The sequence below is a fragment of the Notamacropus eugenii genome, chromosome 5 (assembly GCF_028372415.1).
Source record: "Notamacropus eugenii isolate mMacEug1 chromosome 5, mMacEug1.pri_v2, whole genome shotgun sequence".
NCBI lineage: Eukaryota > Metazoa > Chordata > Mammalia > Diprotodontia > Macropodidae > Notamacropus > Notamacropus eugenii.
In genome coordinates this window covers 240,067,471-240,128,418 of record NC_092876.1, presented here as the reverse complement: position 1 = coordinate 240,128,418, position 60,948 = coordinate 240,067,471, and the positions used below count along the sequence as shown (strand labels likewise).

The 60,948-nt window shown below is 38.8% G+C and overlaps 1 protein-coding gene across 3 annotated transcripts; it reads right to left on the bottom strand.

The window, feature by feature from the left end:
• Positions 1-9,823: 9,823 nt before the first annotated feature.
• HNRNPA3 (heterogeneous nuclear ribonucleoprotein A3) lies at positions 9,824-19,586 on the bottom strand. 3 transcript variants are annotated; one of them, XM_072612418.1, is made up of 11 exons: positions 19,337-19,586; positions 16,858-16,980; positions 16,610-16,756; positions 16,317-16,527; positions 16,003-16,092; positions 15,821-15,916; positions 15,648-15,728; positions 14,468-14,614; positions 13,287-13,409; positions 13,137-13,206; positions 9,824-10,325 (listed from the first exon to the last, which is right to left on the bottom strand). In XM_072612418.1, the coding sequence occupies exons 1-10, from the start codon at positions 19,406-19,408 to the stop codon at positions 13,154-13,156; spliced, it is 1,143 nt and encodes a 380-aa protein (XP_072468519.1). In that variant the 5' UTR covers positions 19,409-19,586; the 3' UTR covers positions 9,824-10,325; positions 13,137-13,153. The 3 variants fall into 3 exon arrangements, with proteins under 3 accessions (XP_072468519.1, XP_072468518.1, XP_072468520.1); XM_072612417.1 differs by lacking the exon at positions 9,824-10,325 and adding an exon at positions 11,822-13,043; XM_072612419.1 differs by lacking the exon at positions 9,824-10,325 and adding an exon at positions 11,822-13,043 and having other exon boundaries at positions 19,403-19,524.
• Between the last annotated feature and the right edge of the window lie 41,362 nt (positions 19,587-60,948).

Genomic DNA, 60,948 nt, shown 5'->3' with positions numbered 1-60,948 from the left:
CCACACAGAGACTGGAGATGGAATGTCCTGTGTGAGGAATAGCAGGGTGGCCAGTTTGGGAATGGAGAGTGTATGAAAAGTATATGCAGCAAACCTAGAAAAGAAGCAAATTTTGACTTGAGGACTGCATTTTATCTTAGAGGCAAGAAGTAACTTTACACCAGACCTCTCTGAGCAGGTGAGTGACATGGAGGCATATACTTAAAAATACAGAGTTGTATGGAGGGTGGGCAGGGTGGGAGAATGGGAACCTGCTATTCCAGAGGGGATGAGAGGCTTAACTAGGGTGGTGGCCAAGTGTGATTGGAGAGAAGGGAATGGATGCTAAACATATAGCAGTGATAGAATTAATATTACCTACTCCACCCCACCTCAGCCACATGCAGACAGTCATACTCTCGATCTTGTCATCACCCACAAGTGCACCACTTCCATGTTCACTGAAGTTGCCTTACTTGATCAAAATCTATTGGCATTCTATGTCTCCTGCCTTGCAAATGCCAAACCTTTTCATCCTCAGTGACCTTTAGTCTTTGACCCCTCAGTTCTTTCCCAAGCAGTGACATCTGCATTAGCTACATTCTTCTCTGTCTCATCTTGACCGTTTGGTGAACCAGTTCTACTCTGCACCATCCTCTGGAGTCCTTTGCCCCCTTTGTCGTTAATTTTGTCCTGACCAGCCTCAGCCTCAGATCACTCCCACCTCCCAGTTGACTTTTTTCCTACAAACATGCTGCTGAAAGAAGTTGGAGAAAAGTCACAAAACTATCCTATTACAAATTTAGGTTGCATAATCTCAACTGGGCCTTCACTGCTGCAAGACAATGCTTTAAAATTTATTTCCCTAATTAACTCTGTGGCTCTTCAACACAGAGGCTCTTCCAAATCTTGGCACCACTGCCCTGCACTATACTCTCAGCTGGGAACCTTGCTTCACATTTCACTGAAAAAAATTGAGGCCATTCCTTGAAAGTTCTCATCTCACTCAAATGCTTCTGCCACTATTTTTACTCCTGTCTCACATGAAGGGAACCTTCTTACCAAGGCAAGCCCTTGTACCTGCACAGGAGATCCCATTCTATTCCATCTTCTCCAGCAGATTTCCTCCTCCATCATTCCTACTCTCTCACTTTTCTTCCAGCTTTCCGTACCTTACACAAGGCTGCTTTCCTACTGCAGAGATATGTGCCCATGGAAATGCCAGGCATGTCGTTCCCATCCCCTTAACTTGATCTGTCCATTTCCAATACCTATTGCCCCATATCCTTTCTCCCTTTTTTGGCGACAGGGCTATCTGTAATCAAAGCCTTCACTTCCTTTCTTTTCACTTTTGAACTCTGAAGTCTGGCTTCCAACCTTATCATTCAATCACAACTCTTCTCTCCAGTTATTGGTGATCTCTTAATTACCAAATCTGACAGCCTTTTCTCAGTCCTCATCCTTCTTGACCTCTCTGCAGCCTTTGACACTGTTTACCCTCCTTTTCCTGATGCTGTATTCTTTCCAGGTTTTCCGAATAATACTCCATTCTGGTTCTACCTGTGACTGCTCCTCAGTCTCCTTGGCTGGCTCTTCATCTAAGTCATGCTAACTAGATTTCCCCAGGGTTCTGTCACTTTGAGGATCTCATCAACTCCCACAGTTCAGTTATCATCCTTATGCAGATGATCTCAGATGTACTTATTTTAGTCCTCTTTTTGAACTTCCATATAACTTCCATAAGATGTCTCAAATTGGATACTATGTGCATCCCATTTGGAGAAATGAAGCTCTAAGATCTAAGGAAGGTGATTCTGCAGAAGTTCCCCTCACAACCAGAAAATTCTTCTATTATTCTTCTATTTGAAATCTATAAATCCATCATGTTCAAAACTCAACCCATTGTTTTTCCCAAAAACCCTTCCTACTTCCCAACTTTCTTATTACAATAAATATAATACAATAAATTGAGGGTGTGCAGTTATCCAGGCTCACAATGTAAGCATCATCCTTAACTCCTCATTCTCCCACCTGCAACCCCCATATCCAATCAGTTGACTAGTTCTGTCAGTTTTACCTTTGCAACATCTGTTGTATACACCCTCTTCTTTCCTCTGACACTCTTAACATTGCCCTAATGTAGACCCTTACAAACCTTATACGTGGACTATTGTAGCCTATTCCTGGGTTCCCTGCTTTGAATCTCTCTCCCGTCTCTAGTCCATCCTCCATTCAGCTGCCTGGATAGAGTCTAGATTTGATTACATCACCTCTTATTCAGTAAATTGCAATGGTTCCCTATCACTTCCTGGATAAAATATAACATGCTGTTAGGCATTCAAAACTCTTCTTAACCTGACCCCTTCCCACCTTTCCCATCTTCTTACAGTTGCTCACACAAGACACTCCATCTTTAGACTGGACCTTTTCCAAGGTGGTTCCCATTGCTGGTAAGTGCTCTTTCTTCATCATGGCTTCTTAGCTTTCCTGGCTTCCTTCAAGTCCCAGGTAAAATATCTTGTACCAAGTCTTTCCTGATCCCCCTTATTCTAGTTCCTTTTCTCTATTATCTCATCTCCAATTTTTCCTGCACAGATTTTGTTTGTACATTATTTGCATGTTTCCTTCTTATTAAACTGAGCTCTTTGAGGAGAAAGACTTGTCTTTTGCTTTTCTTTGTATCCTAAGCACTTAGCACATAGTGTCTGGCACATAAGCACTTGTTAGATTGAAGATACTGGGGGGCGGGGGGAAGTTAGAATGAGGAACTAAGGATAACTGGGGTTGGTTGCAATCCTGAATGATTTGAAGGATGATAGTGCCCATAGTATTTGTAGGGCTGTTAATAGGGAGTGTTGGTAGAGAAAGAGGAAATATTTTGGACATACTAAGATGACTTGAGGATATCCATTTGGAAATGCCTAGCATGCATTAGGTGATGTAGAATTGGAGTTCAGGAGAGAGACTAGGTTTATATATAGATCTAAGAATTGTCTACAAAAGATAATAATCTTTGCTGATGAGCTGAGATGATGGGATCAAGAATATGGGAAGGGGGGAAGGGTCTAGGGCAGTTTTGGCAGACACCTGCACATAGGAGTGTCTAAATCTTATCCAAATGATGGACAAGAATAATGATCCAGCAAAAGAACCTGAAAAGCTACCATACAGGTAGAAGCAAAGAAATCCAGGAAGGATGATTGATAGATAGAACCCAGTGGCTGCAGAGATGTAAAGATGAGGACCCAGAATTTAGCAAAGTATCTTTGGTGTCCTTGAAGAGAGGCATTTTGGTCAAATAGTGGTCTCAAAAGCCACCATACAAGGAACTGAGAAGGGGATAGATGAGAAAGTGGAGGCAAGGAAATGCTGATTTTTGCAGGAATTTGACTAAAAGGAGAGAAATGTAGGATAACTTGAGGGATGATGGTAGGAGCAAGTGAAAGTGTTTTAAAGATGAAGATCTGAGACTTTCTTAGTGGATGCAGAGACTGAAAATTGTCAGGGCTGAAGATAGAGGAGAGTAAGAGGATGTTCCAAGGGTTCAGCTTCCAGAGGAGCCAAGGAAATGGGATCAAGGGCTTGGTATTCATCCTCAGACTAGAGTACAGGAGTTTGTGCAATTATGTTTTGCTGATTTGAACCATTGAACTGGGAAGAGGAAACTCAAGAATGACCTCAACTTTCTCAAGAGTTTAAGACTAGGTCCTCTGTTGAGGGGGTGAGGGGGGCACATGGGTGGCCTTATAAGTTTGGAGATCATCCATTTTGAGCCTCAGTATGTTAATCTGTAAAATGAGTTTAAATTCTCTTCCAGAGCTAAATTCTGATTATTTATGAGGCAAGACTTTATATATAGCCAATTATTCCTTAAGTATTAAATACGCTTTTTTTCAGAGATTTAATTATCCTAAACACTTCTCAGTATAATGTGATATTTTATTGGTCTGGCTTTTAAAATAGTATTGCTGTAGTCTTTTAGTTTGTGTAATTTAAATAATTATATAAAGTGCTGAGAGAGCCAGCTTGCAGAACTGGGAAGGAATGAAAAAGCGTTTCTACTATGTATCTGCTAGGTGCTGGGGATAGAAGCACAATTACCTCCAAGCAGCTTACATTTTGATGGAGACAACACAGGAGTGATCAGGAAATTGAGCTGTGTGGGGCGTGGAATGGAGAAGAGAGTCGTAGGGAAATTATCCCAGACCAAGAATTGGAAAATGGGATGGAAAAGAAAAGTGCAGGGCAGGCTGAAAGACCAGGACAAATACCTGAAGCATGGGGTGGGTCCCCCCTAGATTTAATGGGTTAGGTGATAGTATGCACTCACCACAGAGGACATTTTTCAGCCTCAGGGTGGATTTCCAATGCTGAATAGATTCACTGGATGGAGAGGGAGGGTAATGGTCTCTGGAAGTCTGATCCAACTGATACTCCAGTTGGATGGGTAAACGGCAAATGTTCAAGAATGGGTGATCTGGGTGATGCAAATCCTGCCTCTGACATACTAGTTGTATGACCCTGAGAAAATCTCAAAGTCCCCAGGTAACTCCAAGATTGTAAATTGCAGACATTTCCAGTATCTAGATTGGTAGAGGGAGGGAGTGACTTCCATTTAAATGTTGTGGTTCACTTGCATCCAACTCATGGTGGCTTCATATGGGGTTTCCTTGGCAAAGATTGTGGAGTGGCTTGCCATTTCTTTCTCCAGTCAATTAAGGCAAACAGGTTGTGATTTGCCCAGGCTCACACAGCTACTGAGTATCTGAGGCCAGATTTGATTACAGGTCTTTCTGACTCAAAACCCAGTGCTCTATCCACTGAACCACCTCATTGCTTCCTGCTTCCCTCATATCAATCAATAAAAGTTCTGGACAAAAATATAATTTAGTAGCAGAACCTTCTTGCAGTACATGATAGCAAGCATTATTGTGACTTGCATTTTATAATAAGCATAATCTAAGTATTTGGGAATGCTATTTTTGAATGGACTAAGATAGTAGCAGTAGACATTGCAAAGGGAAAACTGACAGGATCTCAAATTTAAGACTGGATGGATCTTAGAAAGCTATCAAATCCAACTCCCTTGTTTTAAAAATGAGAAAACCAAGGCAAGAAGTGACTTGTCCTGGGTCACACAACTCATATTTGAAACAGGATTTGAACCCATCTTCCAAGGTTCATTTGTCCTGTCATTTCGATGCTATCTTTCACCAATACTAAAGCAATTTTACGGCCAAATTTTAAAATCTTAATCATAATCCTTTCTCATACTATATCTGCCTCTCTAATCTCCAGGGCACTGGTGGGTCATTATAGTTTAAAATTTTTTTACTTGACCAAGTATTATGCACGTCACAACATCTCAGTCAAGTATAAGAAAAATCCAAATCACTTTAATTTTCTTAATAAATTTCTCATAAATACATAATATAGCTTTGGAACCCTGTAACAATTTTGAAGATACCATTAAAAATCTTTACATTAGTTGATGTGGTAGGTGTTGGCGGACCATGGAAGTTTTTATAAGAGTTGGGTTTATATTTCTCCTCAGGCACCAGTTGTATATCCTCTTCATAAGCTCAGACTTCTTTCCTCATTTACAAAATACTAGTAACATTTGCTAGATTTTTGTTGTAAAATATTTTATAACCTCTAAGCCAATACACACACACACACATATATATAACTTTATAAATTGTTGGTGCAGATATCACAAGTTTTTCTCCTTAAGACCCATCAAGGGCAATTCACCTCCTAAGAAATGACACATATTTGATGTCATTCTAGAAAAGATTGAAGCCCTAAATATTTTACAGTATCTTCCCCTACTTATTGCTAGCTACAAAATGCTTAGCACTGTGATGGATGTGCTATTAAGATAGGGAGGTATAAGACATATCCCCCTTCAAAGTACTAGAGACAAATTTAACACCTCAAGCAATACAGTGTAATTTCATTACATCTTTAATATTTTAAGAGGTGTTATAATGCCATGGGGCCATAAAGCAGAAACAAAATTTGATTATGTTCGATCAGATTATCACCTAATTGTGATTAGCACATGGAATTTCTTGGCAAAACTCCTATTTTCTATATAATATACTGATTAGACTTCGCAGGGTAAGTACAGTATTTTTTTAAACTTTTACCTAAAGTTTAAAGAATTTCTTCCCCATGAAAATACTGAGTTAAATCAAGTAAGCAACAATATAACTTACTTGCTATTTCAGACCTCCCAAGTTCAGCATTTTGTACTTCTTACACCATGCTACTTTTTATGTTCTATGGGAGGAAGTAGGGTACAAAAAAAATCAAAACCTGTATTTCATCTTGCCTCTTATTGACTATACAAATCACCACTCAGATTTTCATTTGTAGGATGGGGATAATAGTACCCACACCCAATAGGCATGTAAGTTGCACATTTAAAACTACATTGACAAATTTTAGTTTAAATCAATCAAAGCCAAAGAAAATCCAAGTTTAGCACTGAATGTAACATCAAACCAGCAATAAATGATTAAGCACCATCTCAGTAACGTCTAAAAATCACTTACTATAAAAAAATACAATCATGAACATTTCTAAAATTTAGGAGTAAAATCTAACCTCATTTTTACTTCATCGATGTTTTTTCACATAAGGTTGGTCTATTACCCACCTTTATATCATACCTAGGGATCCTCTTTATCCTTATGAACCTAGTTGCCTAAAAACAAAAGGATGAATTTGGTATCACGAAGAAATAGTATTCATTTAAATATCAGGAGTGGATTTCTGCTTAATTGTGTTGAGTCCTTTAGTGAAGATATCAAACATTCTACCCTTATACCTGAACTAGATCAATAAACTGGGAAATGTTGAAATAAAAAACCCTTACATTCTAGTTCAAAACTACTGCTATAGTGGCTTACTGAAGTGGATCTTTAAAACAAATGGAGACTGAATCAAACTATACCAGGGCTAATTTATAATATAGCTAAAAATAGCCATTTCTATTATATGGACCGGCTCATTTTATTTCCTTATGTAACTCACCAATACAGGTAACATTCTTTAATTGTACAAACACCTCCAGTTATCAGTCTATTCCTAATCCTAGTCACAGTTGTCCAAATTCTTGTGTGGGCAGAATTCATAAAAGCAAATCTCTGGCAGGATCTAAAAAACCGCAGATGACACAATGTTAAGGCCACCTATACAGCTTGTTTAAATAGCAGCTTCAATTCAAATTGAAGCACTACCTCCCAAGTCCAAAAGCTTTATAATAAACCACCATTCTACTCTTATGTGCCCATTCTCAGAGGTTTATTATATAAAACCTGAGCCCTAGCCTACAATCCTGTCTTTTAAAGACATATCTGACCCTCCCAACCAAGAACCTGGGCTTAATAGCGATTTTAGTGTATTAATATTAGTGTCAGAAAAAAAAAAAAAAAAACCTCTTGCATGGTATATTAAAATTGCTAGCCTTAAAAGTAATTTGCTCTTTGGACCATGTTTCTACCACAGCTAAGGTCAATTTACTTGTGTTGGAGAATAATTCTCATCAATTATAATTTCCCTCTAAATTGTCTTCGAAGAGTTGAATAAGATTTTTTTCCCTTCTTTTATCAGCACGTTATTTTCTACTTTACCTGTTAATGTCCATTGAATTATGACCATGTATAACTGTCATTATTGCTCTGAAAATGTGTTTCTAACACATTTGACAATCTTAAGTAGAATTGGGCTATCACAGAACACACTGCACACATTTTACAAAAAGATTTTAATGAAAATGTAGTTCTGTACAATTACAAGAATTTTAGTGCATTATAAGCAATCCCTTTAAATGTTTAACAGCCGAATCTTTTTTGAAAGTACTCATATGAAATTCTTTTATTTTATACAATTACCCTAATAGCAAATACTTATCACAGTAAGCAGTTTGTGTAGTGTTCCTTTATCTTTTGTCATGACAGAAACCCTGCCATTTTAGAAACGTGTCACCTGATGCAATTGTAGCATTTAATTGCCATCTTTGAAAACAAAAACTGCTTGTGCCATTTAGTTTAGTTCTGCAGTACTTTAAGCTACTTTCTGCTAACTTGGTATCAAATAGCCAAATTAGGATTCTCTTCAGTAGGAAAACTGTTTCCAGACAAGCACTTGTTTCATATACACAGAGATTTGTATAGGAATATAAGGTTACTTGGTCAACTTGTTTACCCTAGAGGTACTTATAAAACCCACCAATAACCCTAGTTAAGAACTTAAAATGCCCCACCCCTTCCAGTGAAACAAACGTATCCCAAGTTTTGAATCCAGTTATTCAGTGTGTATATTATTTTGTTTAGTGTTCACCATAATTGGGAAAATCAGTAGGCCCAGGAAGTTTGTCAGTAGAGTATTTTAGCTGACTGCTTTTCAGTTTCCAAAAATAAAATTTTTGCTTGAATATATACCATTATTGAGAATTGTTTGTTGTCTAGCACACCAAAATTCCTGATGATGGAACCACATAATCCAAGTGAAGAAAATTGCTTAAGATCACTTAATGAGCTTTGCTCCAAGTCTATATTACTATCGACATAATGGACCCAAAGTGTTATTTTCAGCACATATGAGCATCATAAATTCAGGTAGGTATTTTGGAAGAGAATTACTCACCTGTTGGTGGTTAATAAAATTTTATGACCAGTTAATTTCCACGTGAGCCATAATTCACTAAACTGCATTAGCTCAGACCCTCAAAAAAATGCACTACATCCCCTAACTTTGGCATAGTCCCTTATTTTCAGGAAGAAATCTTAAAATACATAAATTTCTAAAATCAAACCTCAACAATAAAGTACTTTAGTTAAGTGACATTGTTAACTTTTACTAAAAATGTCATCTTCATTTTAGGAAAAATGTTTTGTTCTATTCCCCAAAAGGGAGGGATTAGGGTTAGGTTCCCCCCCTCCCCTTTTGGGGGAGGGCAGGGAAGAGTATAGAAATAACATTTTTCCTAAAGCATCTGACTTTAATAAAAATTTGTTTTAAATAGCCCAGGGAAGGGGATGGGCGAGAGATAAAAATTTCATTTGCTGTTGAATTCTACATAGGAATTGTTTAAAAATGGTCTCAAATTTACTCATACCAATATAATTTCATCACCTAAAATTGTCGTTAATCTGATATATGATTAGAAATGTTTTGCACTGTAAAATGGAATATTTGTGTTTAATGGTTAAACACATGAATCCACAGACTGGAAACTGACCTATCTCATATGAGGGTAAATATTAAGTCTTTTGTGGGAAGTGATAGGAACAAATGTTATACAATATGAAGAGCTATAAGTAGAAAAAAAACAATTTCCTATTATTTGTGATAAATGATCAAAAAAAGGCTGAGTAATTTTAGAGATGAGTATTGAAGAAACAAAGAACCAAAGGTGAAGTTTTAAGAAACTGTAATGCCTCAGATAATAAATATTCCCTTGAGCTAGGTTTCATTATATTTGATATTAATCTTCACATAAAAAAAGCATTTTTAATAGAAGTGGTTTCCAAGAACAGGCATACACACATATCATATTTACCAGATAGAATCACTGTTATCAAATATGTCTGTACTCGAAAATCATTTCTACAAGAAATGGCTTTTAAAATGTCCCATAAATTTTGAGCAACATAAGTTCTGTATCTTAAAAAGCTAGCGTGGCACCAATGTTTCATTTTAATTATGTAAAGCTACTACTACCTTTTAGCCCCAGAGAACCTCCTAATATTAAGACATGGATTTGAAATGTTCAAATACCGGCTTTAAACCTTATAAACTGTGTAACTGGTAGTAAATCATTTAACTTAGCCTGTTTCCTCATCTGTAAAATGGAGATAATGATCCTCACAGATTGCTGTGAAGTCTTCTATACCCTTCAAATTCTAATGTAAATGAGTTTAGTCTCCATTAAGTTAGAATGTTTGTCTCACCTGTTACTAATGATCTGGTCAATAATCTTCTTGTAAGTTTGTCACAAACGACAGGTTGATTGGCTACTTCAAAGGACTTCTAATTGCCTTATAATATAAAACCAAAGGGAATGCTTGCTTCTGTGTTAACATGGTCCCAGAATTAAGCAAATGGCTAGTTTCAAAATGATGGATGCATATATGGGAGGAAGAAATCACCCATTAACTGGGCCTGGGATGAAAATACTTAAAATGTGCATGGGACAATGTAAGGTAGAAAGGGCAACTAAATGACATCATATGCAGGTTTTCTGTAGTACACTATTTGTCTTACCCAGCCAGAAACCTTCGAATTTAAGATGATATGAAGGCATTCCTCATATAGGCAAGTAGTTTTCATTCAACCTGTAAATCAAAAAGATTACTCTTACCTTGCTTTACAAAAAATTACCCTTTAATTAGTGAAAAAATTCAAAGGCAAACCTTACCTAAATGCTTATTGCCCTTCCTTGCAGGTCTAAATGCTAGACCTATCGACTGTGCCAACTCAAGAGCTATCACTCAAGGATGTTCCAAAAGGCGAAGAACTCTTGCTAGACTTTCTTCGATATTTCAGCTGTATATTGCAGATTTTAACTAGCCTTTGGAAAGCAGCTCACTATCAGCACAGTATCTTATGCCTTCACTTCTCTGAAGTTGAAGCTCTTGCTGCTGCCTCGTCATTCTTTAAATATGCTGACTTGTCCACTCAATAGGCTGCAGAAGTCCTGTCTTATTGAGTTGCCTTTGATCCATAATGTGCTATAGGTCCTTTAATGCTGGTTAAACGGCTTTCCTCATGGCTTACTTTTTCCACACTGTACACAAAAACTAAGCTAATAGAACTTATAAACAGGTCACAATCACCTGCTTATAGGTTGCAAACAGTTTTTTCATTATAGTTGACATTCTCATCATTAAACTAATTCCAGAGTTAACACAAGAGTACAATTAGCTTCATGGCTTATTAAGAAATATTGTCACCATTATTTAAGATACAAATTTCAGACTTGAAAAGAGAAATGTTAGATTCCTCTCTTTTACCCCTTCTCTCTTTATCACTAATGTTGGAAAATACTTTGCAAGCTTTTATTTTGAACCAAGTATCCAGGATTAAATTATGAACATTGAATATGTCCTTGTGTAATTTACCTATTTTTCTACCCTGCTTTATTGACATATGCTCATTAACAATCATTGTTGTCTGCTCATGACATTTATTGGTTTGAGTTTTGACTTCTGGAAAATTGCCACATCTGCAACCCATTTCCATGCTCGCAAAGCATGCATCCACATATTAATACTGAACAATGGCACAAGTTAAAGCAACATGAGTAAATCCATTGAAAACCAGTCCCACCCTCCATTTATTGCTTGTTTTGCCCAGTGCTTAATTGAACAGAAAATAAAAAGTTTCTGGATTAAAATGTTCAACGGCCAAAGGAAGGACAACAGTGGGACACATATATTTAGTACTTAAAAAAACATTAAGCATCATCTGGCGCAAAACAGTAGACTTTTATGTGGGAATTTTGTCCCACATGGTGCTGGCAAAGTACCTAGATCATGGAACTCCTTCACAATCAGTGTTTTTCAAGCAAACTGATAACTCATACCAATATTGTGTTGAAGTAGATATTTATGATGATGGTGATGACATGTTGTCTAGGCACTGAAGTGCAAATGAATTCTTACTTAGAATCAAACTTGAATTCAGGGTCTTCAAAAGCGAAAAGCTTGTGTACCAAACAATTGTGCTACATTGCTGCTGCAAGAAGGTAGTTTTAGAGGATTATACCTAGGCTATCCTTGGTTTCATCCAGAAAAATGCATATGGTGTAAGCAGGAAAGCATGCCAGCCATTTAAGTGTTTCACAATGCGTGCTTTTTATTCTCTTGCTCTGACAGCTTGTATAAATTAAAAAGACATTAAACCAAGGTAAGTATTTGAAGGTCTTTGGGCCTCTTCCTCCCCCCACTAAACCAATTAACACAAAATAGAAACCAAACAAAAAACCCCAGGTATCCAAATATTTGCTTGGATACAGCAGACTTAATGGTTGGCTATGACTTTAAACTCATTAAGAAAAATTTTTCAAAAGGGAGGGAAAGGAAAAAAAAAACCTACTGCCCAACTCCCACCCCTCCATTACCCAGAAATTCATGAGGAGAATATAGATTATCTCCTATTCCAACATCATGTTATGGCAGCAGTTTCAAAGGTGGCCAAGGTAACTCTAGAATGGATTTTTTTTTAACCTTTTTAATAAACACAACTAGGACTTGGCAGAGCTAACACACTAAATCATAGAGAAGTACAATTAAAAAAAATATATATGCACAACCCAAAAGGTAATTTGAAATTTTCATTTGAAAGGTAAAGCTTAATGCTATTAATTCACAAATATACTAATTTAAATACCCAATCCTAGTTGTTATCTAAAACACACATTGCAAACATACAAATACCTATTCTCTCCACTTGTCAACTCCCATTCATATCAATGGGTATTATGGTTTGGTTTGGGGAGAATAGATTCCCCTTAGACTGCAAGTCAGCAGGTGTTTCTTTACAGTTAACTTTAGCAAAATTCATACAAAATAGTAATTAACAATGATCTTCTCTACTTGTTAACTAACAAGGAAACACCTTCAAAACCGCATTTCATTAAAGTTTCTGTACTAAAATGTAGAAAAACTGAACTACACAAATATTGAAAAGTTAAAAATTCCTTAATTTTTTATTCCTGGTACCACTACCACAATTTACAGGGCAATATACCTGATGTAATGAAAAGAAAAAGAAAAGACAAAGCTACAACAGATAAAAGACCTCAGGAATGTACATCTAATTGACACTACATTGCATTAATCAATAGCTGCACTTTTTGCAAACTGTGGCTATTACAGTCCTGAACAAGAAGGGTTTCCTGTTTAAGCTGCAGTAACTTTTCTGACTATGGATCATCGTTCCTTCTGTGGCAGATTTTTACAGTTCCTCTAATGCATTTGGGACGACTGTCTCAAAGTAACCTGCAGCTTTCCTGACAACTCCTCGCTCTCTCTCCTGCTAAGAACTGTAGCCTGTTGAATAATATAGGATAAAAAAATTATTACACTCAGTGAATAGTTCCATTTTTCTTTATCATCATGATTAATACATATAAGAATACCTACCCTCTTCTGTTGAGTTTTTAGAACCTTCTGCTACCATATCCACCACTTCCACCACCAGATCCATAACCACCTTGAAAAGAAAACAGTATGTCATTTTTTTCTTCATAATTGAAATCTCAAATTTTAAGTTAGAAAATAATTAATATTTACCACCATAAGGACTGCCTGAGCTCCTTCCACCAAAACTGCCTCCTTTCATGGGTCCATAATTTGACTGCTGCTGCCCACTATAATTTCCAAAATCATTATAGTTCCCACTGCCACCATAGTTACCTGAAATTACAAAGATTGAGTCATTCTTTTACTGTGCAACATAAATACGACATTTCCCCTGTAAAACTACTATATGCATATTCTCCTGTCAATCATAGTAATATTCTCCATAGATCCTAGAAACCCTTTAAATCTGTCACTAATGGGAATATATAATACCCATGGATGCCAATTGACAGGCCTAAGGCATTGGTAGGGAAATAGGAAAGGGATGGGGGGCAAGAGGAGAAATGACAAAACAATAGAAGAGGCAAGAATCAATATGATTCAATGTGATATATGAATATCACAAGACTTAGAAACCATTTAGTAGAACCCTGTACTGTGGTAGAACTTGCCTATCCTTGTTTTCTATTGTCTAGGTAGAAAATGAATACCCTACAAGTTAATGCAACTGTTTGATTTGCTATTATTTCTTACTCAGCCAAACTTCTAAACTCATTGATACAGCACTGCACACAGAAGGCGCTCAAATGCTGTTGACTGTCAGGCTCATGCAGGTACTGTAACTGTAATAAAATGGAATAAACTCATACAAATACAATTATACACCTAAATTATGTTCAAGATTACATTAACATGGGTAACAAAATCTGATTTGGAACAATTTTTTCATGTACCACCCCCAAGTAATGTCAAAGTCCTTCTTTATTTACTATTATTTTTCCTAGGGTTCTCAAGTCTGCCCCTTTACCATTTAGATCCACTGACATAAACATTAACCCCAATCAAGTCAAAAAACAAAAACTCCAAAGTTAAAACAGTGGCATATTTGATAATTTTAGCTAAAATCATGGCAGACTATCATTACTAAAGGAAAAAGAAAAACCCATACAGAAGTAAAAGGACAACTCTCACTTTAGCATAAACTCACATTAAATTTTTACTAATCTACGAACTTTAAAAGCCTTCCTAAGGTTGAACACACCCTAAAAATGTTTAATTGAATGCTAATTAGATGCTGTTCAACAAAGCACCCATAATGCTAGAACTATACATGCTTCTAAATACACTTAAAACTACCCAAATTATTGAAACAAGAAATGTGAATAGCTTACCACCACCAAAATTTCCTCCTTCATTGTAACCATCATATCCTCCTCCACCACCACCATATCCACCACCTTGGTTTCCATATCCAGGTCCACCACCACCACCATAACCCCCTCTACTACTGTAGCCAGGACCACCTCCATAGTTGCCACCTAAAAAAAAAGTGAATAAATCAAGAACATGAAAGACAGATGTAAATGCATATAGGAATGTATGACCTATGTTGCCAAGTCACAGGCCTAAAGGCATTGGTAAGGAAATAGGAAAAGGAACTTTAAAAACTGTTAACTCTTTATGGGCTTAATAATAACATGTACCTATCCTACAACACAAAAAATATTTAACGTATGCTAAATTTACATTCTTAAAAGCACGTTACAATTAAACTGTAATATTGCAATCTAACATCCCAATAGTTTTATTTTATTAGTCTTAAAAGTACTCTCAAATTTAGTATTATCCGTCCTTGTTAAAAACATGAGAATAGGCACAATTCATGCTGTCATTAAATTGCTTAAACTGTACTTGTGTGATTTAATATTTAAACGTTTTGCAGAAACAAAAGTTATGCTTATACTGTTTAGTAAGTGGGTTACTTTAATCTGAGTATTTGTCATTAAAATCAAAAAACCCCCAACAATTAAAAAAAAATAACACAACCACATGAAGTAGACCAGTATTAGCGAAGACCCCAAAGAGACATAGGTACAAACTGTTAGTACACTAATGTTATCAATGCTCAGAGGAATGGTAAAAATCTCAGAGCAAAAAAAAAAAAGATTTATGCTACCTATGTACTTGAACTAATTAATGGTTTTAAAATGAAACTAGTGATAATATAAATGTCTAGTCGAGATCGTACAGTTGTACAATAAGCAGGTTAGATATTATTAGTTATGTATATATTTAAACAGTGTATTAGAAGGTCCTTTCAAGTTCTAAATATATGATCCCATGAAATAACATCTAAAAGAGTAGTCAGTGAACCCATCTATAATCCTGAAGACTTGTGTCACAACATTTCCCCTGCAAAATAAAAGGTTTGGACTTAATATTCTAAACCACCCAAGTGGAAGTAGTCAATAAAGTAAAACAAAAAAACCTAAACACGTTTTTCTTACTCCCAATGGAAATACAGCAAAAACTGAAATACAAAAATGGGGAAAAAAAGTGTAAAAACCTTACCATCACCACCAAATCCATTATATCCACCATCTCCACCTCCATAACTGCCTCTGCTGCCACCACCACCACCACCATAACCACCTAGGGAAAAAAGCCAAAATAATTTACAAAAATGTAATATACCCCAGATATAAAAATCAGGCAGGTATGTTAATGAATCAAAATCATTTTACCTCTTCCACCAAAGTTTCCTCCACGGCCAAAGTTTCCTCCACCACCTCCAAAGTTTCCTCCTCGACCCATAAAATTGCCTGAGCCACCTCCACGACCTTAAAAGTAATTTAGGAGGGTCAGAAATGCACTTGTCAAATCCTCCATAAATACATATGCACACACACACTTTTCTCCAGCTCACCTCTTTGCGAGCCAGCAGACTGCATCTCTTGCTTCGAAAGGGCCTTTTTCACTTCACAGTTATGCCCATTAATAGTATGATATTTCTGAACTAGAGAGAACAAAGTTTTAACTTAATAAAAAAACCTGGCAATTTTGCCTTTGGAAACAAGTTTAAACAAACTATAAATTGAGGTTATTATACATTATGTTCAAAAGTATGTACTTTCAATTATGTGAACATGGCATTACTAGTAATTTTATCAAATCCAGTTCAGAACTCAAGCTAGAATGTTTCTTTCTGCTCATTTCAGATCCATGAAAATTGTTACATACCAACAATTTTGTCAACTGTATCATGATCATCAAAAGTTACAAAAGCAAATCCTCTCTTCTTTCCACTCTGTCGATCTTCCATAACTTCTATAGTTTCGATTTTGCCATACTTTTCAAAGTAGTCTCTTAAATTATATTCTTCTGTATCTTCTTTAATACCACCAACAAAAATTTTCTTCACGGTTAGATGTGCACCAGGTTTTACAGAGTCCTATTAAAAAAACAAAAAGTAAAAATGCAATTTTCTGCAACAATTTCAGGTTGGGTACACAACATATTAATCATAGGCATACCTCTCTAGAAACAGCTCTCTTTGGTTCCACTACACGCCCATCAACCTTATGTGGCCGAGCACACATTGCTGCATCTACCTCTTCTACACAAGAGTAAGTCACAAAGCCAAAGCCTCTGGAACGTTTTGTTTGGGGATCTCTCATCACCTAATAAAGCACATTTACATGTTACAATTTGTTACCCTAGACTATATAAGCAACTTTTTTTAACCCTCTTATATATATTTGTTTAAATTTCAACAACTTACCACACAATCTGTGAGAGTGCCCCATTTTTCAAAGTGTTCTCTTAAACTATCATCCGTAGTTTCAAAGCTCAAGCCACCAATAAACAGTTTTCTCAACTGCTCTGGTTCCTTTGGATCATGACCCTTAGAAAAATAAACAAATTTAGCAGTTCATAATTCTCACTTATCCTCATCAAATTTTTTGGATATTAGATCTTTTTCCTCACTTATCCTCATCAAATTTTTTGGATATTAGATCTTTAGAGGAACTATTACTACCACTAGTGAAGCAGGAAGTAGCAAAATAAGCTAGTGAATTTCTTAACAATTTCTTTCAGTACAGTTAAAGCAGTGTATAGTTACATGTTAGGAAACAAAGACTTGTGCAGTTTTTCCAGGTGATTTATTTTGTTAGGTGACAATTGGATAAGAATGGATGCTACAGAGTTGTATCTGAGATACTATGTGAATTATAGGAACCCTACAGCCTGCTTTTCAAATGTTAGCCTAGAATTATCACTTTTCTTCATCTGAAATCACATTTTGGACAAGGAAAACAAAAAGACTTCAGGGATAAATGAAAATCTAACCACAGACTTCCATTCACTTAACAAGTGTCTAGAAATACTTGCTACTAGGCCAAGTACAGGAAAGCATCTGGAACACTAATACAGCAAGGCCTTATTCTAGTCTCTCATCATTCTCTTCCTGAGTAGTGGAATCAGCAGCAGTTGTGAAAAAAATCATACTTTTCCCCAGATTCTACTGCTTTAAGAAAATTTCACACTACTGAAATGTGAACATATTTTATATAACAATTATAAGACATGATGTTTTGGAGAACATTCTGATTCGGTGACTTTGTACTTATAAACTGTCCAAATTCTACTTTTTAAATTCTGTACACTTTCAGGAAATTAGAGTCTTTGATAATTTTTTTCAATCTTTCAGCACAAAGTTAAATATTTGCTTCAGATAAACACTTCAGTTAATTGTAGTGTAATCTAAGTTCTAAACTGGCATTGCATGACCTTACAATTGCCCTCAGTTGTACCAGAGTCCTTTTTTTGTAACGTTTCCCTCCAAAAAACTCAATACATGGATGGGACCTATGTTAAAAAAAAAAAAAAATGCCACAATAGCGTTTTAAAAGTCACTTCCCAAATCCAGGAGCTGAATAAACGAATTTTATTTCCTAATGATGGCCAAATCAACACCCTAATAATCTGTCATTAACTAAAAGGTCCAAATTTTTTAAAGAGCAAAACTGTTATTGTAAGAAAACTAGCATTATCTTCACTTAAAAGAGAAATAAAGGCTTAAAATTCAATTGCCTTTTCATAATTGCATAACATCCAAAGCCTTGGACAATATAAAACGACTAAAAACTTTCGATTTTAAGTTTGATGTAGCCTATTCTCTCAATTTCAGTTACACGCAGTTTATTGAAGGGAAGTTAACCAAAATCGGCCGTGGGAGATTTAACGAGGGTTTCTGACACGCCAAGCCTTTCCCTGCAGACACCACACCACGATCCATCTTCCGTAGTCCTCCCCTTTCCTCCCATCTCACTGTTAAGTTACAGGGGGAAGTTTCCTTCGTCTACAAAAGTGGCTCGTCAATAGGTATCAGTCACACTTTCGTTACTTTTGGGGTCATAAAGATACTTTATGGGTAAACTAGAGGTGAAAAGCAGTTCCACTCCCCGCGCGGCCAGGACATCGGAGGAGAAAGGGGCAGGGAGCCGAAGGAAGCACGGTCCTCAGGCCCAGAAGCGTGGTGGCGGAGCCGCTGCGATGGCAGAAAGCAGCAAGCCTTTCGATTCCTTGCAGCAGCGCCTCCCCTCGCCGCCTCCTCTCCCCTTCCCCCTCCCTCCTCCCGCTCCCGCCAGCGCCCTCCCCGCCCCCAGCCCAGCCCAATCCCGCGCTCTCGCTAGGCAGCAGCAGCGGCGAAGCGGCGGCCATTGCGGGCCAATGCGCCATTTCACAGAGCCGAGGATCGATGTCAATGTGGCGGCGGCCGCCGCCCGCCCGCTCTCCCGGATGTGGTTGCCCGCCCCCTCCCTCCTTCCCCAGCCCCGCTCGGCTCTCCCCTCCCCCACCGTCTCTCCCCAACCGCTCGCTCGCTCTCTCCCTCCCTCCCGCCCGCCCGCCTGCCATGCCGCACTCCGCCTAAAATCAGGAGCCATCGCGGCCAGGCCCGCTCCGCCCCCGGACGGCGCCCCCACCGAGCCGCGGCTTTGCGGGGCAGCCTTCGAGGCGGAGGGAGGCGGGAGGCGGCTCAGGAGACAGGGGGGAGGAGGAGGCCGAGGAGGCGGCGGCGGGGGCCGAGGGCCCGACGGCTCCACCGCGGCCCGCTGCCTTCCCCTCCCCCCCCACCGCCGCCTCAGCGCAGAGCGCGGGACCGACCGACCGACCGAGCCCCCTCTGTACTCCCCCCGCCAAAGCCGGGGCACCCGCGCCGGCCACAGCCCAGCAACCCCCCGCTCTCCCCCTAATACCTCCTCCCCCCGGCGACGGCGACGGCGGCCGGAGTCGGGCTGGGGGCGGCCGGGCGGCTGTTTTACCTCCATTTTGAGACCGGACTCGCCGCCTCCAACTCGGGTTCAATATGGGACCGAGAGGAAGAGGCGGGGCCGGCCGTCACGTGACGCACTTTCCGCGCGCCGCCGGCGGCTGGTGGGAAGGCGGACGTGAGGGGGAGGGGCCGGGCGTGGGCGCTGAGGGAAACTGAGAGCGAGACGGACTGGGGGAAGTGGGGGTGGGGCGGAAGGCTCCGCGCTGGTCGAGGTAGCGCGCGCCGCCGCCCCTCTCTGTTCCCCCCCTTTCCAGGGAGCGCGCCTTCCATCCTCAGTCGTCTTCCTTTTTCCTCTTCCCTCTCCCGCATAGGCCTTCGGGACTAGAGCCTTTCCCGCCCTTTGCGCCCGGCTGGTAGAATGGAGGTGGAGCTCTGGCCTTCCTTTGGTGCTAGATCCGTGTGCAAAGAAACCGGCCTGCTCGACCGCTCCGTCTGGCCACCCTCGCCCCCTCCCGCCAGATCCCTCTGCGGATCCCTCGTTGGGTGGATTGTTAAAGCGGCTAATGAAAATCCTCCCCGTCTCCCCCCGCGCCGCTGCGCGCAGACCCAGGGGAAGGCTTTCTTTCCTGTTGCCTACGTTAGGAAGGTCTGGATGCAATTCACTCGAATACTGTCACTCAGCCTTTACTCTCCTTCCAAAGAATTCACGAGTTATTTTAATTTTTTTTTTTTTACAAATCAAGTACAGGCAGGGCCAATCAGCTTGTAACGAACGTCTGCAGATGTCCGAGAATCTGCCGTGCTGACGGTGAAAGCGCTGTTTCCTGGTGTACTTCAGAATTAAGTGTAGTGGCACAGCGCTCCGTCTACCATCTTGGGACAGGCCGGAGTGGTGCACACTCCGTGTGGTGACAGCCCGGAGGAGGCTTCCTTGTCCGAGCCGCTTTGGAGGGCCAAGGAGCGCTAGCCGCGGGAGGATTCCCAGCCAGGGTCCTTTGTAACAACGGCGATACAATTAGGTTTTTGTAGTCCTGCGTGGTTTTGTTTCACGCATTTAAAAGCGTTCAGAGAAGGCACGCAAGGTTTCGTCAGCACACAAAAGAGCCCCAGGTGCCCCAGGCCCCAGCGCAGCGCTCGGCCCGGAGTGCTGACCGTTGTACGCATGTGCGGGCGGATGGCCGGCGGGGGGCTTGCTGTCCTGAGGCTGTGGATGGCCGGTGAATGGGGCTGCTCACTAAGTGAGGCGGCCGGCTGCATTACACCGGAGAACTTTTGTTGGGCTGTTTCCGGACGTGCTTGACTTTCCGGGGCTCCATCTGGGGCTTCCTTTGCAGAGATGCCGGGGTGGTTGCCATTTCCTCCAGCTGAGGAAACTGAGGCACACAGGGGAAAGGGATTTGCCCGGAGTCTTCCCAGCCCAGGCCTGGCACCCCGGCACTCCTAGCAGCGGGCACCGCACCTAGCCACTCGGGGACACCGGGAGCGCTCACCTCCCAGGAGGGCTTGAGAGGCCGGCGGGGATAACCCAAGACCGTCTGGAATCTTTAAAGCGTGTGTACGTGTAGGCTGTTGTTACACAGGCCAGTTTACCGCTCACAAGCTTGTCCGCAGTCAGATAAACTGGCCCGGGTGCTGAGCTTCAGGGGTGCTGGGGGCCCCCAAACACTGACCCGCCGGGTCCTGCGCCAGTGAGCCAAAGAAGGACAAAGTTTACTAAAGATGGCCGTACTGGGCTGACTCCTAGGGAGCCTGGCCACTGGTGACGCTTGTGTTCACAAGCGGCCGGAGAGGGTCTCAGCCAGGCAGGGTCTGAGCGCCTTCATGGAGGCGAGGTGGAACTAAACACAGAAAAGACTGAGGGAAGCCTCCGGGCGTCACCAGGTAGTCTGGGGTCCTAGCCATGGGCTTGATGGGGCGCTAGGGGAATGTCCCCTGGCACCCTGGGGTGAATACAGGTGGACTAGGAGGATCCTGATGGGAGTGGCTGGTAATGGGATCAAAGGGTGGAGAACCAAAAGAGCGCTAAATAGGAGATGGGGAGTCTCGGACCTAAGAGAAATGCGGGGGGACTCCAAGGAGCCCCCTCTCCGCCAGGCCAGGCTTTCCAGGGCCCTTCAGACAAATGTGACCATAGGTCTCCCGATCCAAAGGGAAAAGGGCTTGGCTGGGGCTCGTACCCCTCAACAGGGACATGACCCGCTCAGTCTTCCAGGGAGACTCTAGGACTCCATGGTTAAAACTGGATAGCCTGTATTCTGCTGGCATAAATTTGGAGAACCCAGAGGCCCCTCCATGATGAGACTAGAGTTAGGACCCTTGTGGAGGATTGCAGATAGACAAATAGACAGAGGAAGCATTTCTATTAAGGGCTAAAACGGTGCCAGTTACTGAGATAAATTCTAGAAATACAAAGAGAAGAAAACAAGATGATCCCTCCTCTCAAGGGCCTGACCTTCTAACGATGGAGAACAAAACTCAAAGTCCTGGAAAGGGTGGAGGAGGGGGAGGAGAAAGAAGAGGAAGGGTCCATGCCAGGGCAAGGCTGCTGGTGAGGAGGCAGACCAGTCTGGACATCGAACTGAACCAGGAGGCAGGGGATCATGGCTGGGCTCCTCACTCTACTGTTGTAAAACATGAATCACCTCTATTTTCAAGTTTTAATAAACATGATTGGAGTACCATGATGTATGAGCATAGCTTGAGTAGGTGATAAAGTTCTCAATTGACATGGGACATGTTATGTAGGGTTTTAAGTTGGGGCAGCTAGGCTGTGAAGCAGATAGAGTGCCTGGCCTGAAGTCAGGAAGACTCATCTTCCTGAGTTCACATGTGACCTTATACACTTGATAGCTGTGTGACCCTGGGCAAGTCACTCAATCCTTTTTGTCTGTTTCCTCATGTTTAAAATGAACTGGAGAAGGAACTGGCAAACCACCTTACTGTCCTTGCCAAGAGAACCCCAGGTGGGGTCGTGAAAACTTGTACATGACTTAACAGAATTTTAAAGTCAGCGGAGTTGCATTTGATTTGAGTTCAGTGTGACCCAGGGCAAGTCATTTAACCTTTTTCAGCTCTTAGTTTCTTCATTTATAAAAGGCAGACTTATGTGATGATCCAATCCCTAGAGATTACTCTGATTGTCAAGAGGGAGAGGCCAGGGCTCTGATCTGGGGTACTTGTTCAGTCATTTATATCTCATCCAATATTCTTAATCAGTCACAATCAAAAGCTCACTCAGGTAATAAAGACTCTCTTAATAAACTCTCCCTGTGATAAGTACTTTGCATACTTTACAGCATTACATAAATGAATTATTTCTCATTATTTGCTTTTAGTCTCCCCTGGAACTTATAGCCCAGCAGGAGGTCTTTTAAAACTCCGATTTGCCCTACCTCTCAACTTATAAAACCAGTGAACCAAGAAGCGTAATCACAGTTTTGGTTTTTAGAGATCATCTAGTTGAATCCCTTAAATGGTGCCAGAATCCCTTTGCTGTGTTCAAGACAAATGTTCATCCAGCCTCATGTTGAACACTTCCCTTGTCCAGAAATTTGCTACTTCACAAGGCAGATCATTGGATATTTTTCTGCTACAAAGTTCTTAGTGTCCTCTGGGTTTACCTTACATACTGGGTGCTTAATTAAATGCTTATTTACTGATTGACTAGAACAGAGTAAAGCGGAATTATTTTGTCTTTATTTCTTTTTTTAATATACCTTTCTTAATACACCCTAAAATCACATTATCTCTTGAGGTTATAAAAGTAAGCTGTAGACTAAAAGTGAGCCTTTAGTCCATTAAAACCTCTATCTTTTCCCCCATCCTGGACTTCTGAATTTGATTTTTTGAAGCTGAGTTGAAGACTTCATGTTTGCCTCTGTTCAGTTTGATCTTATTACATTCAGCCTGGTATTCAAGCCTGTGAAACTTTTTTTTAAACCTCTGTTCTGTCAATCAATATATTAACTATCCCTCCCAAAATTTTATCAACCAATGATTCCAATTTGATAAATCATTTATCCAAGTCACTGATAAAAATAATAGGTAGCATAGGGCCAGACCCAGATCTCTGAAGATGGTCTTCCAAACTGATGTTGAACTATTAAGGACAATTCATTCATTTTGTCCTTTTCACTAGTTTCAGATTCACCAAATTGTACTGTCTAGCCCACAGATGATAACACATGTAAGTCATAAAAATCCTGTGTGAGGCCATCCTAGCACCATCATCAGCCACATTATTATAATTTAAAATGTAGTTGAGAAATATTTTTAAAATAAAAATGCAATAAAACATGTTAATATGTGGTTTTTTAAATCAATATGTGGACTGTAGTTTAATGGCCCCAGTTTATATTTGAGCTCAGCATCACTGTTCTGTCTCATGACTGTATTAGGAAGGAATGGCTCTCCTCTCTAGAAATACACAAAGAGTTATTTGGGTAGTAGAAATGCAAAGATAATGAACAGAGCCCCAAAGATTCTTACTAATTTTGATGGTTTGTACCAGATGTACTGAGCTGGAGCTAGTTTATCTGTACCTTGAATTGGCATAGTTGCAGCAGCATTCTAAAAAACAGATTTCTCTAGGACTAATGGTATCTTTTCTATAAACTTCATCTACCAGTTTAAAAATGCTGTCAAAAGAGATAATAATGTCAGCATGGAATGATCTTGATGAACTATGTACATTCTTTATTACTGCTTTCTTTTTTAGATATTTGTCATTTTTTCAGTTTTTTTTTTCAGTTGTGTCCAACTCTTTGTGACCCCAATTGGGATTTTCTTGGCAGAGATACTGGTATGGTTTGCCATTTCCTTTCCTAGCCCATTTTCAGATGAGGAACTGAAGCCAACAGGGTTAAGTGACTTGATCAGGGTCACATAGCTAGTAAGTGTATGAGGCCACATTTGAACTCAGGAAGATGAGTCTTCCTGACTCCAGGCCCTGCACTCTTATCCACTTTACCACCTAGATGGTTGCTATCCCCTAAATAGCACGTGCTAGAATTTTGCCAGTAATAAGAATAAACTCATTGGCCTAGAGTTTTCAAACTCCATTCTGTTCCTTTTTTTGTTGAAAATCAGGATAACATTTTTCTTTCTCCAATTCTGTCAGTTAAGAGATGGAATGCTATGTATGAGGAACACTGAGAAGGCAATTTGAGGGTAGTAATATATAACAGGGATAGAATGGCAGGATGGATCCAGGTTGTGAAGAACTTGAAATGTCAAACAGAGGCATTTGTATTTTACCTTGGAGATAATAGGGAGCCTCTGGAATTTATTGAACAGGTGGCACCGCATTCCTGTTGTACCATGTGCTTTATTCCTTCCTTTCACTTCTTAGAATCCCTGGTTTCCTTCAAAGCTCAGATGAAACTCCGTATTGTCCATGTAGCCTTTCCTATTCAACCTAGCTGCTAGTGCCCTCCTTCCTCCAAATTACTAAAATGTGTATGGATCTATAAAGGTGTCTGTTGCCTCTCTTGATATAGTGCCCTCTCATGAGGGCAAGAACTGTTTTATTTTTGTTGTTGTATTCCCAAAACTTATTGTAGCACAGTGCCTGCCAAATAGTAGGTATTTAATTAATTGATTGCTGGTAGATTTGTAATTTTTCTGACAACTTTGTGAAGTAATTTGGGAACTAAATCATTCAAGGCTTGCAACCCAGTGAGACAATTACTAGGTATTTGACCTAAGGAGGCTTTTGGTAGGAAGGAAAACTTTGTCCAAAAATATGCATAGCAGTATAACTTACAGTAGAAAAAAATCATAAACAGATTTTGTATCCAAGGATGAATGATGGGCTAAACAAATTGTGGTATAGGAATAGAACGGGATATTATTGTACCATAAGGGTTGACAAACATAAACTCAAAATAATGGGGGAAGACCTGTGTGAAGTGATGAAGAGTAAAGAAATTCAAGTTAAGGGGGTTGAGCCAAGATGGAGGAGTGAAGTGGACATTTTTAGTGAGCTCTCCCAGTCCAAACCTTCAGACAACTTTTAAAAAATGCATCAAATCAAATTCTGAGTGGGAAAACAGATAAAAAGGCACAAGCCATTTTTCCAACCCAAGACAGTTTAGGAAAGGAAAAAAGAGGTCTATGGTCACTGGATTGGTGGATGGCTCAGAATGTAGTAAAAACAGTACCAGGCAAAGGTCTTAGAGGCAGCAGCAGTGGTGGGTAGTGGCATCCAGCACCCAATAACAGTAAGGGACTGAACCCCTGATTAGAAAGATTACAGGAGACCCCTGTGCTAGAACTGGCTGCAGGAGTAGGAGCCATTTGGCAGCATCTTGGCCCATTAGCATTTTGGGTTGTAGTTTTATGGTAGAGTGGAGTATTTGCAGTCCTGAGGGAGCAGAGACCTACCTGGGTAAGAATCATAACTAAGACCAGGATGGTGATCAGAATTCTCCCTGGATCATACCATCTTGGACATACCAAAAATATACAGGCCTCAGATTGAGCTACGGAAGCTTAGACCCACCATTCCGCTCAGAAGTAATCAGAACCTAACTCTAACATAAAGCCCAAAGTCAAGAAATAAGCTGGACCCCAAATGATAAATGGTCAAAGGATATGAACAGGTAGTTTTCAGAGGAAGAAATTAAAGCTATCTATAGTCATATGAAAAAAATGTTCTAAATCACCTTTGATTAGAAAGATGCAAATCAGAACAACTCTGAGGTACCACATCACACCTATCAGATTGGCTAACATGACAAAACAGGAAGATGATAAATGTTGGAGAAGATGTAGGAGAGTTGGAACACTAATTCATTGATGGTAGAGCTGTGAGCTGATCCAACCATTCTGGAGAGCAATTTGGAACTATACCCAAAGGGCTGCAAAAATGTGCATACCCTTTGACCCAGCAATACCATTTCTAGGACTGTATCCCCAAAAGATTATAAAGATGGGAAAGGGTGCTACATGTACAAAAATATTTATGGCAGCTGTCTTTGTGGTGGCCCAAAACTGGAAATCAAGGGGATGCCCATCAATTGGGGAATGGTTGAATAAATTGTGGTATATGAATGTAATGGAGTACTATTGTGCTGTAAGAAATGATAAACAGGAAGACTTCAGAGAGGCCTGGAAGGACTTATATGATCTGATGCTGAGTGAAAGGAGGAAAACCAGGATAACTTTGTACACAGCAACAACTACAGTGTGCAAGGAATTTTTCTGGTAGACTTAGTACTTCATTGCAATGCAAGGATTTAAGAAATTCCCAACAGACTCTTGAGGCAAATGCCTTCCACATCCAGAGAAAGAACTATGGAACTGGATCGCAGAATGAAGCAAATCATTTTCTTTTGTGTTATGTTTTGTTTTGCTTTATGATTTCTCCCAGTCATTTTAATTCTTCTATGCAACATGACAGAGGTGAAAATATATTTAATAGGAACATATGTGTAGAACCTATATAAAATTATATGCTGTCTCAGGAAGGGAGTGGGGAGGAAGGGGAAAAGAAGGGATAAGAAAGGGAAAAAAAATCTAAGATATATGGAAGTGATTGTAGAACACTAAAAACAAATAAAATAATTTAATTAAAAAAAAGAAATGTTGGAAAAATGAGCAAACAGCAGCAAAAGAATTTGATCATTAAAAACTACTGTGGTGTAACACAAACTCAGAAGAAGACAATGACCAGAAAATAAGCAAAGCTTCTAAGAACAATGCAGGTTGAATACAAAACCAACAAGAATTCCTAGAAGAGCTTAAAAACCATTCTTTAAAAAAAGGAACAAAAAACATTTTCAAAAATCAGATAAGAGTGGTAGAGGAGAATTTGGAAAAAAATTGAGAACAATGCAAAAAAAATACGAAAAGAGAATTAATAGCTTGGTTAAAAAAAAGGCACAAAAATGCTGAAGAAAATAATGCCTTAAAATCAGAATTGGCCAAAGGGAAAAAGAGGTTAAAAAAAAAAAATCTCACTAAAGAAAATAACTGCTTAAAAATTAGAATTGGTCAAGAAGAAATTGGAGTCAAAGAAAAATATAATAATGATGATGATGCTAGTTAACATTTATATGATGTTATATGTTAGGTGATGCACACTGACCACAATTATGTGGATGAAGACATAAAAGCTCAGAGAAAACACAGTGGATAATGTTGGTATTAACATTACCCTCTCTTTCCTTTAACAAATGTTATAAAAGTATAAAGTTACATCTGCTTCCAGTAACTATCTTTTTTTTAGGCTATTGTGCTTTACTGGTTTGGGGAAATATACTGTGTTGTTGATATGTTTGTGTTTTGTTTAGACTTTTCTGTTGTATCAAAACTAAATTTTTTAGTTTCTAAAAACAACTCAAATAGCCTTTTACCTTCTAGGAGCACATTTTAATGAAACAAAACGAACAATATGTAGTGGTATTTGTAATGGCAAGTAAAATAGGATCTTTTGCTGTTTTTGTTTTAGTATAATCAAGAAGTATAATGCCTCTATTTGAATGTGATCAAGGAAGATCTTTCCTACCCATTGTAGGGTCTGGGAAGATTTGTAGGACCATCCATGCCTTTTGTGAATGAGGTACTCATTCTCAAGGGATGTGAAGCCCTCTGGCTTTTAAAAAGTGTATAAAGACCCTGAGGTGCCAGTTTTAATTTGGGGCTTACTGACTGGAAGTGTTTTATTTTGGGGCTTACTGACTGGAAGTGTTTATTTGGCCAGACAAGGACTCTGGGAAGCTGCTAAAGGAACCCCATCCCCCACCCCTTTGAGAACCCAGATGTAAGTGCTTCTCTCTCTGGTAAGTATGGTCAGACAGTTGAACTGTCTCTTGAATTATGGTCAGGCAGAGAAAGCCATGTCTGTTGATCTTTAATTTCTCTGTATTTTCTTTGAAGTGCAGGGTGCTGACTCCCCTGAACTATGTGAATGATAAATGTGCTTGGTTAAAGGAATGATACATGTGCTTGATTAAAGTGATTGTTAACCCCTCAAAAGTTGCTTTCCTCTTATGAATGGAGATCCAAGAATCTGTGGTAGCAGATGCCCCGTGTATATTGGGGTGCTTATTGATACAGTGTTCTCTTTACACATGTCTATTTTCTTTCTTTTTTTTAGCAATAAAAAATAAGGGAATCTGAGAAAAGAGAGTGAGTTTTATAATGCTGTAGGGATAGTCATCAACTTTCCCCTTAATGGGGAATCTTTTTTGGTGTTTTTATAAGATATCTTTTGAAAAAGGAGCCAGTGGTGCAGACAGGAAAGGGGAGTTTATTTTAATCTTAAGGGATGAAATGAAAGAAGGCATGGCTAGAAGTAATAAATCAAAAATTATCTTTTATTGTTCAAGAGCAATAAAATCCCTTCTGGAAACTGACATGTTCATGTGTAACTTTTTAAAATTTATAATATGTGTCTTTAGGCTATAACTTGAAGTATGGGGGAGGGAGAAGAATGAATTAGAATGAATGGTCTTTGCTCAACTTGAAAGAACATGGAGCTAAGATTCAAAGAGCTGGGTTCTAGTCCTAGTTTAATCACTACTCAGTGTATGACCTTGGGTAAATCACTTAACTTCTTTAGGTCTTAGTTTCCCCATCTGTAAAATAAGAATGGTAATAATGTGTTATATGCTTACAAAGGGCTGTACTAAGTGTCACTGGAGGTAATTATACAAAAGTTCTTAGCAAATTGCAAAGTTTATACAATACTGATATTATTAGTTTAGGAATTTCAGCAGAGCTTTTAGTTACCATATAGTTGTTAATTGCCCTGAGACTTTTAAAAACACACATGCAATCCTGAATGTTGTTTCATGAATGTGCCAGAAAGATGGAAGAACTCAGAAATTGCTTCTTAATAGTAATAGCTGATATATAACCTTTAAAGCTTACAAAGCAGTTGGCATACATTATTCCTTTGATCCTCACAGCAACCTTATGAGGTTGGTACTGCAGGTATTATTATTTCTATTTTTTTTTAATTTAACTTTTAACATTTATTTTCACAAAATTTTGGGTTACAAATTTTCTTCCCTTTTATCCCCTCCCCCCCCCAAACCCAAGCATTCTAATTGCCCCTGTGACCAATCTGCTCTCTCTTCTATCCTCCTTCTCTGCCCTTGTCTCCGTCTTCTCTTTTGTCCTGTAGGGCCAGATAGCTTTCTTAACCCCTTAACCTGTATTTCTTATTTCCCAGTGGTATGAACATTACATTTGATCCTAACACTTTGAGTTCCAACTTCTTTAGCTCCCTCCCTCTCCACCCCTTCCCCTTGGAAGACAAGCAATTCAATATAGGCCAAATCTGTGTAGTTTTGCAAATGACTTCCATACTAGTTGTGTTGTATAGGACTAACTATATTTCCCTCCATCCTATCCTGTCCCCCATTACTTCTATTCTCTTATGATCCTTTCCCTCCCCATGAGTGTCGACCTTGGATTGCATTCTCCTCCCCATGACCTCCCCTCCATCCTCCCCCCCACCCTGCTTGTGCCCCTGTCCCCCACTCTCCTGTATTATGAGATAGGTTTTCCTATCAAAATGAGTGTGCATTTTATTCTTTCCTTTCGTGGAATGTGATGAGAGTAGACCTCATGTTTTTCTCTTGCCTCCCCTCTTTATCCCTCCACTAATAAGTCTTTTGCTTGCCTCTTTTATGAGAGATAATTTGCCCCATTCAACTTCTCCCTTTCTCCTCCCAATATTTCTCTCTCACTGCTTGATTTCATTTTTTTTTTTAAGATATGATCCCATCCTCTTCAATTCACTCTGTGCACTCTGTCTCTATGTATGTGTGCGTGTGTGCATGTGTGTGTGTGTGTACTCCCACCCAGTACCCAGATACTGAAATGTTTCAAGAGTTACAAATATTGTCTTTCCATGTAGGAATGTAAACAGTTCAACTTTAGTAAGTCCCTTATGGCTTCTCTTTGCTGTTCACCTTTTCATGGTTCTCTTCATTCTTGTGTTAGAAAGTCAAATTTTCTTTTCAGCTCTGGTCTTTTCATCAAGAAAATTTGAAAATCCTCTATTTCATTGAAAGACCATTTTTTCTCCTGAAGTATTATACTCAGTTTTGCTGGGTAGGTGATTCTTGGTTTTAGTCCTAGTTCCTTTGACTTCTGGAATATCCTATTCCATTCCCTTCGATCCCTTAATGTAGAGGGTGCTAGATCTTGTGTTATCCTGATTGTATTTCCACAATACTTGAATTGTTTCTTTCTAGCTGCTTGCAATATTTTCTCCTTCACCTGGGAATTCTGGTAATTTGGCCACAATGTTCCTAGGAGTTTCTCTTTTTGGATCTCTTTCAGGCGGTGTTCTGTGGATTCCTTGAATATTTATTTTGCCCTCTGGTTCTAGAATCTCAGGGCAGTTTTCCTTGATAATTTCATGGAAGATGATGTCTAGGCTCTTCTTTTGATCATGGTTTTCAGGTAGTCCCAGAATTTTTACATTGTCTCTCCTGATTCTGTTTTCCAGGTCAGTTGTTTTTCCAATAAGATATTTCACATTATCTTCCATTTTTCGAATCTTCTCGCTATGTTCTGTGATATCTGTCTTTCTCATAAAGTCCTTAGCATCCATCTGTACCATTCCAGTTTTGAAAGATCTATTTTCTTCAGTGAGCTTTTGAATCTCCTTTTCCATTTGGCTAATTCTGCTTTTGAAAGCATTCTTCTCCTCATTGGCCTTTTGAACCTCTTTTGCCAATTGAGTTAGGCTAGTTTTCAAGGTGTTAATTTCTTCAACATTTTTTTGGTTCTCCTTTAGCAGGGAGCTGATCTGCTTTTCATGCTTCTCTTTCATCCCTCTCATTTCTCTTCCCAGTTTTTCCTCCACCTCTCTAACTTGATTTTCAAAATTCTTTTTGAGCTCTTCCATGGCCTGAGCCCATTGGGTGGGCTGGGGCACAGAATCCTTGATTTCTGTGTCTTTGTCTGATGGTAAGCATTGTTCTTCCTCATCAGAAAGGAAGGGAGGAAGTGTCTTTTCTCCGAGAAAGTACCCTTCAATAGTCTTATTTCTTTTCCCTTTTCTGGGCATTCTCCCCAGCCAGTGGCTTGACCTCTGAATATTCTCCTCACACCCACCTCACCTCCTGATCCTCCCAGCCAGCGTTTGGGGACTGAGATTCAAATGCTGCTTCCCGCCTTAGGGCTTTTGGCGGGGGCAGGGCTGCTATTCAGTGTGAGAATTAAGTTCAGGTGGTCAGATCGGGGCAGGGCCGCCTCTCAGGCTCAGTTCCTTCAGGGGGTTTATGCACAGACCTTCCACAATGGATCCAGGCTCCTGCCCGCTTGGGGAGCCCCTGTCTGCAACCGCCTCTCAGCTTCTACCTCCCGGAGGGGCCCGAATCATGGGGGCACCCTGCTCCCCTCTCGACCCGCCAAAGAGACTCTCTCACCGACCCTCGTCACCTGTGGGTGGGGGGGCTTGTGCCGCCGCTGGAGATCCCATCTCCGTAGCCCCCTCGGATCTTTTCCTCACGGTGTCGTGGCCGCTGCAGGGCTGCACTCAGCTCCCAGTCCCGGCGCCCAGTCCGCAGTGCGAAGGACCCCCCGCGAGAGGTTTGCAGGTCTCTCCGGAACAGAAATCTCCCTTGCTCCAATATTGCGTGGCCTCTGGGTGCAGAATTCACCGTGAGTTGATCCCCTCTAGCCGTTCTGTGGGTTGTGGGTTCGGAGCTATGTGTATGTGCGTCTTTCTACTCCGCCATCTTGGCTCCGCCCCTATTATTTCTATTTTATAGATGAAGAAATTGAGCTTTGAGGAGGTTAAATGATTGGCCATGGGTACTCGGATGCTTCAGAGGCAGAAATCAAACCCAGATATCTCTTCACTCTGATTCCTGTGCTCTCTTTGGTGTCTAATGCAACTCTTTCCACAATCTTTTTTTTAATAGATTTTTATTTCTACCTTGGGTTTTGGTTTTTTTTTGTTGTCATTATTGTACAAACTTTGAAATTACATATTCATGATTATTTAGGCAAAAGTGTGTGACTTTCACGTCGGCAGTATTGACTGAGTTCCTGAGACAAAGTTATGAGTCTAACTGAATACCCAGTTCCCTCATACTGCTGATCTGTACCTACCTCTTCAGTGCTCCATGGTGTGGCTCACACTCCCCAGATATCCCCTGTGCTCCTGCCCTTTTCTCCTTTGTTTTTTCCCCAAGAACATACAAGTCCTATGGGACTCATCTCCTCAGGATTTCATTCTCTACTGGCTGATGTGGAAAGCCAGTTATGCTAATATATTAATGGAAACTAATGTGTTAAAGGGAGAGGGCCTAGCCCCATTTCCCCAAGTAATGCCTGTTTCTTTTAAGAAGGTCCTACAGGAGATCATTTTAAGTTACCCCTTTTTAATTCACAGGGGTGAGTTTAATGGTGATTATTTCTAGCCATGGAAGGAAGAAGTGTAGCAGTACTGCAGACCTATGAGGGAGATAATTTTTAGTCTAAAGGCTCTGTTGCAGTGATCCCTCCTATTTTATTTTAAGTTGTAAGCAGATCACCATGCTATACAAATGAACCATGAAGTTGGTACACAATTAACAAAGCCCAGTTATTGGCTTGGAGAGAAGACAGCTATGCTGAGAACCTGTCTCTTCTGATTCCATCCCACCTTCTTGTGAGAGGAAGCCCCTTGCCCTGTTAGGTAGAGCCCAAGGCCAAGGCTGGGCCAGGGATGGTTGTTCGAAAGATGAGATTGAGCAACCACAACTTTCCTAGAAGCTCAGGAAGCAGGCCTCTGGGGCCAAGATCATGCTGAATCACAACCTAGATTTCATTAGGGAAAAGAACTAGTTGGTGATTATACTTGGGGAGAAAGTAGGAAAGCTATAGGAAGTAGGGTTGGAAAACTGTTTCTGATAAGAACAGTTTTAATCCCTCTTTCATATGAAAAGAACTCCAAATAACTGAAGACACATATCGTGATCCCCATAAAGTCTTCTCCAGATTAACCATTCCCACTTCTTTCAACTGATCTTCACATATCATGGATTCAGGACCCTTCACAATTCTGGTTACCTTTTCTATACTAGCTCCAATTTATTAATGTCCTTCCCAAAATATGGCACAAAACTGAACATAGTATCTCAGATGGCGTCTGACTGGGACAGAATACAGAAAGATTATCACTTCCTAGACTGTGAGCTTCTTAAACTCGACCCATGCCTCTGTAAACAAAACAGAAGTTCCTATTCATTTTTGTTTTCTATGCCACTCTATCAGCTCATTTGGCTGTCAGACCCAATGTTTTTTGCAGCCACACTGCTTCCGAGTCAACAAGTATTAATTAAATACCTGCTATGTTCCAGGCATTGTAATAATTGCTGGGGATACAGATTTTTAAAAAAAGATAGTCCTTGTTCTCTGGGGAGACAACATATGAAAAACTATGTATAAACAAGATATATACAAGATAAATTGCAGATAATCAATAAAAGGAAGTCACAAACTATTCAGGGTAGATTGAGAAAGCCTTCTTAACAAGGGTGGGATTTTAGCTGGGACTTGAAGGAAGCCAAGATGAGGTAGGAGAGAATTCCAGGCCTTGGGGACAGTCAGGAAAAATGCCCAGAGTTGAAAGACAACATGCTGTGTGTGAAATAGCTAAGAGGTGTGTGTTACTGAATCACAGCGTATATTGTGGGGAGTCTTCCCGGAGAAGAGGAACCATTGAAGATTATTGACAGAGAAGTGACTTAGTCAGATCTAGGCTTTAGGAAAATCAATTTTGATTGCTGAGTAAAGAATGGACCTACAGTGGGGTAGAGACACTAAACAATAGGCTATTGCAATAATCCAGTTGTGAGATGATGCTGCTGCACCAGGGTGGTAGCAGGGTCAAAGGTGAGAAGGAAAGCTATTCAAGAGATGTTGTACAGTTAGAAAATGCAGGACTTGGCAACTGATTGGATATGGTGGAGTGACTGAGAGTGAGGAATTGAGGATGACACATAGATTGTGAGTCTGGGTGATTGGGAGGATGGGGGAAGGAGGAAATGAGGTGAGGGGGAAAGAGAATAAGTATTTTTAAAAGCACCCACTGTGTGCCAGGCACTCTGCTTAGTACTTTACAAATATCTCATTTGATCCTCACAATTCTGTTATGTTGGTATAATTGTTATCCCCATTTTATACCTAGGAAAACAGGCACATATGTTAAGTGACTTTCCCAGGGTCACACAGATAGTGAGGGTCTGAGGCTAGATTTAAATTCAGGTCTTCTTTACTTCATACCCAATGTTATATCCACTATGCCACCTAGATGCCTTGCTAGTGGTACCTTCAATAGTTATGGGAAAGTTCAGAAGTAGGGAGAGTTTGGAAGAAAAGATAATAAATTTAATATGGGATATGTTGAGTTTGAAGAAATCTACAACTCATCTAATTTGAGATGTCCAATTGCAAGCTGGAAATGTGAGACAGAAGGTCAAGGTTAGAGAAATAGATCTGATCATCATCAGCACAGAGAGGATAATTGCACCCATGTAAGCTGGTAAGATCATTGAGTGCAATAGTACAAAGAAGAAAGAAAAGATCCAGAATAAAGCCTTAGGGGATACTCAGTGGCATGGCCTGGATAAAGATCCAGCAAAGGGGACTGAGAAGGGGTGGTCAGACACGTTGAAGGAGAACCAGGATAGCAGTGTGACAAAAACCTAGAAAGAAGAGAGTATCAAAGAGAAGATAGAGATTGACCGTGTCAAAGGTGCAGAGAGGTCAAGAAACACCCATTGAATATGGCAGTAAAGAGGTCTCTGGTGGCTTTGGAGAGAGCAATTTTGGTTGAATGATGAGATTGGAAACCAGACCATAGAGAGTGAAGAGTGTGAAGGGAAAGGAAGTGTAGACACAGTACAGATGGCCTTCCCAAGAAGTTTAGCCACAAATAGCACAGATTAAGACAGGAACTAGAGGGGGATAGATGGGTCAAGTAAGGATTTTTTGAGGATGGAGGAGATGGGGGCATGTTTGTGGGCAGGAAAAAGCAAATAAGGTGAAACTAAAGATATGTGAGAGTGGGGTGATAGAAGGGACAATCTACTGGAGAAAAGCAGGTAGAATGGGATCACTTGTGCATGGAAAGGTGTTCATATTGGCAAGGAAAATGGCTATACCTTCATGTGCACGGGTGAAAGGCAAGATGGTAGCTGAAGACTTTTGAGTAATATGGCATGAGGAGGAGAGGAGAAAGGGGAAGAATTCATGAATAGTATCCATTTTTTTTAGTGAAATATGAGGCAAGGTTCTCAGCCAAGATGGTGGGAAGGGTATTTGTCAAGCTGAACTTTTTTTTAACCTAAGCATAGGACTTTTTATTCAGTGCTATCGAATTTCATCTCATTAAATGTGATCTATCCTAATTGCCCGTCAATGTCTTTTTGGATCATAACTCTGCCATCAAACCTGTGAGCTGTTCATCTGTCCCAGTTTGTATGGTCTTCAAATTTGATAGTTATGCTATCTCTTCCAACTTCAAGTCATAAATGAAAACTATAATCTAGAATAAGACTTGAGGCAGTTCTCTAGGACACCTCACTTTAAGCTGATTAATGATTACTCTGTGGATCCCCATATTTTACCAGCTCTGAATCTGCCTAACCACGCTGTAACCTAACCCATATTTGTTCATTTTGTCTACAAGGATATGATAAAAACACTGTTAAATGTTTTGCTGAAATCTAGGTGTACTATATTTATAAAATACCCTGGTTTACTCTTCTAGTAACTTTGTCAGAAAAAAATTGAGGTAAGTTTGGCATTACCTGTCCTTGATGAAGTCAAGGTATACTGGTATAAATCAGGGGAGGGGAATCTGCAGCCTTAAGGCCACATGTGTCTTTCTAAATCCCTAAGTGAAGTCTTTTGATTGAATCTAAATTTTACAGAACAAATCAAATCTGATTCAGTTAAAAGGCCACCCTTAAGGATTTAAAAAGACACATGTGGCCTTAAGGCCACGGGTTCCCCACCCCTGGATAAGCTGTATGTGTGCTCATATAAGAGTTGTGCTGACCTTTGAAGGATTTAAGAGACGATAATGAAATTAAGTGGCATAGTAGATAGAGTCCTGGGCCTGGAGTCAAGAAGAATCATCTTTCTGAGTTCAAATTCGATCTCAGATATTTAGCTGTGTGACTACCAGCAAGTCATTTAACCTCTGTTTTCTTTAACCACTGGAGAAGGAAATGGCAAACTACTCCAATATCTCCATGAAGAAAACCCCAAATGATGTCATAAAAAGTCTGAAATGACTGAAAAAAATTTGTGTATATTTTGGGGATACCTTACCTATATCTATGAGCCATATATCTTTATCTAAACCTACATATGTGTATATATGCTTTAACAGCTCAAAACTTCACTAAGACTTTTGGAATACCATCTACACACACACACACACACACACACACACACACACACACACACCCCTATATATACATACACATATGTATGTATATATCATCTATATGTAATATAGATTTTTTTATATATACATAGATACATAAAGCATATAAGTATATGTATGAACTCTGTATATTACAAAATATTCAATTAAAGGAGGAGATATAGACGAAATAAGCGATCTTTTTTTAATTTTAAAATTTTATTTACTAATAGTACTAAAAGCCTTTTTGTTCTCACTAAAAAATTACTACTAATAATAGTTTTAGCGAGACCAGTATGATTAAATATGTTTCACTATATTTCAGAAATCTTTGTGTATGTCCTAGGTAATAGAGTAGACTTGTAAATAATTATAGTTAGTAATTATTTCATTAATTTGATTAATGTAGTCAAGCACATGTCATTTTCTTAGATAATTTTTTTGAAAGACATACAACCCAGCAATCAAATATTAAAATAATCAAATATTAGTGAACATCACAGTTTTCCACCAAGAATTATGTTTCTCTGCCTGAAGACCTTCATGATACATAATGCAGAACAGTAAGCCAACATGAATTGTCTCTGATTTCAACTTATGTAAAGTTTTCCATACAAAGCTGTTCCTTTTTTTTATGCTGTATAATAAAATGGAACCATACCTCAATGTCCCATTCATGCTTGAATATTTTAGTTGTGTTTTTGTATATGTGAGGATGAGCAAGAAGGCCCATTTGGCTGGATAGTGGAAGGCAGGAAAGGGAGTGATACATGTATTAAGACTGGAAAGATATGTTAGAGCCAGTTTGTGAAGCTCTTTCAATTCCAGAAGGAGTATATGTGATCCTGAAATCAATAGGGAGCCACTGGAGTTCACTGAGTAGGGGGTGACATGGTCAGATCTGTACTTTAGGAAAATCACTCTGGAAGGTGTATGGAGAATGGATTGGAGTGGGAAGGGCTTTGATTCAGGGACATCAAGTAAGAGGCCATTGCAGTAGTCCACAGAACAGGTGATGAGGGCCTGAGCTGGGACTGTAGCTATGTGAGTGGAGAGAAGGGGACAGATATAAGAGGTATCATGGAAATAGAAAAACACAAAATTTTGCAAGTGCTTGGATATTTGAGCTAAGTAAAAGCAAGAAGTTGAGGATGATACCAAAACATTATTTTATTTTTAGCTTGTCCTTTTAAATGTCTACTTTTGTGTATGTTTTATAACATACATAATATATACGAATTAATATATATCTGTTGGAGGTGCATGCTCTGACAAATATTTGCCGACAGGAGAATCCCTACAGCCTGGAATGGTAGCCCTGGGGAAAGGTCTGATTGATTTCCTTAAATCTAAAACATGAGCCTCTGGGATACTGAGGAGTCTTTCTTGGAAAGAATGACCTCAGTGTTGACTCAGTTAATTTAAACCAGAGTCGGGCATAGCGTTATTTTGGATTGTCTGTTGTCCCATGAACTGAGGGGCCAATCCTGGTTCACTGTGTCCTTCCAATTGGGTCCTACCCATGGCACATCCAGGCATCTTTTCAGTTCCAATAGCATCATCCTATTTCATACGACACAAAACTCTACTTGCTAATTCATTACTGGCTACTTCAAAGACATGGGTCTTTTGAGACAATAATGCTGGCAGAAAAGAGGACAGAAAATCTCCTTGTGCTCAGAGCAGAGAAGGGAGTTTGCTGATACCTGTAGTCATCTCCATAAGATGATGACAACTAATAAGCCTTTGTAAAATTAATAGACAAATAGTTCTGAACTTCAGTTGAGATATCAGTTCTCCTTTTGGAAATGACGTGTAAATGGAGTTAAATTAATGAGTTTCTTTTAGGGCTCAGCAACATTCAACCCCAAATTACCACATGGCCTTTCCATGCCACAGCTGTGCTTTCTCTTTCCTACCTTTCAGCTGTAATGACACTCACAGGTATATGCCTCTAGCATAAATAAGATACAAGAACAGATGGTTCAGAGTAGTAAGCACACAAAACAAAGACAGCTATACTTTACTCCCCCCTCCCCACCATCAATTGAAGAAGTAATATAGAGTTGTTAGGGACAAGGATGGGAGAGCTTCAAAATCTCTTTTGTTTTCTGGGAAGTTTATAGAACCAGAATTATAACGAGGGCAAAGGTACTGGAGCTTTGCCACAGGGTCCTGGCATTTTGGGCTATTGGGCATGTTCCTCCTCTCCGTGGCAGTCCTCTGGCTTTCAGGTCCTGTGGTACACAATGCCATTAATGAGGATTCATCCATTTCCTGCAGCCTGCTTTCTCTCACTGCCAGGCCTCCCATCTGCACCATGGTTGGAGGGTTGGCAGCAGGAGTCAGCTTGCTGGGGAAAGACCATTGTTACATTATCAATGTGAGCTTTTATACCTCAGAAATTCTCAAAGATACAAATTGGAGCTTGAATTATTGCTTTGTTGGTTGTCTAGACTTAAGAAAGTGATGGAGAAAATATTAATAATTCAGGTTAAAGTTAAAAGTGTGTCCTGCAAGTCCTATTAGCTCCCCCCACCTAGACGGCAGTCAGGGATCAGTCATGTCACAGAGCCTAGGTCAGGAATCTCCCAATGGTGATGCAACAGGGTATAAAATACTCTGTGTGCCATTTCCCCTTAGTTCTCCCTTCTCCCTGGTTCAGTTGAATTTGCCCCAGCTGCCCAAGTTCTTAGTACAGTTCTAAGTAGAACACACTCTCCACTAAATAGGATTAAGCTGATTTTAATACTGGAATGATAATGAATCTGTAATCTTGCTGCAATCTTGTAGTTAATTCTTATAGGCATGTCCAACAGTATATACTGTTTCTTTCATATGACTATGTGAATTCTCAGTTTTTTCTTCTCTGCATACACATTATAATATTCCTTTATAATTGTAGACCTTATTAGACTTTAAACCACATACATTATCTTAATAATGTCATTTCAGTTTTCTTGAGCTTATGTGACTATCTTAAATTTTTGTTATTTTAAGAATCCACATCTTATAATTATATTCTTAACATATTTGTTTTCAGTAGATTTTAGTTTTTTTGGTAAATTGCCTTTTGAAAGACTTCACGTATAATTCATGGGAAGATTTACAATGAATATTACTCTAGATACACAGTGATTTAATTTTAAAAAATTTTATTATGGTACAAAAATAAATTTTATGATTTTATTAATATTGTTTTAGCTGATCATTCATCTTCATTAACATTCAGTCAACAATAACTGCCACTACTTATTGTGTGATTAGATAATCTTCAGAAGACTAAGTTATTGTACTTGTGTTAAACTAATGAAGAGTTTGTTGGCCGTCATTTTAAATTCACATAAGTAGTGGTTCCAACTTCTTATTTTTTAAATTATTTAACTTTAAGCTATCCAGATCCATAGCAGAGAAGATACAGACAAAAGGGAAGCAAATGTATTTAGTAACTGCCAGAATAATAGGAAGCTAGCCTGACTCTAAGTTTTGCATGAGACAAACTGTCATTTGCTGATGTTGAGTGATTTGCCTAACCTTACACAGTTTATAAGTGACAGAGCTCAGATCTGAACTTGGCCTCTCTATCTCCAAATACAGGTAGGGCAGCTAGGTGGTATGGTGGATACAGTTCTTGCTGCAGTCACAAAGACTCATCTTCATGAGTTCAAATGTGACCTCAGATAATTCTTAGCTGTGTGACCCTGGGTAAGACATTTAACTGTTTGCCTCAGTTTCCTCATCCATAAAATGGGGAATAAGCCAGGGAAGGAAATATCAAACCACTATCTTTGCCAGAAAAAAAACAAACCCCACAAGGTATACAGAAGAGTTGAATAGAACGGAAACAACCAACAGCTCCAAATATAGGATTCCATTGTGCTATAGTTCTTTCTTCTGTAGCTGAAGATTCACTATTCTGACTAGAGAGAGAAATGATTTATAATAATATTTTTAATATCTTGGGGAGATTCAGAGATCTTTCCATTTTCTAAATTCCTCATTTTAAAAAGTTCAGTTTTTTTAAAGGATGTTACTGATAATGAAATTACATTGATTCTCCTCATCTGGTCAAACCCAACTCAACCTTGCAAGAAATTTAATGTGGGATGAGCCAGCCCATTATGTTCTACTCAAGTCTGGGTGAAGTCAGATCCTTTTGTCTAGATAGCTCAGGTGGTCTGAGTAGAGATAATTTCTCTATTTAAGGGTGACATAATGTCACTAGCAGTCCCTCATTGCTTCACTGCCCTGCAACCATGATTGTCTTTGGTCTAAGAGATGACCTGCTGGCCTTATTAATAAAATATTAGATTACCAGAAACTATGTCTCTTGAACATTTTTTAATTATCACACTAGCTTATGACCTGCACTAGCTACCCACCTATGCCTACTGTTCTAATCTCTATTTTTTGCATAGTCTTCTATATTTTTTATGTCCCCTCTAGCCTCCCTAAGCCCTTTGGCTTGACTCTACCATTTTTATTAGATGTTGTTTATGTCTTAAAATGTGCTCTTTCCCCCTCAGGAGTGTTCCCTTTTTCTTATCTTATTAATTGCCCTAAATCACTGGAATACAGGAAAGAAAGGGAAATAATAGGGGCTGGGTACCTGACATAAAGGCCCATCATATGCCAATGTGTTGTACAGAACACACTTGAAAGCTTTGATCCTTAATATCTCACTAAATCAATTATTCATTCATTTAACAACTATTAAAGACTTATTATGTAGAAGGATACTTAAAACATGGTCCCTGTCTTCAGGAAGCTTATAATCTAGTAATTATTCTGCCAGCATAGTGCAATAGATAGGGCTGGGCTATCACCAGTTGTCTTGACTTATGTCTTGGCACTAGACTACGATGATGCTGGAGGAGAAAAGTGAGGCTGATAACTTTGCAGGGTTCTGCCTCACTTAAATCCAGTTTATTTACAAGTCAAGACCACTCTCCTAATGTTCCTGGTCCTCTTCCAGACCAAAGGATGAACCACAAAAGCAATAGACAGAAAACTGGATCTGATCTTGGTTTGAATCCTAGCTTCTTTGTGTGATATGTGGTGAATTACTTAATCTCTCTGGGCTCAGTTTCTTCATCTGTAAAATCAGCATTCTAGATAAGATGTCTTCCCTTTCTGTTCTAGATCTATGATGTGAAGTTGGAGAATTGTCACAAAATATATTTTAACATCTTCAATAAGATTGAGTTTTCTCCAGCTCAAGTTGAAAAAAAATCCTCTTTCATTTCTCAAGGTTAACATCACCTTACTCTCATTTAATCTGAGATGGATGACTGACAATTTGTCTGCTGCAGATTGATATAAATCCGTATGTTATACCAGCTTCAATAAAGGCTATTATAAATATGTGAAAATTAATGACAATTATTAAATTTAAGATACTGGATGCCCTCAAAGTCTTAGTGTTGTTTTAAGCTATCAAGAGCTTAAAAAATTATCTTTGTACCACATTAAAATTTTTTTAAACTCAAAGCAATTCATTGCAAATCCTCCCATGAATTCTATGTGAAGTTTTTTAAAAGACAATTTACCAAAAAAGAATAAAATATACTGAAAACAAATATGTTAAGAATATATCAATAAAATGCAGATACTTAAAATAAAAATTTAAGATACCTAACACAAGCTATTAGAGCTTAAAACCACACTAAGACTTCAGGGACATCTTCTATTTTGTTTCTAAGGATAGTTATTTATATTATGCTATTATATTTGTTCTTTGTAGAAAATAATTTAGGAGTAATCAATATAATGGAAAGAGATGAGAATAGTTGGTATGACTCTACTTAACTCTGTTTGCCTCAGCAACAAAACAGAGAACTAAAGCAAATTACTTGTTTGTGTATGGTAGTAACATGAACTGAATTTTCACACCACCTGAGGTGGTGTGGTATGGTGTATGTTCTGTAGTTCTGTTGTGTAGCTCACTTGTGAGATTTTGTAATCTTCAGAGGGTAACTTGAAATAGATGACTTATTTTCATTTTTTCACCTAGCAGTAACAAAAACAAAAATGCTAGAAAATTTAAAACATACATAGTGTGGTAGAAGAAACACTAGTCTGTGTTAAAAAGACCTGGATTTAAATTCCAGCTCTGTGACTCGATATCTGTTTGACCTTGGACAAGTCTTTTATAAGCTCTTTGAGTCTCAGTTTCTTTGTATGAAAAAAAAAAGGGGTTTAACTAGATGATTCCAAGTTCCTTCGCTGTTTTTCTATTTGGCGGGTCTTTGATTCCTCCTGAATGTCACAAGAATGGTGTATAATTTTGTGCTTGTGATTTTGAACCAGACTGGGTGGTTTGTGATGATTCCTAATCTTTTCACAGCAGATATAACCCTGCCAAGCTGTCTATGACCACACTGAGGAAGTCTTCAAGCACTATTATAAGGAAGGAATTATTATTTCTATATAAACCTAATTATTTTAGTCTGATGGGAAAGGGCCCTTTTTTGCTCCTTCTGGATTCTGTTGCCTATTTTTCTACCATATCAGGCAAGGACTTCCCCCTCACTCTCTAGGACTTTTAGTATCTTTATGATAAGAAATGCTTATAATTTCTACCATTCTCTACCTCTTTTGGTTATTTTTTGCTTGTTCTTCATTTCTTTGCTCTTTAGGCTAAAACATTTCACATCTGCTAGTAGTCTTAGGTTTTGCATAGATGGTACAATGATACCAGAGTGGTGAAGGACTCATGAAACTAAGAAGGTAAAAATAGGCAGGAAAATCTGGGACTATAGAGAGTGCCTGTTTTCAGAAAGGAACTGCACAGACTGAAACATTATCTTGATTAAACAAGCTTTATGCTTTTCTTTAATAACTTGATTCATAAACTTTTGTGCCTAAGTCAGATTTTGTTTTAATTCAAATACAAGAAACCTTGATCTGTACAGATATCAATTGAAAATGTGGCCACATGTATTGTTTTTAGTAAAATTAATCAAACTACTTGCACTTTATACTCACAATGAGCATAAGACCACATGTTTAGAGAGACACTTGATATAATCTATTTGCTGATAGGCTCTCCTGTGGAATTGGAAAAATTCAGTTATACTTTCATGTTTCTTAAGTTTTCCATGCTTGATAAATGGCTTATTTCTACTGCATTATTACACATCACTCAGGACTCACATAGCTATGGTACCCCTGAAGCCATGTGTGTTTGAAATTCTTCAGGTTAGAGGTAGCTTTCAGTGGAATTTCCTCCTGTCCCCCTCACAAATGACTTCAGGCTTGCTCTTAGTGACCACATTCTTTAGAGAAATGAAAGGAGCCTTTCAGTATAGACACAGAAGGGGCAGAGACTGAGCTATTTGAGTTGCCAAGAACATTGTGTTAGCCAAGTAATCTTCTGTGAAGATTCAGCACAACCTATCCTTCCATTAAGATGTTTCCTAATGATATGAAATGAAGCTTTCCTCACAAAAAGGTGATCATTCAATGACATTTCTAAATGAACACAATTTTCCCATATGCATATGTTGTATCATGGGAGACACATTTCCAGGTGAGAGGGGATCTCTCTTTCTTTAAAGGGCTCGTTTGGTTTGTAGCCAGAAATCCTAAACATGGAGTATAATTCAATCAACGTAATCACTCCTGGATTTATATCAATTTTGCTATCAGTATAAATTCTAGGCTTTGTGGTAGAAACCTAGCTACTGTGCCATTAATTGGATTTCTTGGGAGTTTAGGCTACAAAATCTATGTCATATGGTTTCCCCTCTTAAACTAGATGCATAGGAAAGACAATGTTTTATAAGAAAACTTACTTGCCATTCCAAACTTTTCCCCTGGCTTTCAAAATGGTTGAGGTAGTAAGATCAGCAACACTACAGAGCCTATTATTTGGCAAAGGAAAGAGGCACTGTTATCACAAGAAATCTGCAGTTTTCTGAAGTATTCTATTGTATTGTGTATAAGGGGATATATGGGATACAAAAATATGCAAGACATGGTCCCTGCTGGACTGCCCAAACTGTTGCAAGGAAAATATTATAAAACAAATGTAGAAAGTATGTCTCCTTAGTGAGGTGTTAATCCCTTGACAATTCAATTTTTAAAAGACTTGAAAACCTATTTGTACAAAAATATTTATAGAAGCTCTTTTTGTGGTTGAAAGAATTGGAAATTGAAGGGATACCCATCAATTGGGGAATGGCTGAACAAGTTGTAGTATATGAATGTGCTGTAAGAAATGATGATCAGGTGGATCTCAGAAAAACCTGGAAAGATTTACATAAACTGATGCAAACTGAAGTGAGCAGAACCAGGAGAACATTGTACACAGTAAAAACAATATTGTACAAAGATGAACTATGAATGACTTAGCTATTCTCAGCAATACAATGATCCAAGACAATTCCAAAAGACTCATCATGAAATGTGTTATCCACATCCAGAGAAAGAACTGATGGAGTCTGAATGCAGATCAAAGCACACAGTTTTCACTTTCTGTTTTTTTTTCTTTTGGTCTGTTCCTTCTTTCACAGCATGACTGATACAGAAATATGTTTTACATGATTGCACATATATAATCTATATCAAATAAGGGAGGAAAAGAAAGTGAATGTCAAAAATTGTCTTGCATGTAATTGAAAAAAATAATATACTATTTTTTAAAAGATAAAAGACATGAGAGACAGCTTGGTAGAATAAATAGAAAACTGACCTTGGAGTCACAAAGAGCTAGAGTCATGTCTGGCTTCTGACAAAAATGATCTTGGGCAAATGACTTAATCTCTCAGTGTCCTAGGCAGAGTCTTAAGAATATAGGTTGCAGAATAGTAGATAATCTTTATTCTTCATTAGTAAAGAATGTTCCCTTGGCTAGGAACTCTGAGACTGATGAAATCACAGGTCTTAAAACTCTTAGTCAAGGTTAACCCTTTGTTAATAATGTGAGCATGGGTGAAGACTTTATTTTCGAGTTAAGATGTCCCTATCATATGGCATGGACTAGTTTATCCTGGGAATCTTTTAGTTAATCCTTCATGTTAAAGTTCATGGTTACTTGTTGATCAATTAATATCTCATTGATGAAGTTCATATCTGAGCTACACTCTTGGGCTAGTCCAAGGGAGAGGAAAAAGACGGCCAGAGAGATACAGGACTGAGATAGTACCATGGAGCTCCAAAGATAGTAGGGGATGGAGGTAGTGGTGGAATGGTGAGGCTCTCCTGGGCCAAGCTGCACCTGATAGGGATGAAAACTGGTTACAGATAAGTAGCAATGGTGATAAAATGGAGGGGTTTCTGAATAAGTGGATTAAATCCTGGGCACAGAGGGCTCCTGGACCAAGCCTCCCTGGGAGAACAAGAGGAGTTCCTATACCAAGTGGTGGAACTCTGGAAGGAAGAAGGATTGGGGAGTTGAGGAATGACAAAGGAGAGAGCCAGGAAGGAGAAAACTCCTTTACCCTGGAAGGGTATAAGTAATATGTATTCTGCATAAGGGGCAAATCCTTAGTGAGCCTCAGGGCTTTCCTCTTATGGGGGACTAGAATTGAAGTTTACTTAGCCTAGGGCAGTATTTTATTCCTCTGAAGAAGTTGGAGATCCTCGGGAGAAGAAAGTAAAATTTTGAGGCTTCTGGGTTTTGATGCAAATACTTTGTTTTACAATTTAATAGACTAAGTAAAAACCTGAGGCATTTGTATTGGATCTAAGGGCCTTTTACCTGAAGCTCTGGACACAAGCCAAGTGCTAATATTCCTGGAGGAGATGGTTTGAGTTGAAAGTATAATTCCTGAAATGCCCTCAAAACTGAAAGTGGTCTCTTTAACCCCTGAGATGGGGTTCTGAGCTACAGGTTACACAAACTTAACGTAGGACAATTCAAGCCTTCTCCTTTTATCTCAAAATTAAATAGTGAAATTCTATATTGAATTGTTATAGGATGAGGAATAGTTGCCCTATGTTGATTTTAAATATAGAAAACTATGGATAAACTACCAATTCTTAGCATCAGTCAATCAGGTAGCATTTATTTAGAGCCTAGTTTGTAGACAAAACCCCTCATCTTACAAATAAGGAAACAGAGACCCAGGGATATTAAGTGACTTTACTCAACAAGGTTACACAGGTAAATGTCAGAGGTAGGATTTGAGCCCAGGTCCTTTAACTCTCCCAGGCCACCTTATATTTAACTCCTATACATTTATTTGAATTTATTCTCTTTGTATTTATGCTATACGTGCATTTTTCTATATGTACACATATGTATGTGTGATACACACATACATGCATACACTTGTTTTCTCCTCCATTAAAATGTGAACTCCTTATAAATAGAAATTGTTTCATTCTTCATACACTGGTATCCCCTGCCTGACAAATAATAGGTGATTAATAAATTCTTGTTGATTTACTGGACCATCTATGTCCTTTTCATTGTACCATGCTGCCTTCCATACTCGGCTGATTTCCATATTCTCCAGATATGTTTTGCGTTTGGGTATTTCAGTTCGGGAGATGATGAGCTTCTTAGAACTCAGGGGATGCTTCTGTTATATGGTTTTATTTGGAGTAACTTAAAAATGTGGAACTTAATCTTATTTGTCACATCTGGTTAGTTGTCTAGGCTAAAAAGACTACCAAATTAGTCACATGCCACTGTATTTAGGAGGTGCAGTAAATTTCTGAGACAGGATAATGAAATAGGAACATACTGTCCATAGACTAGCTCTGTGATGCTGTACCTTCTTGGAAGGTAGCAACATAATCTCAGCAAAGAGTACGTGTGTACTTAGGAAACATTGATGCCCAGAGTAAGGTGATCAGCAGAAAAATGAAAGGATTCTCTAAAAAGTACCATTGCTCTGTAAATCAAGTATAAAAAGGGATTTTTTTTGTGAAGTCCCTGGGTATTGGTAATGGCCCAAGAACCTTTTTAACCGCTGGCTTTCTATCACATGGTCAGTCTAGAAGTGGGAAGTTTACACTAGCTGGAAAAGGGAAGTTATAACAAAGAAATATCCACAATACCCCTCCCCTCCCCCCAAGAAATGAACCACAACTGGCTGGGCCTGACTGGAACGTTAACTGGCTAATTTAACAGCAGGACTGAAGGCCAAATTGATGTGGTTCAGACTCTGGGAGCCTCCTTGAGCTCCCCTTGAATCTTACCTCTTAATCTAGTCTTTCTTACTCAAATCTAATCTTCCCATTTGTTTGCAGTCTCAGGGAGCCCTAGGACTTTTCCTTATCACTGTGCTCAGGTCTCCATTGCATCCCCCACCCTTGATCCCTTCAAAACCCCATTCCCCAGGCTACTTGACCACTCTCATCAAGATCTGTATTCATTCCTATACTGCCCCTATCAAGATCTCTGGATTGCCCACCTGCTTCCCACCCAAGCCCTCCACTGTCTGATATCTCCTGATTGCCTCCAACTGTTTCCAACCCTTGCCCAGTCATTCCCTCCTTGGACTTCTCCTCAAGACCCTCCCTAAACCCCTCCTCCCACCACCCTAGACTACCAGACCACCCCCAGATCTCTCCTATAGTCTTTTCTGTATTTAAATTCCATCTTGCCTCCATGAAGGCGCTCAGATTCAATCCAGCTCAGACTCTGTCTAGCTGGAATTCTATCTGGCCCGCAAATGCTTAGGCTCCTTAAGAGCCAACCCAACTTGGTGAATCTTTAATAAATTTTGTGGGGGTTTTTTGGCTTTATTTAAGAAGGCTTGAGTCGAATTCATTTGAGCAGGACCTGGCGTGTTGGTATTTTGGGGTCCCCAGCACCCCTAAACCTAGTCAGAATGAATGCATACCCATGATAAACTCCCCTTTGTTCCTAGGTGTGACCTTTTTTGGTCAGTATTTAATTTTGAAGTAATGTGAATTGTTCTGCCCATTTCTTCAGCTGAATATGAAATATTGTGATTTGCTATGAATATTAAATTCATACATTCAGACAAAAAAGGAAAATACTATGAGAACATTCTAACTATATTATTTTTCCTAACATTAACTAGATAGATAATTATAGAAGTGTTTTTCTGATAAAGAAAAAAAACCACATAGTTTACTTTTATAATTTCCCCCCCTAATATTATAAACAGAAACAAAGCATTAAAATGTTCAGTAAATAATAATTTAAGAAAATTAAATATGAGTCCTTCTTACCTTTAATAAAGCTGCTAAGCTTTGAATTTGGAAATAAGACATTTAAAGGAAAGAATTAAATGCCTACCATGTACTAGACACTGCATTAAACACCTTAAATATTCTCTGAATTTGGAAATAGGACTCTAAAAGAAAGAAGGGAACAAGCACTTATAAAGTGTCTACTATGTGCCAGGCACTGCGCTAACTAAGCATATTATCTCATTTTATCCTCACAAAAACCTGTGGTGGGAAGTGATATTATTATTCCCATTTTACAGGTAAGGAAACTATAACAGACAGAGATTAAATGACTTTCCCAGCATTACACAACTAGTAAGTATCTGAAGTGAAATTTGAACTCGGATCTTGCTGACTCAGGTTTACCTCTTTATATACTGTGAATATACATGAAGTTCCTGTACTTGAATTTCCTCCACCTGGCTGAATTTTCTTTATGATTGCCATAGAAGACAATAAAGTTTTGGGATTCTAAATCTACTTGCTTTTTTCTAGCTGTAAGTAGAGAAGGAATAGCATTTAGAAGAACGTGCTCTAAGGATGTGGAGACGTTTTGGATTTTTGCTTATTCATTTTAGAAACTAGTCTTTTAGGGACTTAAAGATTTAAAATGGCTGGTTATCAGCACTGTTCCTTGATTTTTCATGTCTTTATTTTCATTTCGTTTATTTATTGTGATGCCACTAAATCACCTCTAAGGTTTCTCCCTATTCTCCCCTGAAGGTAGAGTTCCCCAGAGGATCATTGCCTTGGGTTTGGAGTACTCTGTGGATCCACACTCCTAACTATGACTCACTAGTCTTCAGTGGTCTGTTTATTTTTAATAGTCAGCCAGGGACACAGCTCAAAGTAAAAGAATTTTCTGAAATGGCATCATAAGAACAATAGTATTTCTCTCATAAACCTGGGGCATACTCTCCCACAAGTATATGTAGCATCAGTGGGTAGAGTGGGTACACACTAGTGGAGAGGAGTACCTTTAGGGAGCACATGTGACTCATAGTTCTGATGCTACAGGACCTTGATGTACTTTTTTATCTCATTGGTCAGGTTCTATGAAGCATGTCACTCTGCTAGGCTCCCCAGGTCTGATCTTTGTTGGGTACTTTTTCTTCCACTGAAAAGTGGCTTGCTTCCAAATATCACAGCTGATTGAGGTAACCAATATTTCTCTTTCCCCACCCTCCCACAGCTCAACACCCTTCCCCTGCTTGCCCCTTGAGGAATGAGTCCTCACAAGATCTAGGTTTTCATTCCATGGCTGACTGTCTTTTCTGCTGCCAGAAACCACTGCTTCCCACTCAACTACTTCCTAGAGAGAATGTCTTGATTTTTTAAAAGGACCTTTAGGGACATAGTTGATCCTTTGGCTAGCTTCACTCCAATTCCAAGAGGCTTGATTAGGGGAAGTAAACTCTCTCCACCCGTCTTCCTAATCCTAACGTATTCATGCTTACAGTATAATCTGCCTTGGTTGACTTTGTCAACTGGACTGGAACTGGACTCGTTTATTTTGACACCTTTAAGGAAAAGTATGTTGTCCCAGAAAACTAAAGATAAAAGGAAGTCAGGCATGAAGAAAATTTGAGGGCCATTTTTCTGATACTGATTTTATAAAGTATATAACAACTGAAAGACTTATCTAATGTCTTCCACAGGAAAGAATCATAGAATCACAGGACTTTTGAGCTAGAAGAGATATTAGCAACTATATAATGCAACCTCTTCATTTTATAGATGAAGTAATAACATTTAACAAGTCTAGCACCAAAGACAGACTGTTAGTTTAAGTCATTCTCAACATGAGGATGTTACATGCCTTGTTTGAAATGTAAGATTTATGAAATTCAAATACACTTGGGGAATCCACATTCATTGTCATTTAACTGTTGAACAATGTAACCAGGAAAGAATCTGTTAGATAAATAAACAGTTTGAATGAAACTAACAGAGGATAATCTCTTAACTGTCTAATCCTTCTCTGGAAATTCACTATGTATTTGTCTGTGGATACACACACACATACACACACATATATGTATATGTATGTATATACACACACATACATACATGCATAATGAGGCCTGCAAGAAAGCCAGGAAGAACTTTTGATTTATTTCCCAATTGACTAAGTCTAACTTCTATTCCAATAATTTTTTTTTTTGGCACGGGAAAGTAAATACTTTGATACTTTAAATTATTTTTGATTTCAGTCAATCCATAAGTATTTGTTAAGCACCTGCTCTGTGCCAGGCACTAAGTGCTAGATACAAAGAAAGGCAAAATACTGTCCCTGCCCTAGAAGAAATCATAATTTAAACATATATATATTTACATATATATGAACAAGTTACATGTTAAATATGTATATATATATGATAAATAGGAAATAATTAACAGAGAAGACACTGGACTCAAGAGAAAATGAAAAAGGTTTCCACTCAAGGTGAGACTTAGTGGGATTTGAAGGAAAACAGGAGACAGCAATGAGAAGGGAGAGGTGGCTGGAGAAATGTGTCTATTCTCTCCATAGATATGGATCCCAGTGCCTCAAGTAGGTTTGGATGGGATTCAAATATATCATGGTTAGCTGCAAAAGTAGCTAGAAAACATTTCCCTCATAAACTTGGGGCATACTCTCCCACAAGGATAGGCAGGAAGAATTGGGAGAGTGGGTTTGCATAAAGAATATTCCATTTGAGAGGAATACCCTTAGGGAGCCCGTGGTCATGTGACTTATAGCTCGGAAGCCTTTGTCACTTCCCCCAAACCTTTTAAAATGCAAATGGCCTGGGCAGGCTCCTATCCACTGATCTGCTTTCACCTGCCAGGGCTAATTCTCCCTTGAATTTGTTTAATTTTGTTTTTCTGCTTCAAGGGATCACTCTTTTCGAAAGTAACAGCTTCCTGCCCTGACTGCCTCTTTGTCTAACTCAGCTCCCTGCTGGATGTATGGTTTTCAACTAGAGGTATTGCTCAACTGCAAGATCCCATGGGCCTGGGAAAGAGAGGGGGAAAAATCCCCTTTGGGAGAGGCCCAGGGTTCCCACTACACAAACTGGTTTTTTTACTTTGACTATGCCTCTACTATCGCTCTAGCAAATTTGCTTTTTGGTGGTCACCAGGGGTATGACAAATCTTTAGTCAGTCAACCGCAAACAGCCCTTTTAATTCCATCAGGAAACATCTTTCTACTTCATAAAGGGATCAGGGTAGAGACTTGTCTTTTGGACTTTGTAAAACACAATGACACCTGATCCTCTGGTCTCCATCCCCTTCTGTGCTTTCATCAAGTGAGCTGAGGTGGGGCAATATCCAACTCCCCCACTTCACCTGGGTTTGGCTTATGCCGATTGTCTCTTTAAAAGCTCATGCAGTGCTAACGATTTCAAACATTATGTAGTAACTTGTAGCTGCAATTACATTCTCTTGGACATTGATACTAAAAACATCAAAGCATGAGACACTTTGCAGGAATGCTGAACCCATGGAAACTGCCATTTCACCTTCCCCTTGGCTCTGTATTGTTGGGATTTCTCCCCCCACTTTACTATCTTCGGGAAAGCCAGGCCATGATTTGGGCTCATCTTTCTGGCTCATCTTCTTCTATGAAAACAGTGGTAGCAGTTTTGGGGAGCATCTTTCCCAGGGCTCCAGCACTGACTAAATGACCCAGGCCCTTCCAACTTCTGAAGTTCATGAGGGGGCCTCCAACTCTTATGCCAGAAGCAAGAACCCCAAAACAAAGGTAGACAGGGCCCTCAGATCCAGCTTCAGGCTCATTTAGTTAGCACTCTTTCACAATGCCATGCATGAGGCAGGTAGGTAGTGCGGCATATAGAATGCTGAGCCTGTGTAAGGAAGATCCAAGTTCAGATATTTACTTTCTGCGTGTCTCTGGGGAATGAATTTAACCTCTGTCTGCCTCCGTTTCCTCACTTGTAAAATGAGGATAGTAGTAGCACCTTCCTCACAGGACTATTGTGATGATCAAATAAGATATTTGTAAAGAGCTTAGCACCATGTCTGACACATAGTAGGTGCTTAATAAATTCTTCTTTCCTTCTTTCCATAGCTGTGGGTCAAGGGATGAGGAACTCTTCCTCACTTTATCCGTGGAAAGTCCAAGAAAGAGCATTACAAAGTTCCACACCCTCAACAAATGGGAAATTTTAGCAAAGTCAGTAAATATCTGTTAAGTCAACAACATTTATCAAACATTTATTATGTGCCAGGCACTATTCGAAGAGTAGGTGACTCTAGAGTAGTGGTTAGCCTTTTGGATGCAACTTCCTTTCCTTAGTGCCATTGTGGGGACTAAGGGATTGTTGTGTCAGCCTAAAGTCCTCAGCAATGGGTACGTGCATCCCCCAATGGCTCCATGAAGTGTGTTTTATACCCCATTCCACGTTCAGGTATATATACATGTACATACACATACATATGCCACCACTTATTCTCCATTGCCCAATTTATAGTTCTCAACATTCTCTACAATTCTTTGCTATTTTGGTACATGTTGGACCTTCCTTTCTACTTTTGACCTCTGTGGGATCTATACCCAATAATGAGACTGCTGGGTTAAAGGGTAAGAATAGTTTGGTCAATTTTCTCACTTAATTCCAAATTACTTTGGTTGTTTAAATTCACAGCTCCAGCAACAGTATCTATCTTTCCACAGTCCTATTAATGTTAACTATTTCCTTTTTATTTTTAAACCTTTGTGAATTAGCAAGATTTATGCAAACTCAGAGTCGTCTTAATTTCAATGTCTCTTATTACTAGCAATTGGGAAAATGTTTTCATATGTTTATTTATACCACTCTAAAAAACTGTTCATATTTTTGAACCATTTACTTATTGGGTGATAATTCTTGGTTTTCTAAATTTGTGTCAGTTCCTTATATATCTTAGTTATAGAATCTTCATTAGTGATATGTAATGCAAAGGGCTGTTTTTTTTTCCAACTGACAATTTGTCTTTTTATTCTATAACAATAACAACAATAACTAGCATTTACATCGTGCTTTAAGGTTCTCAAAGCCCTTTACAAATAATTTATTTTATCCTCACAACAATTCTGGGAGGTAGATGCTATTATTGCCCTTGCTTTATAGATGAGAGAAGTGAGGCAAATAGGGATTAAGTGACTTGCCCAGACACAGCTAGTGTCTGAGGCCGGATTTAAAGTCAGTACTGACTTTAAATCCAGTACTCTAGTTATTTCACCATCTAGATAACTTTCTTCGTTGATTTTGTCTCTTCAAACACTTCAAAAAATTTTATGTAATTAAAATTGTCTATTTTATCCTCTTTTTGGCTGAGAATATAATTTTGAAAGGAATCTCCTTACATCCTGCTCTTTTATTTTTAAAATGACATGACTAGTGTGATGTAGGAGAAAGATTGCTAGATTTAGAATTCAGACCAGGGTTCAAATCTCAGTCCTGTCATTTATCATCTGTGAGACTGTGGACAAATCCCTTACTTACTGGGACTGCTTTTCTGACAAAGGAATTTTGTTATTATTTTGCTAGTTCTACACTGTATACAACAGGTAGTTACATTAATATAGCAATAAATATATACATTAATTTAGGTAGTGTCATAATTTTTATCATATTGACATGGTTCAACCATGAAGACTATTCTCAAATTAGTTGCCTATTTTGACATCTATAAAGAATGTTTTATGGTTGCATTTATTTAAAATACCACGTGTGGTTACCTTCTACAATTTTATACATTTTTGAGTTATAGTGAATGGAATTTCTCTGATTATTTTCTATTGGTTTTTGTTAACACTGCACAGAAATGCTAAAGATCATTGTGTATTTATTTTCTATTCTGCTACTTTAGTTAGGCTATTAATCTTCTCAATTATTTACTTATTTTCTAGGGTTTTCTAGGAACATCATTCTGTTTTCTGCAAATTGGAATAAATTGTCTCATTTTTGCCATTGATCATACTTTTTGTTTCACTCTCAGCTATTTCCATAGGTAGCATTTTTAGGATTATATCAAATAACAGTTGGGATAGGAGGCATCCTTGCTTTATTCCTAATAATAAAAAAGTGCTTACTACATGAAAAACATTGTTCTAGGCTCTGGGAGTACAGAAAAAAAAGAGAAATAATTCTGTAGACCCTCAAAGAGCTTACATTCTGTTAGCGTAAAAGGGATTCAACAGTTTAAAAGTTACTACAATAATTTGATGGAAATATCAAAATATCAAATATTAAATATGTTTTTGCTAAATGGCATAACACATAAGTGCTTAAAGGAAAAGCTGACTGCATTTAGCTAACTGTAGCAAAACAGAATCCTGTGGATTCTAGCCATATGTACTTTGACCTGTTTTGCAATACTTCTGCGCTTTGGGAAGGGTGGGGGTGGGGATGATTTCCTGAAGTATGCTATTCAGGCTTTTTGCTTCTTCATGTTTTTCTGGGAGACTAATAACCATCAGATTGTCTTCTGTTTTAAGGACGATTGCTTTTAATTACAGGAGTCTCAAGAATTATTTCAATTTTATATTTTTTAAAAATTTGTGCTAACATTTCTTGTTTAATAGAATTTATTTTTCATCTTGGCTGTTATTCTCCTCTTCAAAGGTTTTACCACTTTGTTAAAATTCTCCACCTTCTATTCTAAGTCATTACTTCTCTTTCCAGCATCTTTAAGAGCTCTATTTTCATCACTCATCTCTTCCATTATTTAGTATTATTAATTAGGTAATTAATTAAGCTACCCAAACACTGTGAGGCTTCTTGAAATTGTTCCATTCTTATTTCTGGATACAAAGTGCAGCATTATTTCCTTTTCTTGGAAATTTCATTTTCTGTTCCTTCATTTCATAATTTTTAAAAATCTTATTTGTGAGGTTTACTTGTTTGTTTAGTCTCTCTACTGGTTTTAATGCTGGTTTCCAAGTGCGAACTTCTTTTCTCCCCTATCCCTCCCCTTTTCATTTTTTTTTCTGTAATTTGACACATATTTTGCTGTTTTAAAGTGATGAAAATGAACTCAGTTTAGATATTATCATTCAACCATCTTGTTGGGACCCTCCTTTTTAAAATGGAAATAGTGGTGGTGAAGGGTGACTGAATTTTCTTTGCAAGATTATAGCTAGGTAAGTAAAGCAAAAGGAAATAAGAATAATGATACAGATTTTTATTTCACCCTCCATACTTACACCACACTTTAATTCACATATGATTTTGTCAGAGCAGACAATTCCCAGCATGACAATTCCCTCCCCGCAATGTGGATCAAGAGAGCAAGCAGTCTGTAATTTGGAAGATAGACTCAACCTCAATTTTTCCTGACTTCCAAATCCCAAATGCTTGCCACTGTGCTGCTTCTCTTCCTCTTTAAGTAGCTTCTAAACTAATTCACCTCATATCTGAATGGTCTACCTTAAAAGTCAGATAGGAAACTGTTTCCATCACCGTAAATGAGGGAATTGGACTAGATAATCTCTGACTCCTTCAGACTCTAGGCCCATGAGCCTAAAAACATACAGTGTACTTCTTCCCATAATTTCATTTCCCCATATTTATAAATGTAGTATAACCTTTTGAAAACTCTGAGATCCTTCACCTCATTCTCATCTTGATGAATTAGGTCCTTTAGGGCAGAGGTGTCAATTTCAACTCACCACGTACAACCAGAAACAGGTTATAATTGGGAAATCATAAATAAATACAATTAATAGATACATAATAGATACACAGTACAATTAACAGATAATGTTACTTTATTATTAATATTAATTAACTGTTATTTAACATTAATTAAATAATATTAATATAAATATTAATTTCTAAGTCAATATATGGCCCAACAAGTATCCATTTCTATTTGTTTGAATAGAAATTTGTTTGCTCCACTGGGAGCAAAGCTAGCTTTCCTTTAGAGTCTTAGGGTTATTCAAATGCTGTTGGTTGGAACTCCCATTCCAAAGTGTGCTCTCAAATATCAATCATCAGTAATTAGTGTCCCAGCAAATTAACTAACCCATTAATGCTAATTAGCCTTTACAAAGGTATGTTTATTGAGATGATCTAGCAAGAATGGAGGTATAAACTGTTCTCATCACCACCCAGTCTACACTATATAACCTTGTTATTTCCTCTAGGTTACCTTCCATCCACTACTATGCTGATTCAAATTGCCTACTTGTGATTTAACTCTAGGGGTGTGCTGGAGTTAGCTCATACTAGGCCACAGGAGCTCAACGTTAAATTTTCAGAATAAGCATTTGTACCTCAGAAATTGCAAATGCTACAAAATCAGGGCTTGATTGTTTTGTTAATTGTTTAGATTTAGATAGATTAAATTTGAAAGTATGTCATGTGTACATTTTTTCCTTGACCTCCATCCCCATTTAGATAGTTGTTAAACATTTACCAGAATACGGCTGCTTAGTTTCTTACCTAGCTTAGCTATCCACAAACTCTGGCATGGATTATAGTTTTTGGCCGCCCGGGTGCTCTCACAAATATGTGAGGCTCATAGAGTGGTAGATTAACCTTCTCTGTCTCCAGTGATCCTTCATCTAAAGCAGGAAAGAGTGGATACAACGGTGACAGAAGCAGCAGCCTGGTCATATAGTCATGGCCTCAGGTCATTTTGGGTGACTTGAGTCACTCTTGAGGCCTGGAGCAGTGTTTGGCTTCTCACTGAAATGTGTAGCCGGGAGGAAAAAGAGAAAAACTCACTTTGGCCTTAGTGTCTTTCGAATGCCCACCCGGCTCCTGCTGAGTAGCCAACTAAAAGCTCGTGACCAAGAAGTAAAAGCACTAAGAACAGAATCACCCGACTGTTCAAAGGTATGGGAGTAGGGCCATTCCCTTACGTATGCCCAGAAGTAAGCTTACACAGGTTCCAGGGGGGTATGCAGCAAGTAGAATCACCCCACACATTTAAAGGATGGGATTGCCATTGACTAGATGCCCTCCCATCCCCCTTAGAGTAGCAGCAAGATGTCAAGATATTCAACGATCACATGGTGATTTGTTGTAGACTCACACTCCTGATGATAGAAAGTAAAATAATAAAACTTAGAGGGGGTAGCTATATGTAAACAGAGGGAGATGGGACAGCAGAGATTTGCTTAAGGTATACAACACCCTTCTAATTATGCAGCTGTGGTTACATCTAATTAGGAAATGAGCGCTGGAGGTTTTTAAATTATTAACTAGAATGAAAGATTCTTCTATCAAAGTCCATGCCTCTTATTCCTAGAATATACATCTCCGCAGATTGTTCTGGGGCATGGCTGAACAAGTTGCGGCGTATGATTGTAATGGAATACGACTGTGCTTTAAGAAATGATGAGCTCAATGATCTTTAAAAAATAAAAAACACAGAAAGATTTGCACGAAATAATGAAGAGTGAAGTGAACAGAACCTAAAGGACATTGTATATTGTAATGGCAACGTTGTTCAAGAATGACTGAGTAACTAAGTCATTCTGACCATTAGAAACACCCAAATTAACACCAAGGACATGTGAAGAAAGATGCTATTTGCATCCAGAGAAAATAAAGGTATAGAATAATTTTACGTATATATCTATTTGCGTCTAATGTTAGCCATCTCTAGGGTGAGTGGAAGGTAGGGAAGCAAAAAAATTTACATGATAACTTTATTATGTATTTAAGAGGAACTGCAAGTTGTACATAACAGATTTGCAACTTCATGTGCAATCATCTTTTTATTATACTATGTTATGGAAATGCTTATTGTATTCCATAAATTAAAAATAAAACAAATTAAAAAAAAAGAAAAACATAAAAAGTCAAGCATGGTTTACCCTAGTGACTTATCAAAACAACCCCCAGCAGATACAGAAATCACAGGGTTTGTATGTTTGAATTGTATCTGTATAGAGAGTGGAGATGAATGACTTCTGCTTCCTTAGTGTCTAGTAGCCTACTTGTTCCCCAACAACTTGTTTCCCTCTTATTCCATTATTTCTTTTCCCATTATTTTCTCACTTTGAAAAAAAAAAGTTTTTTCCCTTCTAGCAGTACAATAGCTCATGGTTAAGGCCAAGTTTATTACAGATTGCTGATTTCCTTCTAATGTCACTAAACTCTAAGAACTGTATGAGACAATGTGTATCTAGAATTATCCATAAAACTATGGGTATTTGGTTATTTAAAAAGATCTTCTGTTATGAACATCCCTAATCTCCCCCTCAAGTATTTATTTTAATGCCTCTATTGTGTACGCATGAAAGCATGATTTTTGTGGGGGTTTTTTTGGGGGCCTTTCAGCTGAGCACATTTGTAAATGCGTTCAGAAGTGAACAACTACATCACAAAGAAACAAAACCAAACAGAAAGGTCTGGTTATTTTGTGGGCCTTGAAGATCACCTAAAAAAAAATTCGATTCTCCAAAATTCCTCTTTTTCTTCCATTGGCACTGATTCAGACAACATTTTCTAATATCACATTTATGTTCCCTAGTCAAACCTCACCTCCTTTTACTGATCTATTTGTCATAACTATAATAAGAATTTTTATTTGTATATTACATCTTTTTTTTTTTAACATTTATACACCCATGTGTTCCCTCATCTTACATACACACCTCATTTTATTTTTAATAGTACTATTAGATAGCTTAGGTATACCATCCCAGTTTTACAAATGAGTAAACTAAGGCACAAAGTAATTAACTGGTTTATTTGCCCAAGGTCACATTAACTCTCTAACAAATGCCACCCAGTTCAGTTTCCAACCCCTCACATTTTTCTTTAGATCACTTTGAAGATTTGCCTAAAGCAAATACAGTTAATAGTTCTTCCATAGAATCCTAGGTAAAACAAAAATGAAGGCAAAGAAAAGTCTGAGTAGGCTGGAGTAAATTAACCTGGTTGCTAACTCTAAGATTTGGGCCCATTCCAGTCTCTTTGCTAAGGAAGCCTTAAATGGGGTTACAAAAAATTGGACATGACTAAAACAACTGAACAACGACTGAACAGCAACTTCACAGACACCTGTTTTTGTCTACCTGTTTCTAGTGTTTACCGGCCACCAGATGTCCCAGACATTAAATTGTGCTCACAGGTGGGTGCCATTTGATAGTTAAGTGCTTGCTGGGTCTTCAGCTGTAATATGCTGCTGAACTGATCAGCAGCACTACACACCTGCCTAAACTCTTTATATTACCTGTGCCTAGAGCTAACCCTGAGCACTTGCCCCGACTTTGCAAGTCTCTCTGGTGAGTTTTTAGTCCTGCCTACCTTTATTCTGGAGACCACCTGAGTCCTTGATATTGATAGAAAATGCTCAGCGTTTAATTAATTGTGCCCCCTCCTTCTAGCTTGTGTTTCATTACTTGGGTATAAATTAAATGGGGCAACTAGGTGACATAGTGTCTAGAGTATTGGGTCTAGAGTCAGGAAAACTCATCTTCCTGAATTCATCTGGCCTTCAAACTTACTATCTGGGCAAGTCGCTTAACCCTGTTTGCCTCAATTCCTCATCTGTAAAATGAGCTGGAGAAGGAAATGACAAACCATTCTAGTTATCTTTGTGAAGAAAACCCCACACAGAGTCACAAGGAGTTGGATGTGACTGAAAAACAACTAAACAACAAGAAGTTGTATTGAATCATGTAACTTATTTTGTTGTTTTATTTCAGGCATATAATTACTAAATAATTTGAAATTTCTATCAACCAGCCAATTACTTTTTGAGTCCCTATTAAGTTTTGAAGAGAGCTGGGTTAATAGAGGGAAAAGTCCTAGTTTAAGAGTCTGGAGGCCTGACTACTGCATTTACTAGGTGTATTGCCTTGGGCAGGCTACTTGTTATCCGTGAGTGGATTTGACATCATAAGGTAAGTCACAGCTGCATGTTTGATGACACCCTCTAAATTATTCCCTATTCTTTCTGGCATCCTTATGTTAGAGGCTGTGGGACCCTGACCTTATGGTGTCGTTGGAAAGCAAAGACTGACACAAATAAAATCAATGGAAGACACACCAAACCAATATAAGCAGAATTGAGAACTAAAGGGATCAATAAGGTCTCCG

Coding starts and splice junctions, on each gene's coding strand:
- HNRNPA3 (XM_072612418.1), bottom strand. CDS start 19,408: ATGGAGGTAAAACAGCCGCCCGGCCGCCCCCAGCCCGACTCCGGCCGC. Junction 16,981..19,336: donor GCCGTCGCCGGGGGGAGGAG/GTATTAGGGGGA, acceptor TATTTTTCTAAG/GGTCATGATCCAAAGGAACC. Junction 13,410..14,467: donor AGGAGGAAATTTTGGTGGTG/GTAAGCTATTCA, acceptor TTGTAATTTCAG/GTAACTATGGTGGCAGTGGG.